Source organism: Botryllus schlosseri, unplaced genomic scaffold (assembly GCF_051294905.1).
Source record: "Botryllus schlosseri isolate E-star unplaced genomic scaffold, Bs_hap1 Bs47a, whole genome shotgun sequence".
Classification (NCBI taxonomy): Eukaryota; Metazoa; Chordata; class Ascidiacea; order Stolidobranchia; family Styelidae; genus Botryllus; species Botryllus schlosseri.
Window position 1 is genome coordinate 20,075 of NW_027648656.1, and position 69,624 is coordinate 89,698.

The following is a 69,624-nucleotide window of genomic DNA, read 5'->3' on the forward strand; positions in this document are numbered from 1 at the left end:
CTATTGTAGTTTAGGAGATATTGGCAGATTTAGCCATTTTGGGGGGTATGAAAATTTATGAAAAGTTCAATTACACCATGATTTCTCTATGTTCCCGAGGGCCTACAGTTGCAACTCCGCTACCAGACTGTAGCAAATCAAAAGTTACGTCGAATGAGCCTATCGGCGTATTCCTGGCTATTGTAGTTTAGGAGATATTGGCAGATTTAGCCATTTTGGGGGGTATGAAAATTTATGAAAAGTTCATGATTTCTCTGTGTTCCCGAGGGCCTACAGTTACAACTCCGCTACCAGACTGTAGCAAATCAAAAGTTACGTCGAATGAGCCTATCGGCGTATTCCTGGCTATTGTAGTTTGGGAGACATTGGCAGATTTAGCCATTTTGGGGGGTATGAAAATTTATGAAAAGTTCAATTACACCATGATTTCTCTATGTTCCCGAGGGCCTACAGTTACAACTCCGCTACCAGACTGTAGCAAATCAAAAGTTACGTCGAATGAGCCTATCGGCGTATTCCTGGCTATTGTAGTTTAGGAGACATTGGCAGATTTAGCCATTTTGGGGGGTATGAAAATTTATGAAAAGTTCAATTACACCATGATTTCTCTATGTTCCCGAGGGCCTACAGTTACAACTCCGCTACCAGACTGTAGCAAATCAAAAGTTACGTCGAATGAGCCTATCGGCGTATTCCTGGCTATTGTAGTTTAGGAGATATTGGCAGATTTAGCCATTTTGGGGGGTATGAAAATTTATGAAAAGTTCATGATTTCTCTGTGTTCCCGAGGGCCTACAGTTACAACTCCGCTACCAGACTGTAGCAAATCAAAAGTTACGTCGAATGAGCCTATCGGCGTATTCCTGGCTATTGTAGTTTGGGAGACATTGGCAGATTTAGCCATTTTGGGGGGTATGAAAATTTATGAAAAGTTCAATTACACCATGATTTCTCTATGTTCCCGAGGGCCTACAGTTACAACTCCGCTACCAGACTGTAGCAAATCAAAAGTTACGTCGAATGAGCCTATCGGCGTATTCCTGGCTATTGTAGTTTAGGAGACATTGGCAGATTTAGCCATTTTGGGGGGTATGAAAATTTATGAAAAGTTCAATTACACCATGATTTCTCTATGTTCCCGAGGGCCTACAGTTACAACTCCGCTACCAGACTGTAGCAAATCAAAAGTTACGTCGAATGAGCCTATCGGCGTATTCCTGGCTATTGTAGTTTAGGAGATATTGGCAGATTTAGCCATTTTGGGGGGTATGAAAATTTATGAAAAGTTCAATTACACCATGATTTCTCTATGTTCCCGAGGGCCTACAGTTACAACTCCGCTACCAGACTGTAGCAAATCAAAAGTTACGTCGAATGAGCCTATCGGCGTATTCCTGGCTATTGTAGTTTAGGAGATATTGGCAGATTTAGCCATTTTGGGGGGTATGAAAATTTATGAAAAGTTCAATTACACCATGATTTCTCTATGTTCCCGAGGGCCTACAGTTACAACTCCGCTACCAGACTGTAGCAAATCAAAAGTTACGTCGAATGAGCCTATCGGCGTATTCCTGGCTATTGTAGTTTAGGAGATATTGGCAGATTTAGCCATTTTGGGGGGTATGAAAATTTATGAAAAGTTCAATTACACCATGATTTCTCTATGTTCCCGAGGGCCTACAGTTACAACTCCGCTACCAGACTGTAGCAAATCAAAAGTTACGTCGAATGAGCCTATCGGCGTATTCCTGGCTATCGTAGTTTAGGAGATATTGGCAGATTTAGCCATTTTGGGGGGTATGAAAATTTATGAAAAGTTCAATTACACCATGATTTCTCTATGTTCCCGAGGGCCTACAGTTACAACTCCGCTACCAGACTGTAGCAAATCAAAAGTTACGTCGAATGAGCCTATCGGCGTATTCCTGGCTATTGTAGTTTAGGAGATATTGGCAGATTTAGCCATTTTGGGGGGTATGAAAATTTATGAATAGTTCAATTACACCATGATTTCTCTATGTTCCCGAGGGCCTACAGTTACAACTCCGCTACCAGACTGTAGCAAATCAAAAGTTACGTCGAATGAGCCTATCGGCGTATTCCTGGCTATTGTAGTTTAGGAGATATTGGCAGATTTAGCCATTTTGGGGGGTATGAAAATTTATGAAAAGTTTAATTACACCATGATTTCTCTGTGTTCCCGAGGGCCTACAGTTACAACTCCGCTACCAGACTGTAGCAAATCAAAAGTTACGTCGAATGAGCCTATCGGCGTATTCCTGGCTATTGTAGTTTAGGAGATATTGGCAGATTTAGCTATTTTGGGGGGTATGAAAATTTATGAAAAGTTCAATTACACCATGATTTCTCTATGTTCCCGAGGGCCTACAGTTACAACTCCGCTACCAGACTGTAGCAAATCAAAAGTTACGTCGAATGAGCCTATCGGAGTATTCCTGGCTATTGTAGTTGAGGAGATATTGGCAGATTTAGCCATTTTGGGGGGTATGAAAATTTATGAAAAGTTCAATTACACCATGATTTCTCTATGTTCCCGAGGGCCTACAGTTACAACTCCGCTACCAGACTGTAGCAAATCAAAAGTTACGTCGAATGAGCCTATCGGCGTATTCCTGGCTATTGTAGTTTAGGAGATATTGGCAGATTTAGCCATTTTGGGGGGTATGAAAATTTATGAAAAGTTCAATTACACCATGATTTCTCTATGTTCCCGAGGGCCTACAGTTACAACTCCGCTACCAGACTGTAGCAAATCAAAAGTTACGTCGAATGAGCCTATCGGCGTATTCCTGGCTATTGTAGTTTAGGAGATATTGGCAGATTTAGCCATTTTGGGGGGTATGAAAATTTATGAAAAGTTCAATTACACCAAGATTTCTCTATGTTCCCGAGGGCCTACAGTTACAACTCCGCTACCAGACTGTAGCAAATCAAAAGTTACGTCGAATGAGCCTATCGGCGTATTCCTGGCTATTGTAGTTTAGGAGATATTGGCAGATTTAGCCATTTTGGGGGGTATGAAAATTTATGAAAAGTTCAATTACACCATGATTTCTCTATGTTCCCGAGGGCCTACAGTTACAACTCCGCTACCAGACTATAGCAAATCAAAAGTTACGTCGAATGAGCCTATCGGCGTATTCCTGGCTATTGTAGTTTAGGAGATATTGGCAGATTTAGCCATTTTGGGGGGTATGAAAATTTATGAAAAGTTCAATTACACCATGATTTCTCTATGTTCCCGAGGGCCTACAGTTACAACTCCGCTACCAGACTGTAGCAAATCAAAAGTTACGTCGAATGAGCCTATCGGCGTATTCCTGGCTATTGTAGTTTAGGAGATATTGGCAGATTTAGCCATTTTGGGGGGTATGAAAATTTATGAAAAGTTCATGATTTCTCTGTGTTCCCGAGGGCCTACAGTTACAACTCCGCTACCAGACTGTAGCAAATCAAAAGTTACGTCGAATGAGCCTATCGGCGTATTCCTGGCTATTGTAGTTTAGGAGACATTGGCAGATTTAGCCATTTTGGGGGGTATGAAAATTTATGAAAAGTTCAATTACACCATGATTTCTTTATGTTCCTGAGGGCCTACAGTTACAACTCCGCTACCAGACTGTAGCAAATCAAGAGTTACGTCGAATGAGCCTATCGGCGTATTCCTGGCTATTGTAGTTTAGGAGATATTGGCAGATTTAGCCATTTTAAGGGGTATGAAAATTTATGAAAAGTTCAATTACACCATGATTTCTCTATGTTCCCGAGGGCCTACAGTTACAACTCCGCTACCAGACTGTAGCAAATCAAAAGTTACGTCGAATGAGCCTATCGGCGTATTCCTGGCTATTGTAGTTTAGGAGATATTGGCAGATTTAGCCATTTTGGGGGGTATGAAAATTTATGAAAAGTTCAATTACACCATGATTTCTCTATGTTCCCGAGGGCCTACAGTTACAACTCCGCTACCAGACTGTAGCAAATCAAAAGTTACGTCGAATCAGCCTATCGGCGTATTCCTGGCTATTGTGGTTTAGGAGATATTGGCAGATTTAGCCATTTTGGGGGGTATGAAAATTTATGAAAAGTTCAATTACACCATGATTTCTCTATGTTCCCGAGGGCCTATAGTTACAACTCCGCTACCAGACTGTAGCAAATCAAAAGTTACGTCGAATGAGCCTATCGGCGTATTCCTGGCTATTGTAGTTTAGGAGATATTGGCAGATTTAGCCATTTTTGGGGGTATGAAAATTTATGAAAAGTTCAATTACACCATGATTTCTCTATGTTCCCGAGGGCCTACAGTTGCAACTCCGCTACCAGACTGTAGCAAATCAAAAGTTACGTCGAATGAGCCTATCGGCGTATTCCTGGCTATTGTAGTTTAGGAGATATTGGCAGATTTAGCCATTTTGGGGGGTATGAAAATTTATGAAAAGTTCATGATTTCTCTGTGTTCCCGAGGGCCTACAGTTACAACTCCGCTACCAGACTGTAGCAAATCAAAAGTTACGTCGAATGAGCCTATCGGCGTATTCCTGGCTATTGTAGTTTGGGAGACATTGGCAGATTTAGCCATTTTGGGGGGTATGAAAATTTATGAAAAGTTCAATTACACCATGATTTCTCTATGTTCCCGAGGGCCTACAGTTACAACTCCGCTACCAGACTGTAGCAAATCAAAAGTTACGTCGAATGAGCCTATCGGCGTATTCCTGGCTATTGTAGTTTAGGAGACATTGGCAGATTTAGCCATTTTGGGGGGTATGAAAATTTATGAAAAGTTCAATTACACCATGATTTCTCTATGTTCCCGAGGGCCTACAGTTACAACTCCGCTACCAGACTGTAGCAAATCAAAAGTTACGTCGAATGAGCCTATCGGCGTATTCCTGGCTATTGTAGTTTAGGAGATATTGGCAGATTTAGCCATTTTTGGGGGTATGAAAATTTATGAAAAGTTCAATTACACCATGATTTCTCTATGTTCCCGAGGGCCTACAGTTACAACTCCGCTACCAGACTGTAGCAAATCAAAAGTTACGTCGAATGAGCCTATCGGCGTATTCCTGGCTATTGTAGTTTAGGAGATATTGGCAGATTTAGCCATTTTGGGGGGTATGAAAATTTATGAAAAGTTCAATTACACCATGATTTCTCTATGTTCCCGAGGGCCTACAGTTACAACTCCGCTACCAGACTGTAGCAAATCAAAAGTTACGTCGAATGAGCCTATCGGCGTATTCCTGGCTATTGTAGTTTAGGAGATATTGGCAGATTTAGCCATTTTGGGGGGTATGAAAATTTATGAAAAGTTCAATTACACCATGATTTCTCTATGTTCCCGAGGGCCTACAGTTACAACTCCGCTACCAGACTGTAGCAAATCAAAAGTTACGTCGAATGAGCCTATCGGCGTATTCCTGGCTATCGTAGTTTAGGAGATATTGGCAGATTTAGCCATTTTGGGGGGTATGAAAATTTATGAAAAGTTCAATTACACCATGATTTCTCTATGTTCCCGAGGGCCTACAGTTACAACTCCGCTACCAGACTGTAGCAAATCAAAAGTTACGTCGAATGAGCCTATCGGCGTATTCCTGGCTATTGTAGTTTAGGAGATATTGGCAGATTTAGCCATTTTGGGGGGTATGAAAATTTATGAATAGTTCAATTACACCATGATTTCTCTATGTTCCCGAGGGCCTACAGTTACAACTCCGCTACCAGACTGTAGCAAATCAAAAGTTACGTCGAATGAGCCTATCGGCGTATTCCTGGCTATTGTAGTTTAGGAGATATTGGCAGATTTAGCCATTTTGGGGGGTATGAAAATTTATGAAAAGTTTAATTACACCATGATTTCTCTGTGTTCCCGAGGGCCTACAGTTACAACTCCGCTACCAGACTGTAGCAAATCAAAAGTTACGTCGAATGAGCCTATCGGCGTATTCCTGGCTATTGTAGTTTAGGAGATATTGGCAGATTTAGCTATTTTGGGGGGTATGAAAATTTATGAAAAGTTCAATTACACCATGATTTCTCTATGTTCCCGAGGGCCTACAGTTACAACTCCGCTACCAGACTGTAGCAAATCAAAAGTTACGTCGAATGAGCCTATCGGAGTATTCCTGGCTATTGTAGTTGAGGAGATATTGGCAGATTTAGCCATTTTGGGGGGTATGAAAATTTATGAAAAGTTCAATTACACCATGATTTCTCTATGTTCCCGAGGGCCTACAGTTACAACTCCGCTACCAGACTGTAGCAAATCAAAAGTTACGTCGAATGAGCCTATCGGCGTATTCCTGGCTATTGTAGTTTAGGAGATATTGGCAGATTTAGCCATTTTGGGGGGTATGAAAATTTATGAAAAGTTCAATTACACCATGATTTCTCTATGTTCCCGAGGGCCTACAGTTACAACTCCGCTACCAGACTGTAGCAAATCAAAAGTTACGTCGAATGAGCCTATCGGCGTATTCCTGGCTATTGTAGTTTAGGAGATATTGGCAGATTTAGCCATTTTGGGGGGTATGAAAATTTATGAAAAGTTCAATTACACCAAGATTTCTCTATGTTCCCGAGGGCCTACAGTTACAACTCCGCTACCAGACTGTAGCAAATCAAAAGTTACGTCGAATGAGCCTATCGGCGTATTCCTGGCTATTGTAGTTTAGGAGATATTGGCAGATTTAGCCATTTTGGGGGGTATGAAAATTTATGAAAAGTTCAATTACACCATGATTTCTCTATGTTCCCGAGGGCCTACAGTTACAACTCCGCTACCAGACTATAGCAAATCAAAAGTTACGTCGAATGAGCCTATCGGCGTATTCCTGGCTATTGTAGTTTAGGAGATATTGGCAGATTTAGCCATTTTGGGGGGTATGAAAATTTATGAAAAGTTCAATTACACCATGATTTCTCTATGTTCCCGAGGGCCTACAGTTACAACTCCGCTACCAGACTGTAGCAAATCAAAAGTTACGTCGAATGAGCCTATCGGCGTATTCCTGGCTATTGTAGTTTAGGAGATATTGGCAGATTTAGCCATTTTGGGGGGTATGAAAATTTATGAAAAGTTCATGATTTCTCTGTGTTCCCGAGGGCCTACAGTTACAACTCCGCTACCAGACTGTAGCAAATCAAAAGTTACGTCGAATGAGCCTATCGGCGTATTCCTGGCTATTGTAGTTTAGGAGACATTGGCAGATTTAGCCATTTTGGGGGGTATGAAAATTTATGAAAAGTTCAATTACACCATGATTTCTCTATGTTCCCGAGGGCCTACAGTTACAACTCCGCTACCAGACTGTAGCAAATCAAAAGTTACGTCGAATGAGCCTATCGGCGTATTCCTGGCTATTGTAGTTTAGGAGACATTGGCAGATTTAGCCATTTTGGGGGGTATGAAAATTTATGAAAAGTTCAATTACACCAAGATTTCTCTATGTTCCCGAGGGCCTACAGTTACAACTCCGCTACCAGACTGTAGCAAATCAAAAGTTACGTCGAATGAGCCTATCGGCGTATTCCTGGCTATTGTAGTTTAGGAGATATTGGCAGATTTAGCCATTTTGGGGGGTATGAAAATTTATGAAAAGTTCAATTACACCATGATTTCTCTATGTTCCCGAGGGCCTACAGTTACAACTCCGCTACCAGACTGTAGCAAATCAAAAGTTACGTCGAATGAGCCTATCGGCGTATTCCTGGCTATTGTAGTTTAGGAGATATTGGCAGATTTAGCCATTTTGGGGGGTATGAAAATTTATGAAAAGTTCAATTACACCATGATTTCTCTATGTTCCCGACGGCCTACAGTTACAACTCCGCTACCAGACTGTAGCAAATCAAAAGTTACGTCGAATGAGCCTATCGGCGTATTCCTGGCTATCGTAGTTTAGGAGATATTGGCAGATTTAGCCATTTTGGGGGGTATGAAAATTTATGAAAAGTTCAATTACACCATGATTTCTCTATGTTCCCGAGGGCCTACAGTTACAACTCCGCTACCAGACTGTAGCAAATCAAAAGTTACGTCGAATGAGCATATCGGCGTATTCCTGGCTATTGTAGTTTAGGAGATATTGGCAGATTTAGCCATTTTGGGGGGTATGAAAATTTATGAAAAGTTCAATTACACCATGATTTCTCTATGTTCCCGAGGGCCTACAGTTACAACTCCGCTACCAGACTGTAGCAAATCAAAAGTTACGTCGAATGAGCCTATCGGCGTATTCCTGGCTATTGTAGTTTAGGAGATATTGGCAGATTTAGCCATTTTGGGGGGTATGAAAATTTATGAAAAGTTCAATTACACCATGATTTCTCTATGTTCCCGAGGGCCTACAGTTACAACTCCGCTACCAGACTGTAGCAAATCAAAAGTTACGTCGAATGAGCCTATCGGCGTATTCCTGGCTATTGTAGTTTAGGAGATATTGGCAGATTTAGCCATTTTGGGGGGTATGAAAATTTATGAAAAGTTCAATTACACCATGATTTCTCTATGTTCCCGAGGGCCTACAGTTACAACTCCGCTACCAGACTGTAGCAAATCAAAAGTTACGTCGAATGAGCCTATCGGCGTATTCCTGGCTATTGTAGTTTAGGAGATATTGGCAGATTTAGCCATTTTGGGGGGTATGAAAATTTATGAAAAGTTCAATTACACCATGATTTCTCTATGTTCCCGAGGGCCTACAGTTACAACTCCGCTACCAGACTGTAGCAAATCAAAAGTTACGTCGAATGAGCCCATCGGCGTATTCCTGGCTATTGTAGTTTAGGAGATATTGGCAGATTTAGCCATTTTGGGGGGTATGAAAATTTATGAAAAGTTCAATTACACCATGATTTCTCTATGTTCCCGAGGGCCTACAGTTACAACTCCGCTACCAGACTGTAGCAAATCAAAAGTTACGTCGAATGAGCCTATCGGCGTATTCCTGGCTATTGTAGTTAAGGAGACATTGGCAGATTTAGCCATTTTGGGGGGTATGAAAATTTATGAAAAGTTCAATTACACCATGATTTCTCTATGTTCCCGAGGGCCTACAGTTACAACTCCGCTACCAGACTGTAGCAAATCAAAAGTTACGTCGAATGAGCCTATCGGCGTATTCCTGGCTATTGTAGTTTAGGAGATATTGGAAGATTTAGCCATTTTGGGGGGTATGAAAATTTATGAAAAGTTCAATTACACCATGATTTCTCTATGTTCCCGAGGGCCTACAGTTACAACTCCGCTACCAGACTGTAGCAAATCAAAAGTTACGTCGAATGAGCCTATCGGCGTATTCCTGGCTATTGTAGTTTAGGAGATATTGGCAGATTTAGCCATTTTGGGGGGTATGAAAATTTATGAAAAGTTCAATTACACCATGATTTCTCTATGTTCCCGAGGGCCTACAGTTACAACTCCGCTACCAGACTGTAGCAAATCAAAAGTTACGTCGAATGAGCCTATCGGCGTATTCCTGGCTATTGTAGTTTAGGAGATATTGGCAGATTTAGCCATTTTGGGGGGTATGAAAATTTATGAAAAGTTCAATTACACCATGATTTCTTTATGTTCCTGAGGGCCTACAGTTACAACTCCGCTACCAGACTGTAGCAAATCAAGAGTTACGTCGAATGAGCCTATCGGCGTATTCCTGGCTATTGTAGTTTAGGAGATATTGGCAGATTTAGCCATTTTGGGGGGTATGAAAATTTATGAAAAGTTCAATTACACCATGATTTCTCTATGTTCCCGAGGGCCTACAGTTACAACTCCGCTACCAGACTGTAGCAAATCAAAAGTTACGTCGAATGAGCCTATCGGCGTATTCCTGGCTATTGTAGTTTAGGAGATATTGGCAGATTTAGCCATTTTGGGGGGTATGAAAATTTATGAAAAGTTCAATTACACCATGATTTCTCTATGTTCCCGAGGGCCTACAGTTACAACTCCGCTACCAGACTGTAGCAAATCAAAAGTTACGTCGAATCAGCCTATCGGCGTATTCCTGGCTATTGTGGTTTAGGAGATATTGGCAGATTTAGCCATTTTGGGGGGTATGAAAATTTATGAAAAGTTCAATTACACCATGATTTCTCTATGTTCCCGAGGGCCTATAGTTACAACTCCGCTACCAGACTGTAGCAAATCAAAAGTTACGTCGAATGAGCCTATCGGCGTATTCCTGGCTATTGTAGTTTAGGAGATATTGGCAGATTTAGCCATTTTGGGGGGTATGAAAATTTATGAAAAGTTCAATTACACCATGATTTCTCTATGTTCCCGAGGGCCTACAGTTGCAACTCCGCTACCAGACTGTAGCAAATCAAAAGTTACGTCGAATGAGCCTATCGGCGTATTCCTGGCTATTGTAGTTTAGGAGATATTGGCAGATTTAGCCATTTTGGGGGGTATGAAAATTTATGAAAAGTTCATGATTTCTCTGTGTTCCCGAGGGCCTACAGTTACAACTCCGCTACCAGACTGTAGCAAATCAAAAGTTACGTCGAATGAGCCTATCGGCGTATTCCTGGCTATTGTAGTTTAGGAGACATTGGCAGATTTAGCCATTTTGGGGGGTATGAAAATTTATGAAAAGTTCAATTACACCATGATTTCTCTATGTTCCCGAGGGCCTCAAGTTACAACTCCGCTACCAGACTGTAGCAAATCAAAAGTTACGTCGAATGAGCCTATCGGCGTATTCCTGGCTATTGTAGTTTAGGAGATATTGGCAGATTTAGCCATTTTGGGGGGTATGAAAATTTATGAAAAGTTCAATTACACCATGATTTCTCTATGTTCCCGAGGGCCTACAGTTACAACTCCGCTACCAGACTGTAGCAAATCAAAAGTTACGTCGAATGAGCCTATCGGCGTATTCCTGGCTATTGTAGTTTAGGAGATATTGGCAGATTTAGCCATTTTGGGGGGTATGAAAATTTATGAAAAGTTCAATTACACCATGATTTCTCTATGTTCCCGAGGGCCTACAGTTACAACTCCGCTACCAGACTGTAGCAAATCAAAAGTTACGTCGAATGAGCCTATCGGCGTATTCCTGGCTATTGTAGTTTAGGAGATATTGGCAGATTTAGCCATTTTGGGGGGTATGAAAATTTATGAAAAGTTCAATTACACCATGATTTCTCTATGTTCCCGAGGGCCTACAGTTACAACTCCGCTACCAGACTGTAGCAAATCAAAAGTTACGTCGAATCAGCCTATCGGCGTATTCCTGGCTATTGTGGTTTAGGAGATATTGGCAGATTTAGCCATTTTGGGGGGTATGAAAATTTATGAAAAGTTCAATTACACCATGATTTCTCTATGTTCCCGAGGGCCTACAGTTACAACTCCGCTACCAGACTGTAGCAAATCAAAAGTTACGTCGAATGAGCCTATCGGCGTATTCCTGGCTATTGTAGTTTAGGAGATATTGGCAGATTTAGCCATTTTGGGGGGTATGAAAATTTATGAAAAGTTCAATTACACCATGATTTCTCTATGTTCCCGAGGGCCTACAGTTGCAACTCCGCTACCAGACTGTAGCAAATCAAAAGTTACGTCGAATGAGCCTATCGGCGTATTCCTGGCTATTGTAGTTTAGGAGATATTGGCAGATTTAGCCATTTTGGGGGGTATGAAAATTTATGAAAAGTTCATGATTTCTCTGTGTTCCCGAGGGCCTACAGTTACAACTCCGCTACCAGACTGTAGCAAATCAAAAGTTACGTCGAATGAGCCTATCGGCGTATTCCTGGCTATTGTAGTTTAGGAGATATTGGCAGATTTAGCCATTTTGGGGGGTATGAAAATTTATGAAAAGTTCAATTACACCATGATTTCTCTATGTTCCCGAGGGCCTACAGTTACAACTCCGCTACCAGACTGTAGCAAATCAAAAGTTACGTCGAATGAGCCTATCGGCGTATTCCTGGCTATTGTAGTTTAGGAGATATTGGCAGATTTAGCCATTTTGGGGGGTATGAAAATTTATGAAAAGTTCAATTACACCATGATTTCTCTATGTTCCCGAGGGCCTACAGTTACAACTCCGCTACCAGACTGTAGCAAATCAAAAGTTACGTCGAATGAGCCCATCGGCGTATTCCTGGCTATTGTAGTTTAGGAGATATTGGCAGATTTAGCCATTTTGGGGGGTATGAAAATTTATGAAAAGTTCAATTACACCATGATTTCTCTATGTTCCCGAGGGCCTACAGTTACAACTCCGCTACCAGACTGTAGCAAATCAAAAGTTACGTCGAATGAGCCTATCGGCGTATTCCTGGCTATTGTAGTTTAGGAGATATTGGCAGATTTAGCCATTTTGCGGGGTATGAAAATTTATGAAAAGTTCAATTACAACATGATTTCTTTATGTTCCCGAGGGCCTACAGTTACAACTCCGCTACCAGACTGTAGCAAATCAAGAGTTACGTCGAATGAGCCTATCGGCGTATTCCTGGCTATTGTAGTTTAGGAGATATTGGCAGATTTAGCCATTTTGGGGGGTATGAAAATTTATGAAAAGTTCAATTACACCATGATTTCTTATTAAAATGAACCCGAATATTTTCGGCTGACACTCGTCAGGGGTAATCGTCAGCAACTAGTAGAGAATTCGAAAGAACAGCGTATATCAACAATCGTAACACAAAATATGACGTCACCAGCACGAAATGTCGAATACGAGAGCGTTCAATGTCAACAAAAAGAGTTCGTGTATCATCTAAAAATAGTACATTGAACGCTCTCGTATTCGACATTTCGTGCTGGTGACGTCATATTTTGTGTTACGATTGTTGATATACGCTGTTCTTTCGAATTCTCTACTAGTTGCTGACGATTACCCCTGACGAGTGTCAGCCGAAAATATTCGGGTTCATTTTAATATGAATATACTATTCAATTGTATATTGAAGTTCTGTACCTCAAAGAAGCTGACCATGATTTCTCTATGTTCCCGAGGGCCTACAGTTACAACTCCGCTACCAGACTGTAGCAAATCAAAAGTTACGTCGAATGAGCCTATCGGCGTATTCCTGGCTATTGTAGTTTAGGAGACATTGGCAGATTTAGCCATTTTGGGGGGTATGAAAATTTATGAAAAGTTCAATTACACCATGATTTCTCTATGTTCCCGAGGGCCTACAGTTACAACTCCGCTACCAGACTGTAGCAAATCAAAAGTTACGTCGAATGAGCCTATCGGCGTATTCCTGGCTATTGTAGTTTAGGAGATATTGGCAGATTTAGCCATTTTGGGGGGTATGAAAATTTATGAAAAGTTCAATTACACCATGATTTCTCTATGTTCCCGAGGGCCTACAGTTACAACTCCGCTACCAGACTGTAGCAAATCAAAAGTTACGTCGAATGAGCCTATCGGCGTATTCCTGGCTATTGTAGTTTAGGAGATATTGGCAGATTTAGCCATTTTGGGGGGTATGAAAATTTATGAAAAGTTCAATTACACCATGATTTCTCTATGTTCCCGAGGGCCTACAGTTACAACTCCGCTACCAGACTGTAGCAAATCAAAAGTTACGTCGAATGAGCCTATCGGCGTATTCCTGGCTATTGTAGTTTAGGAGATATTGGCAGATTTAGCCATTTTGGGGGGTATGAAAATTTATGAAAAGTTCAATTACACCATGATTTCTCTATGTTCCCGAGGGCCTACAGTTACAACTCCGCTACCAGACTGTAGCAAATCAAAAGTTACGTCGAATGAGCCTATCGGCGTATTCCTGGCTATTGTAGTTTAGGAGATATTGGCAGATTTAGCCATTTTGAGGGGTATGAAAATTTATGAAAAGTTCAATTACACCATGATTTCTCTATGTTCCCGAGGGCCTACAGTTACAACTCCGCTACCAGACTGTAGCAAATCAAAAGTTACGTCGAATGAGCCTATCGGCGTATTCCTGGCTATTGTAGTTTAGGAGATATTGGCAGATTTAGCCATTTTGGGGGGTATGAAAATTTATGAAAAGTTCAATTACACCATGATTTCTCTATGTTCCCGAGGGCCTACAGTTACAACTCCGCTACCAGACTGTAGCAAATCAAAAGTTACGTCGAATGAGCCTATCGGCGTATTCCTGGCTATTGTAGTTTAGGAGATATTGGCAGATTTAGCCATTTTGGGGGGTATGAAAATTTATGAAAAGTTCAATTACACCATGATTTCTCTATGTTCCCGAGGGCCTACAGTTACAACTCCGCTACCAGACTGTAGCAAATCAAAAGTTACGTCGAATGAGCCCATCGGCGTATTCCTGGCTATTGTAGTTTAGGAGATATTGGCAGATTTAGCCATTTTGGGGGGTATGAAAATTTATGAAAAGTTCAATTACACCATGATTTCTCTATGTTCCCGAGGGCCTACAGTTACAACTCCGCTACCAGACTGTAGCAAATCAAAAGTTACGTCGAATGAGCCTATCGGCGTATTCCTGGCTATTGTAGTTTAGGAGATATTGGCAGATTTAGCCATTTTGCGGGGTATGAAAATTTATGAAAAGTTCAATTACAACATGATTTCTTTATGTTCCCGAGGGCCTACAGTTACAACTCCGCTACCAGACTGTAGCAAATCAAGAGTTACGTCGAATGAGCCTATCGGCGTATTCCTGGCTATTGTAGTTTAGGAGATATTGGCAGATTTAGCCATTTTGGGGGGTATGAAAATTTATGAAAAGTTCAATTACACCATGATTTCTCTATGTTCCCGAGGGCCTACAGTTACAACTCCGCTACCAGACTGTAGCAAATCAAAAGTTACGTCGAATGAGCCTATCGGCGTATTCCTGGCTATTGTAGTTTAGGAGATATTGGCAGATTTGGCCATTTTGGGGGGTATGAAAATTTATGAAAAGTTCAATTACACCATGATTTCTCTATGTTCCCGAGGGCCTACAGTTACAACTCCGCTACCAGACTGTAGCAAATCAAAAGTTACATCGAATGAGCCTATCGGCGTATTCCTGGCTATTGTAGTTTAGGAGATATTGGCAGATTTAGCCATTTTGGGGGGTATGAAAATTTATGAAAAGTTCAATTACACCATGATTTCTCTATGTTCCCGAGGGCCTACAGTTACAACTCCGCTACCAGACTGTAGCAAATCAAAAGTTACGTCGAATGAGCCTATCGGCGTATTCCTGGCTATTGTAGTTTAGGAGATATTGGCAGATTTAGCCATTTTGGGGGGTATGAAAATTTATGATAAGTTCAATTACACCATGATTTCTCTATGTTCCCGAGGGCCTACAGTTACAACTCCGCTACCAGACTGTAGCAAATCAAAAGTTACGTCGAATGAGCCTATCGGCGTATTCCTGGCTATTGTAGTTTAGGAGATATTGGCAGATTTAGCCATTTTGGGGGGTATGAAAATTTATGAAAAGTTCAATTACACCATGATTTCTCTATGTTCCCGAGGGCCTACAGTTACAACTCCGCTACCAGACTGTAGCAAATCAAAAGTTACGTCGAATGAGCCTATCGGCGTATTCCTGGCTATTGTAGTTTAGGAGATATTGGCAGATTTAGCCATTTTGGGGGGTATGAAAATTTATGAAAAGTTCAATTACACCAAGATTTCTCTATGTTCCCGGGGGCCTACAGTTACAACTCCGCTACCAGACTGTAGCAAATCAAAAGTTACGTCGAATGAGCCTATCGGCGTATTCCTGGCTATTGTAGTTTAGGAGATATTGGCAGATTTAGCCATTTTGGGGGGTATGAAAATTTATGAAAAGTTCAATTACACCAAGATTTCTCTATGTTCCCGAGGGCCTACAGTTACAACTCCGCTACCAGACTGTAGCAAATCAAAAGTTACGTCGAATGAGCCTATCGGCGTATTCCTGGCTATTGTAGTTTAGGAGATATTGGCAGATTTAGCCATTTTGGGGGGTATGAAAATTTATGAAAAGTTCAATTACACCATGATTTCTCTATGTTCCCGAGGGCCTACAGTTACAACTCCGCTACCAGACTGTAGCAAATCAAAAGTTACGTCGAATGAGCCTATCGGCGTATTCCTGGCTATTGTAGTTTAGGAGATATTGGCAGATTTAGCCATTTTGGGGGGTATGAAAATTTATGAAAAGTTCAATTACACCATGATTTCTCTATGTTCCCGAGGGCCTACAGTTACAACTCCGCTACCAGACTGTAGCAAATCAAAAGTTACGTCGAATGAGCCTATCGGCGTATTCCTGGCTATTGTAGTTTAGGAGATATTGGCAGATTTAGCCATTTTGGGGGGTATGAAAATTTATGAAAAGTTCAATTACACCATGATTTCTCTATGTTCCCGAGGGCCTACAGTTACAACTCCGCTACCAGACTGTAGCAAATCAAAAGTTACGTCGAATGAGCCTATCGGCGTATTCCTGGCTATTGTAGTTTAGGAGATATTGGCAGATTTAGCCATTTTGGGGGGTATGAAAATTTATGAAAAGTTCAATTACACCATGATTTCTCTATGTTCCCGAGGGCCTACAGTTACAACTCCGCTACCAGACTGTAGCAAATCAAAAGTTACGTCGAATGAGCCTATCGGCGTATTCCTGGCTATTGTAGTTTAGGAGATATTGGCAGATTTAGCCATTTTGGGGGGTATGAAAATTTATGAAAAGTTCAATTACACCAAGATTTCTCTATGTTCCCGAGGGCCTACAGTTACAACTCCGCTACCAGACTGTAGCAAATCAAAAGTTACGTCGAATGAGCCTATCGGCGTATTCCTGGCTATTGTAGTTTAGGAGATAATGGCAGATTTAGCCATTTTGGGGGGTATGAAAATTTATGAAAAGTTCAATTACACCAAGATTTCTCTATGTTCCCGAGGGCCTACAGTTACAACTCCGCTACCAGACTGTAGCAAATCAAAAGTTACGTCGAATGAGCCTATCGGCGTATTCCTGGCTATTGTAGTTTAGGAGATATTGGCAGATTTAGCCATTTTGGGGGGTATGAAAATTTATGAAAAGTTCAATTACACCATGATTTCTCTATGTTCCCGAGGGCCTACAGTTACAACTCCGCTACCAGACTGTAGCAAATCAAAAGTTACGTCGAATGAGCCTATCGGCGTATTCCTGGCTATTGTAGTTTAGGAGATATTGGCAGATTTAGCCATTTTGGGGGGTATGAAAATTTATGAAAAGCTCAATTACACCATGATTTCTCTATGTTCCCGAGGGCCTACAGTTACAACTCCGCTACCAGACTGTAGCAAATCAAAAGTTACGTCGAATGAGCCTATCGGCGTATTCCTGGCTATTGTAGTTTAGGAGATATTGGCAGATTTAGCCATTTTGGGGGGTATGAAAATTTATGAAAAGTTCAATTACACCATGATTTCTCTATGTTCCCGAGGGCCTACAGTTACAACTCCGCTACCAGACTGTAGCAAATCAAAAGTTACGTCGAATGAGCCTATCGGCGTATTCCTGGCTATTGTAGTTTAGGAGATATTGGCAGATTTAGCCATTTTGGGGGGTATGAAAATTTATGAAAAGTTCAATTACACCATGATTTCTCTATGTTCCCGAGGGCCTACAGTTACAACTTCGCTACCAGACTGTAGCAAATCAAAAGTTACGTCGAATGAGCCTATCGGCGTATTCCTGGCTATTGTAGTTTAGGAGATATTGGCAGATTTAGTCATTTTCGGGGGTATGAAAATTTATGAAAAGTTCAATTACACCAAGATTTCTCTATGTTCCCGAGGGCCTACAGTTACAACTCCGCTACCAGACTGTAGCAAATCAAAAGTTACGTCGAATGAGCCTATCGGCGTATTCCTGGCTATTGTAGTTTAGGAGATATTGGCAGATTTAGCCATTTTGGGGGGTATGAAAATTTATGAAAAGTTCAATTACACCAAGATTTCTCTATGTTCCCGAGGGCCTACAGTTACAACTCCGCTACCAGACTGTAGCAAATCAAAAGTTACGTCGAATGAGCCTATCGGCGTATTCCTGGCTATTGTAGTTTAGGAGATATTGGCAGATTTAGCCATTTTGGGGGGTATGAAAATTTATGAAAAGTTCAATTACACCATGATTTCTCTATGTTCCCGAGGGCCTACAGTTACAACTCCGCTACCAGACTGTAGCAAATCAAAAGTTACGTCGAATGAGCCTATCAGCGTATTCCTGGCTATTGTAGTTTAGGAGATATTGGCAGATTTAGCCATTTTGGGGGGTATGAAAATTTATGAAAAGTTCAATTACACCATGATTTCTCTATGTTCCCGAGGGCCTACAGTTACAACTCCGCTACCAGACTGTAGCAAATCAAAAGTTACGTCGAATGAGCCTATCGGCGTTTTCCTGGCTATTGTAGTTTAGGAGATATTGGCAGATTTAGCCATTTTGGGGGGTATGAAAATTTATGAAAAGTTCAATTACACCATGATTTCTCTATGTTCCCGAGGGCCTACAGTTACAACTCCGCTACCAGACTGTAGCAAATCAAAAGTTACGTCGAATGAGCCTATCGGCGTATTCCTGGCTATTGTAGTTTAGGAGATATTGGCAGATTTAGCCATTTTGGGGGGTATGAAAATTTATGAAAAGTTCAATTACACCATGATTTCTCTATGTTCCCGAGGGCCTACAGTTACAACTCCGCTACCAGACTGTAGCAAATCAAAAGTTACGTCGAATGAGCCTATCGGCGTATTCCTGGCTATTGTAGTTTAGGAGATATTGGCAGATTTAGCCATTTTGGGGGGTATGAAAATTTATGAAAAGTTCAATTACACCATGATTTCTCTATGTTCCCGAGGGCCTACAGTTACAACTCCGCTACCAGACTGTAGCAAATCAAAAGTTACGTCGAATGAGCCTATCGGCGTATTCCTGGCTATTGTAGTTTAGGAGATATTGGCAGATTTAGCCATTTTGGGGGGTAAGAAAATTTATGAAAAGTTCAATTACACAATGATTTCTCTATGTTCCCGAGGGCCTACAGTTACAACTCCGCTACCAGACTGTAGCAAATCAAAAGTTACGTCGAATGAGCCTATCGGCGTATTCCTGGCTATTGTAGTTTAGGAGATATTGGCAGATTTAGCCATTTTGGGGGGTATGAAAATTTATGAAAAGTTCAATTACACCATGATTTCTCTATGTTCCCGAGGGCCTACAGTTACAACTCCGCTACCAGACTGTAGCAAATCAAAAGTTACGTCGAATGAGCCTATCGGCGTATTCCTGGCTATTGTAGTTTAGGAGATATTGGCAGATTTAGCCATTTTGGGGGGTATGAAAATTTATGAAAAGTTCAATTACACCATGATTTCTCTATGTTTCCGAGGGCCTACAGTTACAAGTCCGCTACCAGACTGTAGCAAATCAAAAGTTACGTCGAATGAGCCTATCGGCGTATTCCTGGCTATTGTAGTTTAGGAGATATTGGCAGATTTAGCCATTTTGGGGGGTATGAAAATTTATGAAAAGTTCAATTACACCATGATTTCTCTATGCTCCCGAGGGCCTACAGTTACAACTCCGCTACCAGACTGTAGCAAATCAAAAGTTACGGCGAATGAGCCTATCGGCGTATTCCTGGCTATTGTAGTTTAGGAGATATTGGCAGATTTAGCCATTTTGGGGGGTATGAAAATTTATGAAAAGTTCAATTACACCATGATTTCTCTATGTTCCCGAGGGGCTACAGTTACAACTCCGCTACCAGACTGTAGCAAATCAAAAGTTACGTCGAATGAGCCTATCGGCGTATTCCTGGCTATTGTAGTTTAGGAGATATTGGCAGATTTAGCCATTTTGGGGGGTATGAAAATTTATGAAAAGTTCAATTACACCATGATTTCTCTATGTTCCCGAGGGCCTACAGTTACAACTCCGCTACCAGACTGTAGCAAATCAAAAGTTACGTCGAATGAGCCTATCGGCGTATTCCTGGCTATTGTAGTTTAGGAGATATTGGCAGATTTAGCCATTTTGGGGGGTATGAAAATTTATGAAAAGTTCAATTACACCATGATTTCTCTATGTTCCCGAGGGCCTACAGTTACAACTCCGCTACCAGACTGTAGCAAATCAAAAGTTACGTCGAATGAGCCTATCGGCGTATTCCTGGCTATCGTAGTTTAGGAGATATTGGCAGATTTAGCCATTTTGGGGGGTATGAAAATTTATGAAAAGTTCAATTACACCATGATTTCTCTATGTTCCCGAGGGCCTACAGTTACAACTCCGCTACCAGACTGTAGCAAATCAAAAGTTACGTCGAATGAGCCTATCGGCGTATTCCTGGCTATTGTAGTTTAGGAGATATTGGCAGATTTAGCCATTTTGGGGGGTATGAAAATTTATGAAAAGTTCAATTACACCATGATTTCTCTATGTTCCCGAGGGCCTACAGTTACAACTCCGCTACCAGACTGTAGCAAATCAAAAGTTACGTCGAATGAGCCTATCGGCGTATTCCTGGCTATTGTAGTTTAGGAGATATTGGCAGATTTAGCCATTTTGGGGGGTATGAAAATTTATGAAAAGTTTAATTACACCATGATTTCTCTGTGTTCCCGAGGGCCTACAGTTACAACTCCGCTACCAGACTGTAGCAAATCAAAAGTTACGTCGAATGAGCCTATCGGCGTATTCCTGGCTATTGTAGTTTAGGAGATATTGGCAGATTTAGCTATTTTGGGGGGTATGAAAATTTATGAAAAGTTCAATTACACCATGATTTCTCTATGTTCCCGAGGGCCTACAGTTACAACTCCGCTACCAGACTGTAGCAAATCAAAAGTTACGTCGAATGAGCCTATCGGAGTATTCCTGGCTATTGTAGTTTAGGAGATATTGGCAGATTTAGCCATTTTGGGGGGTATGAAAATTTATGAAAAGTTCAATTACACCATGATTTCTCTATGTTCCCGAGGGCCTACAGTTACAACTCCGCTACCAGACTGTAGCAAATCAAAAGTTACGTCGAATGAGCCTATCGGCGTATTCCTGGCTATTGTAGTTTAGGAGATATTGGCAGATTTAGCCATTTTGGGGGGTATGAAAATTTATGAAAAGTTCAATTACACCATGATTTCTCTATGTTCCCGAGGGCCTACAGTTACAACTCCGCTACCAGACTGTAGCAAATCAAAAGTTACGTCGAATGAGCCTATCGGCGTATTCCTGGCTATTGTAGTTTAGGAGATATTGGCAGATTTAGCCATTTTGGGGGGTATGAAAATTTATGAAAAGTTCAATTACACCAAGATTTCTCTATGTTCCCGAGGGCCTACAGTTACAACTCCGCTACCAGACTGTAGCAAATCAAAAGTTACGTCGAATGAGCCTATCGGCGTATTCCTGGCTATTGTAGTTTAGGAGATATTGGCAGATTTAGCCATTTTGGGGGGTATGAAAATTTATGAAAAGTTCAATTACAACATGATTTCTCTATGTTCCCGAGGGCCTACAGTTACAACTCCGCTACCAGACTGTAGCAAATCAAAAGTTACGTCGAATGAGCCTATCGGCGTATTCCTGGCTATTGTAGTTTAGGAGATATTGGCAGATTTAGCCATTTTGGGGGGTATGAAAATTTATAAAAAGTTCAATTACACCATGATTTCTCTATGTTCCCGAGGGCCTACAGTTACAACTCCGCTACCAGACTGTAGCAAATTAAAAGTTACGTCGAATGAGCCTATCGGCGTATTCCTGGCTATTGTAGTTTAGGAGATATTGGCAGATTTAGCCATTTTGGGGGTATGGAAATTTATGAAATATTCAATTACACCATGATTTCTCTATGTTCCCGAGGGCCTACAGTTACAACTCCGCTACCAGACTGTAGCAAATCAAAATTTACGTCGAATGAGCCTATCGGCGTATTCCTGGCTATTGTAGTTTAGGAGATATTGGCAGATTTAGCCATTTTGGGGGGTATGAAAATTTATGAAAAGTTCAATTACACCATGATTTCTCTATGTTCCCGAGGGCCTACAGTTACAACTCCGCTACCAGACTGTAGCAAATCAAAAGTTACGTCGAATGAGCCTATCGGCGTATTCCTGGCTATTGTAGTTTAGGAGATATTGGCAGATTTAGCCATTTTGGGGGGTATGAAAATTTATGAAAAGTTCAATTACACCATGATTTCTCTATGTTCCCGAGGGCCTACAGTTACAACTTCGCTACCAGACTGTAGCAAATCAAAAGTTACGTCGAATGAGCCTATCGGCGTATTCCTGGCTATTGTAGTTTAGGAGATATTGGCAGATTTAGCCATTTTGGGGGGTATGAAAATTTATGAAAAGTTCAATTACACCATGATTTCTCTATGTTCCCGAGGGCCTACAGTTACAACTCCGCTACCAGACTGTAGCAAATCAAAAGTTACGTCGAATGAGCCTATCGGCGTATTCCTGGCTATTGTAGTTTAGGAGATATTGGCAGATTTAGCCATTTTGGGGGGTATGAAAATTTATGAAAAGTTCAATTACACCAAGATTTCTCTATGTTCCCGAGGGCCTACAGTTACAACTCCGCTACCAGACTGTAGCAAATCAAAAGTTACGTCGAATGAGCCTATCGGCGTATTCCTGGCTATTGTAGTTTAGGAGATATTGGCAGATTTAGCCATTTTGGGGGGTATGAAAATTTATGAAAAGTTCAATTACAACATGATTTCTCTATGTTCCCGAGGGCCTACAGTTACAACTCCGCTACCAGACTGTAGCAAATCAAAAGTTACGTCGAATGAGCCTATCGGCGTATTCCTGGCTATTGTAGTTTAGGAGATATTGGCAGATTTAGCCATTTTGGGGGGTATGAAAATTTATAAAAAGTTCAATTACACCATGATTTCTCTATGTTCCCGAGGGCCTACAGTTACAACTCCGCTACCAGACTGTAGCAAATTAAAAGTTACGTCGAATGAGCCTATCGGCGTATTCCTGGCTATTGTAGTTTAGGAGATATTGGCAGATTTAGCCATTTTGGGGGTATGGAAATTTATGAAATATTCAATTACACCATGATTTCTCTATGTTCCCGAGGGCCTACAGTTACAACTCCGCTACCAGACTGTAGCAAATCAAAATTTACGTCGAATGAGCCTATCGGCGTATTCCTGGCTATTGTAGTTTAGGAGATATTGGCAGATTTAGCCATTTTGGGGGGTATGAAAATTTATGAAAAGTTCAATTACACCATGATTTCTCTATGTTCCCGAGGGCCTACAGTTACAACTCCGCTACCAGACTGTAGCAAATCAAAAGTTACGTCGAATGAGCCTATCGGCGTATTCCTGGCTATTGTAGTTTAGGAGATATTGGCAGATTTAGCCATTTTGGGGGGTATGAAAATTTATGAAAAGTTCAATTACACCATGATTTCTCTATGTTCCCGAGGGCCTACAGTTACAACTCCGCTACCAGACTGTAGCAAATCAAAAGTTACGTCGAATGAGCCTATCGGCGTATTCCTGGCTATTGTAGTTTAGGAGATATTGGCAGATTTAGCCATTTTGGGGGGTATGAAAATTTATGAAAAGTTCAATTACACCATGATTTCTTTATGTTCCCGAGGACCTCCAGTTACAACTCCGCTACCAGACTGTAGCAAATCAAAATTTACGTCGAATGAGCCTATCGGCGTATTCCTGGCTATTGTAGTTTAGGAGATATTGGCAGATTTAGCCATTTTGGGGGGTATGATAATTTATGAAAAGTTCAATTACACCATGATTTCTCTGTGTTCCCGAGGGCCTACAGTTACAACTCCGCTACCAGACTGTAGCAAATCAAAAGTTACGTCGAATGAGCCTATCGGCGTATTCCTGGCTATTGTAGTTTAGGAGATATTGGCAGATTTAGCCATTTTGGGGGGTATGAAAATTTATGAAAAGTTCAATTACACCATGATTTCTCTATGTTCCCGAGGGCCTACAGTTACTACTCCGCTACCAGACTGTAGCAAATCAAAAGTTACGTCGAATGAGCCTATCGGAGTATTCCTGGCTATTGTAGTTTAGGAGATATTGGCAGATTTAGCCATTTTGGGGGGTATGAAAATTTATGAAAAGTTCAATTACACCATGATTTCTCTATGTTCCCGAGGGCCTACAGTTACAACTCCGCTACCAGACTGTAGCAAATCAAAAGTTACGTCGAATGAGCCTATCGGCGTATTCCTGGCTATTGTAGTTTAGGAGATATTGGCAGATTTAGCCATTTTGGGGGGTATGAAAATTTATGAAAAGTTCAATTACACCATGATTTCTCTATGTTCCCGAGGGCCTACAGTTACAACTCCGCTACCAGACTGTAGCAAATCAAAAGTTACGTCGAATGAGCCTATCGGCGTATTCCTGGCTATTGTAGTTTAGGAGATATTGGCAGATTTAGCCATTTTGGGGGGTATGAAAATTTATGAAAAGTTCAATTACACCAAGATTTCTCTATGTTCACGAGGGCCTACAGTTACAACTCCGCTACCAGACTGTAGCAAATCAAAAGTTACGTCGAATGAGCCTATCGGCGTATTCCTGGCTATTGTAGTTTAGGAGATATTGGCAGATTTAGCCATTTTGGGGGGTATGAAAACTTATAAAAAGTTCAATTACACCATGATTTCTCTATGTTCCCGAGGGCCTACAGTTACAACTCCGCTACCAGACTGTAGCAAATCAAAAGTTACGTCGAATGAGCCTATCGGCGTATTCCTGGCTATTGTAGTTTAGGAGATATTGGCAGATTTAGCCATTTTGGGGGGTATGAAAATTTATGAAAAGTTCAATTACACCATGATTTCTCTATGTTCCCGAGGGCCTACAGTTACAACTCCGTTACCAGACTGTAGCAAATCAAAAGTTACGTCGAATGAGCCTATCGGCGTATTCCTGGCTATTGTAGTTTAGGAGATATTGGCAGATTTAGCCATTTTGGGGGGTATGAAAATTTATGAAAAGTTCAATTACACCATGATTTCTCTATGTTCCCGAGGGCCTACAGTTACAACTCCGCTACCAGACTGTAGCAAATCAAAAGTTACGTCGAATGAGCCTATCGGCGTATTCCTGGCTATTGTAGTTTAGGAGATATTGGCAGATTTAGCCATTTTGGGGGGTATGAAAATTTATGAAAAGTTCAATTACACCATAATTTCTCTATGTTCCCGAGGGCCTACAGTTACAACTCCGCTACCAGACTGTAGCAAATCAAAAGTTACGTCGAATGAGCCTATCGGCGTATTCCTGGCTATTGTAGTTTAGGAGATATTGGCAGATTTAGCCATTTTGGGGGGTATGAAAATTTATGAAAAGTTCAATTACACCATGATTTCTTTATGTTCCCGAGGACCTCCAGTTACAACTCCGCTACCAGACTGTAGCAAATCAAAATTTACGTCGAATGAGCCTATCGGCGTATTCCTGGCTATTGTAGTTTAGGAGATATTGGCAGATTTAGCCATTTTGGGGGGTATGAAAATTTATGAAAAGTTCAATTACACCATGATTTCTCTATGTTCCCGAGGGCCTACAGTTACAACTCCGCTACCAGACTGTAGCAAATCAAAAGTTACGTCGAATGAGCCTATCGGCGTATTCCTGGCTATTGTAGTTTAGGAGATATTGGCAGATTTAGCCATTTTGGATGGTATGAAAATTTATGAAAAGTTCAATTACACCATGATTTCTCTATGTTCCCGAGGGCCTACAGTTACAACTCCGCTACCAGACTGTAGCAAATCAAAAGTTACGTCGAATGAGCCTATCGGCGTATTCCTGGCTATTGTAGTTTAGGAGATATTGGCAGATTTAGCCATTTTGGGGGGTATGAAAATTTATGAAAAGTTCAATTACACCATGATTTCTCTATGTTCCCGAGGGCCTACAGTTACAACTCCGCTACCAGACTGTAGCAAATCAAAAGTTACGTCGAATGAGCCTATCGGCGTATTCCTGGCTATTGTAGTTTAGGAGATATTGGCAGATTTAGCCATTTTGGGGGGTATGGAAATTTATGAAAAGTTCAATTACACCATGATTTCTCTATGTTCCCGAGGGCCTACAGTTACAACTCCGCTACCAGACTGTAGCAAATCAAAAGTTACGTCGAATGAGCCTATCGGCGTATTCCTGGCTATTGTAGTTTAGGAGATATTGGCAGATTTAGCCATTTTGGGGGGTATGAAAATTTATGAAAAGTTCAATTACACCATGATTTCTCTATGTTCCCGAGGGCCTACAGTTACAACTCCGCTACCAGACTGTAGCAAATCAAAAGTTACGTCGAATGAGCCTATCGGCGTATTCCTGGCTATTGTAGTTTAGGAGATATTGGCAGATTTAGCCATTTTGGGGGGTATGAAAATTTATGAAAAGTTCAATTACACCATGATTTCTCTATGTTCCCGAGGGCCTACAGTTACAACTTCGCTACCAGACTGTAGCAAATCAAAAGTTACGTCGAATGAGCCTATCGGCGTATTCCTGGCTATTGTAGTTTAGGAGATATTGGCAGATTTAGCCATTTTGGGGGGTATGAAAATTTATGAAAAGTTCAATTACACCATGATTTCTCTATGTTCCCGAGGGCCTACAGTTACAACTCCGCTACCAGACTGTAGCAAATCAAAAGTTACGTCGAATGAGCCTATCGGCGTATTCCTGGCTATTGTAGTTTAGGAGATATTGGCAGATTTAGCCATTTTGGGGGGTATGAAAATTTATGAAAAGTTCAATTACACCATGATTTCTCTATGTTCCCGAGGGCCTACAGTTACAACTCCGCTACCAGACTGTAGCAAATCAAAAGTTACGTCGAATGAGCCTATCGGCGTATTCCTGGCTATTGTAGTTTAGGAGATATTGGCAGATTTAGCCATTTTGGGGGGTATGAAAATTTATGAAAAGTTCAATTACACCATGATTTCTCTATGTTCCCGAGGGCCTACAGTTACAACTCCGCTACCAGACTGTAGCAAATCAAAAGTTACGTCGAATGAGCCTATCGGCGTATTCCTGGCTATTGTAGTTTAGGAGATATTGGCAGGTTTAGCCATTTTGGGGGGTATGAAAATTTATGAAAAGTTCAATTACACCATGATTTCTCTATGTTCCCGAGGGCCTACAGTTACAACTCCGCTACCAGACTGTAGCAAATCAAAAGTTACGTCGAATGAGCCTATCGGCGTATTCCTGGCTATTGTAGTTTAGGAGATATTGGCAGATTTAGCCATTTTGGGGGGTATGAAAATTTATGAAAAGTTCAATTACACCATGATTTCTCTATGTTCCCGAGGGCCTACAGTTACAACTCCGCTACCAGACTGTAGCAAATCAAAAGTTACGTCGAATGAGCCTATCGGCGTATTCCTGGCTATTGTAGTTTAGGAGATATTGGCAGATTTAGCCATTTTGGGGGGTATGAAAATTTATGAAAAGTTCAATTACACCATGATTTCTCTATGTTCCCGAGGGCCTACAGTTACAACTCCGCTACCAGACTGTAGCAAATCAAAAGTTACGTCGAATGAGCCTATCGGCGTATTCCTGGCTATTGTAGTTTAGGAGATATTGGCAGATTTAGCCATTTTGGGGAATATGAAAATTTATGAAAAGTTCAATTACACCATGATTTCTCTGTGTTCCCGAGGGCCTACAGTTACAACTCCGCTACCAGACTGTAGCAAATCAAAAGTTACGTCGAATGAGCCTATCGGCGTATTCCTGGCTATTGTAGTTTAGGAGATATTGGCAGATTTAGCCATTTTGGGGGGTATGAAAATTTATGAAAAGTTCAATTACACCATGATTTCTCTATGTTCCCGAGGGCCTCCAGTTACAACTCTGCTACCAGACTGTAGCAAATCAAAAGTTACGTCGAATGAGCCTATCGGCGTATTCCTGGCTATTGTAGTTTAGGAGATATTGGCAGATTTAGCCATTTTGGGGGGTATGAAAATTTATGAAAAGTTCAATTACACCAAGATTTCTCTATGTTCCCGAGGGCCTACAGTTACAACTCCGCTACCAGACTGTAGCAAATCAAAAGTTACGTCGAATGAGCCTATCGGCGTATTCCTGGCTATTGTAGTTTAGGAGATATTGGCAGATTTAGCCATTTTGGGGGGTATGAAAATTTATAAAAAGTTCAATTACACCATGATTTCTCTATGTTCCCGAGGGCCTACAGTTACAACTCCGCTACCAGACTGTAGCAAATCAAAAGTTACGTCGAATGAGCCTATCGGCGTATTCCTGGCTATTGTAGTTTAGGAGATATTGGCAGATTTAGCCATTTTGGGGGGTATGAAAATTTATGAAAAGTTCAATTACACCATGATTTCTCTATGTTCCCGAGGGCCTACAGTTACAACTCCGCTACCAGACTGTAGCAAATCAAAATTTACGTCGAATGAGCCTATCGGCGTATTCCTGGCTATTGTAGTTTAGGAGATATTGGCAGATTTAGCCATTTTGGGGGGTATGAAAATTTATGAAAAGTTCAATTACACCATGATTTCTCTATGTTCCCGAGGGCCTACAGTTACAACTCCGCTACCAGACTGTAGCAAATCAAAAGTTACGTCGAATGAGCCTATCGGCGTATTCCTGGCTATTGTAGTTTAGGAGATATTGGCAGATTTAGCCATTTTGGGGGGTATGAAAATTTATGAAAAGTTCAATTACACCATGATTTCTCTATGTTCCCGAGGGCCTACAGTTACAACTCTGCTACCAGACTGTAGCAAATCAAAATTTACGTCGAATGAGCCTATCGGCGTATTCCTGGCTATTGTAGTTTAGGAGATATTGGCAGATTTAGCCATTTTGGGGGGTATGAAAATTTATGAAAAGTTCAATTACACCATGATTTCTCTATGTTCCCGAGGGCCTACAGTTACAACTCCGCTACCAGACTGTAGCAAATCAAAAGTTACGTCGAATGAGCCTATCGGCGTATTCCTGGCTATTGTAGTTTAGGAGATATTGGCAGATTTAGCCATTTTGGGGGGTATGAAAATTTATGAAAAGTTCAATTACACCATGATTTCTTTATGTTCCCGAGGACCTCCAGTTACAACTCCGCTACCAGACTGTAGCAAATCAAAATTTACGTCGAATGAGCCTATCGGCGTATTCCTGGCTATTGTAGTTTAGGAGATATTGGCAGATTTAGCCATTTTGGGGGGTATGAAAATTTATGAAAAGTTCAATTACACCATGATTTCTCTATGTTCCCGAGGGCCTACAGTTACAACTTCGCTACCAGACTGTAGCAAATCAAAAGTTACGTCGAATGAGCCTATCGGCGTATTCCTGGCTATTGTAGTTTAGGAGATATTGGCAGATTTAGCCATTTTGGGGGGTATGAAAATTTATGAAAAGTTCAATTACACCATGATTTCTCTATGTTCCCGAGGGCCTACAGTTACAACTCCGCTACCAGACTGTAGCAAATCAAAAGTTACGTCGAATGAGCCTATCGGCGTATTCCTGGCTATTGTAGTTTAGGAGATATTGGCAGATTTAGCCATTTTGGGGGGTATGAAAATTTATGAAAAGTTCAATTACACCATGATTTCTCTATGTTCCCGAGGGCCTACAGTTACAACTCCGCTACCAGACTGTAGCAAATCAAAAGTTACGTCGAATGAGCCTATCGGCGTATTCCTGGCTATTGTAGTTTAGGAGATATTGGCAGATTTAGCCATTTTGGGGGGTATGGAAATTTATGAAAAGTTCAATTACACCATGATTTCTCTATGTTCCCGAGGGCCTACAGTTACAACTCCGCTACCAGACTGTAGCAAATCAAAAGTTACGTCGAATGAGCCTATCGGCGTATTCCTGGCTATTGTAGTTTAGGAGATATTGGCAGATTTAGCCATTTTGGGGGGTATGAAAATTTATGAAAAGTTCAATTACACCATGATTTCTCTATGTTCCCGAGGGCCTACAGTTACAACTCCGCTACCAGACTGTAGCAAATCAAAAGTTACGTCGAATGAGCCTATCGGCGTATTCCTGGCTATTGTAGTTTAGGAGATATTGGCAGATTTAGCCATTTTGGGGGGTATGAAAATTTATGAAAAGTTCAATTACACCATGATTTCTCTATGTTCCCGAGGGCCTACAGTTACAACTTCGCTACCAGACTGTAGCAAATCAAAAGTTACGTCGAATGAGCCTATCGGCGTATTCCTGGCTATTGTAGTTTAGGAGATATTGGCAGATTTAGCCATTTTGGGGGGTATGAAAATTTATGAAAAGTTCAATTACACCATGATTTCTCTATGTTCCCGAGGGCCTACAGTTACAACTCCGCTACCAGACTGTAGCAAATCAAAAGTTACGTCGAATGAGCCTATCGGCGTATTCCTGGCTATTGTAGTTTAGGAGATATTGGCAGATTTAGCCATTTTGGGGGGTATGAAAATTTATGAAAAGTTCAATTACACCATGATTTCTCTATGTTCCCGAGGGCCTACAGTTACAACTCCGCTACCAGACTGTAGCAAATCAAAAGTTACGTCGAATGAGCCTATCGGCGTATTCCTGGCTATCGTAGTTTAGGAGATATTGGCAGATTTAGCCATTTTGGGGGGTATGAAAATTTATGAAAAGTTCAATTACACCATGATTTCTCTATGTTCCCGAGGGCCTACAGTTACAACTCCGCTACCAGACTGTAGCAAATCAAAAGTTACGTCGAATGAGCCTATCGGCGTATTCCTGGCTATTGTAGTTTAGGAGATATTGGCAGATTTAGCCATTTTGGGGGGTATGAAAATTTATGAAAAGTTCAATTACACCATGATTTCTCTATGTTCCCGAGGGCCTACAGTTACAACTCCGCTACCAGACTGTAGCAAATCAAAAGTTACGTCGAATGAGCCTATCGGCGTATTCCTGGCTATTGTAGTTTAGGAGATATTGGCAGATTTAGCCATTTTGGGGGGTATGAAAATTTATGAAAAGTTCAATTACACCATGATTTCTCTATGTTCCCGAGGGCCTACAGTTACAACTCCGCTACCAGACTGTAGCAAATCAAAAGTTACGTCGAATGAGCCTATCGGCGTATTCCTGGCTATTGTAGTTTAGGAGATATTGGCAGATTTAGCCATTTTGGGGGGTATGAAAATTTATGAAAAGTTCTATTACACCATGATTTCTCTATGTTTCCGAGGGCCTACAGTTACAACTCCGCTACCAGACTGTAGCAAATCAGAAGTTACGTCGAATGAGCCTATCGGCGTATTCCTGGCTATTGTAGTTTAGGAGATATTGGCAGATTTAGCCATTTTGGGGGGTATGAAAATTTATGAAAAGTTCAATTACACCATGATTTCTCTATGTTCCCGAGGGCCTACAGTTACAACTCCGCTACCAGACTGTAGCAAATCAAAAGTTACGTCGAATGAGCCTATCGGCGTATTCCTGGCTATTGTAGTTTAGGAGATATTGGCAGATTTAGCCATTTTGGGGGGTATGAAAATTTATGAAAAGTTCAATTACACCATGATTTCTCTATGTTCCCGAGGGCCTACAGTTACAACTCCGCTACCAGACTGTAGCAAATCAAAAGTTACGTCGAATGAGCCTATCGGCGTATTCCTGGCTATTGTAGTTTAGGAGATATTGGCAGATTTAGCCATTTTGGGGGGTATGAAAATTTATGAAAAGTTCAATTACACCATGATTTCTCTATGTTCCCGAGGGCCTACATCTCCTAAACTACAATAGCCAGGAATACGCCGATAGGCTCATTCGACGTAACTTTTGATTTGCTACAGTCTGGTAGCGGAGTTGTAACTGTAGGCCCTCGGGAACACAGAGAAATCATGGTGTAATTGAACTTTTCATAAATTTTCATACCCCCCAAAATGGCTAAATCTGCCAATATCTCCTAAACTACAATAGCCAGGAATACGCCGATAGGCTCATTCGACGTAACTTTTGATTTGCTACAGTCTGGTAGCGGAGTTGTAACTGTAGGCCCTCGGGAACATAGAGAAATCATGGTGTAATTGAACTTTTCATAAATTTTCATACCCCCCAAAATGGCTAAATCTGCCAATATCTCCTAAACTACAATAGCCAGGAATACGCCGATAGGCTCATTCGACGTAACTTTTGATTTGCTACAGTCTGGTAGCGGAGTTGTAACTGTAGGCCCTCGGGAACATAGAGAAATCATGGTGTAATTGAACTTTTCATAAATTTTCATACCCCCCAAAATGGCTAAATCTGCCAATATCTCCTAAACTACAATAGCCAGGAATACGCCGATAGGCTCATTCGACGTAACTTTTGATTTGCTACAGTCTGGTAGCGGAGTTGTAACTGTAGGCCCTCGGGAACATAGAGAAATCATGGTGTAATTGAACTTTTCATAAATTTTCATACCCCCCAAAATGGCTAAATCTGCCAATATCTCCTAAACTACAATAGCCAGGAATACGCCGATAGGCTCATTCGACGTAACTTTTGATTTGCTACAGTCTGGTAGCGGAGTTGTAACTGTAGGCCCTCGGGAACATAGAGAAATCATGGTGTAATTGAACTTTTCATAAATTTTCATACCCCCCAAAATGGCTAAATCTGCCAATATCTCCTAAACTACAATAGCCAGGAATACGCCGATAGGCTTATTCGACGTAACTTTTGATTTGCTACAGTCTGGTAGCGGAGTTGTAACTGTAGGCCCTCGGGAACATAGAGAAATCATGGTGTAATTGAACTTTTCATAAATTTTCATACCCCCCAAAATGGCTAAATCTGCCAATATCTCCTAAACTACAATAGCCAGGAATACGCCGATAGGCTCATTCGACGTAACTTTTGATTTGCTACAGTCTGGTAGCGAAGTTGTAACTGTAGGCCCTCGGGAACATAGAGAAATCATGGTGTAATTGAACTTTTCATAAATTTTCATACCCCCCAAAATGGCTAAATCTGCCAATATCTCCTAAACTACAATAGCCAGGAATACGCCGATAGGCTCATTCGACGTAACTTTTGATTTGCTACAGTCTGGTAGCGGAGTTGTAACTGTAGGCCCTCGGGAACATAGAGAAATCATGGTGTAATTGAACTTTTCATAAATTTTCATGCCCCCCAAAATGGCTAAATCTGCCAATATCTCCTAAACTACAATAGCCAGGAATACGCCGATAGGCTCATTCGACGTAACTTTTGATTTGCTACAGTCTGGTAGCGGAGTTGTAACTGTAGGCCCTCGGGAACATAGAGAAATCATGGTGTAATTGAACTTTTCATAAATTTCCATACCCCCCAAAATGGCTAAATCTGCCAATATCTCCTAAACTACAATAGCCAGGAATACGCCGATAGGCTCATTCGACGTAACTTTTGATTTGCTACAGTCTGGTAGCGGAGTTGTAACTGTAGGCCCTCGGGAACATAGAGAAATCATGGTGTAATTGAACTTTTCATAAATTTTCATACCCCCCAAAATGGCTAAATCTGCCAATATCTCCTAAACTACAATAGCCAGGAATACGCCGATAGGCTCATTCGACGTAACTTTTGATTTGCTACAGTCTGGTAGCGGAGTTGTAACTGTAGGCCCTCGGGAACATAGAGAAATCATGGTGTAATTGAACTTTTCATAAATTTTCATACCCCCCAAAATGGCTAAATCTGCCAATATCTCCTAAACTACAATAGCCAGGAATACGCCGATAGGCTCATTCGACGTAACTTTTGATTTGCTACAGTCTGGTAGCGGAGTTGTAACTGTAGGCCCTCGGGAACATAGAGAAATCATGGTGTAATTGAACTTTTCATAAATTTTCATACCCCCCAAAATGGCTAAATCTGCCAATATCTCCTAAACTACAATAGCCAGGAATACGCCGATAGGCTCATTCGACGTAAATTTTGATTTGCTACAGTCTGGTAGCGGAGTTGTAACTGGAGGTCCTCGGGAACATAAAGAAATCATGGTGTAATTGAACTTTTCATAAATTTTCATACCCCCCAAAATGGCTAAATCTGCCAATATCTCCTAAACTACAATAGCCAGGAATACGCCGATAGGCTCATTCGACGTAACTTTTGATTTGCTACAGTCTGGTAGCAAAGTTGTAACTGTAGGCCCTCGGGAACATAGAGAAATCATGGTGTAATTGAACTTTTCATAAATTTTCATACCCCCCAAAATGGCTAAATCTGCCAATATCTCCTAAACTACAATAGCCAGGAATACGCCGATAGGCTCATTCGACGTAACTTTTGATTTGCTACAGTCTGGTAGCGGAGTTGTAACTGTAGGCCCTCGGGAACATAGAGAAATCATGGTGTAATTGAACTTTTCATAAATTTCCATACCCCCCCAAAATGGCTAAATCTGCCAATATCTCCTAAACTACAATAGCCAGGAATACGCCGATAGGCTCATTCGACGTAAATTTTGATTTGCTACAGTCTGGTAGCGGAGTTGTAACTGTAGGCCCTCGGGAACATAGAGAAATCATGGTGTAATTGAACTTTTCATAAATTTTCATACCCCCCAAAATGGCTAAATCTGCCAATATCTCCTAAACTACAATAGCCAGGAATACGCCGATAGGCTCATTCGACGTAACTTTTGATTTGCTACAGTCTGGTAGCGGAGTTGTAACTGTAGGCCCTCGGGAACATAGAGAAATCATGGTGTAATTGAACTTTTTATAAATTTTCATACCCCCCAAAATGGCTAAATCTGCCAATATCTCCTAAACTACAATAGCCAGGAATACGCCGATAGGCTCATTCGACGTAACTTTTGATTTGCTACAGTCTGGTAGCGGAGTTGTAACTGTAGGCCCTCGGGAACATAGAGAAATCTTGGTGTAATTGAACTTTTCATAAATTTTCATACCCCCCAAAATGGCTAAATCTGCCAATATCTCCTAAACTACAATAGCCAGGAATACGCCGATAGGCTCATTCGACGTAACTTTTGATTTGCTACAGTCTGGTAGCGGAGTTGTAACTGTAGGCCCTCGGGAACATAGAGAAATCATGGTGTAATTGAACTTTTCATAAATTTTCATACCCCCCAAAATGGCTAAATCTGCCAATATCTCCTAAACTACAATAGCCAGGAATACGCCGATAGGCTCATTCGACGTAACTTTTGATTTGCTACAGTCTGGTAGCGGAGTTGTAACTGTAGGCCCTCGGGAACACAGAGAAATCATGGTGTAATTGAACTTTTCATAAATTTTCATATTCCCCAAAATGGCTAAATCTGCCAATATCTCCTAAACTACAATAGCCAGGAATACGCCGATAGGCTCATTCGACGTAACTTTTGATTTGCTACAGTCTGGTAGCGGAGTTGTAACTGTAGGCCCTCGGGAACATAGAGAAATCATGGTGTAATTGAACTTTTCATAAATTTTCATACCCCCCAAAATGGCTAAATCTGCCAATATCTCCTAAACTACAATAGCCAGGAATACGCCGATAGGCTCATTCGACGTAACTTTTGATTTGCTACAGTCTGGTAGCGGAGTTGTAACTGTAGGCTCTCGGGAACATAGAGAAATCATGGTGTAATTGAACTTTTCATAAATTTTCATACCCCCCAAAATGGCTAAATCTGCCAATATCTCCTAAACTACAATAGCCAGGAATACGCCGATAGGCTCATTCGACGTAACTTTTGATTTGCTACAGTCTGGTAGCGGAGTTGTAACTGTAGGCCCTCGGGAACATAGAGAAATCATGGTGTAATTGAACTTTTCATAAATTTTCATACCCCCCAAAATGGCTAAATCTGCCAATATCTCCTAAACTACAATAGCCAGGAATACGCCGATAGGCTCATTCGACGTAACTTTTGATTTGCTACAGTCTGGTAGCGGAGTTGTAACTGTAGGCCCTCGGGAACATAGAGAAATCATGGTGTAATTGAACTTTTCATAAATTTTCATACCCCCCAAAATGGCTAAATCTGCCAATATCTCCTAAACTACAATAGCCAGGAATACGCCGATAGGCTCATTCGACGTAACTTTTGATTTGCTACAGTCTGGTAGCGGAGTTGTAACTGTAGGCCCTCGGGAACATAGAGAAATCATGGTGTAATTGAACTTTTCATAAATTTTCATACCCCCCAAAATGGCTAAATCTGCCAATATCTCCTAAACTACAATAGCCAGGAATACGCCGATAGGCTCATTCGACGTAACTTTTGATTTGCTACAGTCTGGTAGCGAAGTTGTAACTGTAGGCCCTCGGGAACATAGAGAAATCATGGTGTAATTGAACTTTTCATAAATTTTCATACCCCCCAAAATGGCTAAATCTGCCAATATCTCCTAAACTACAATAGCCAGGAATACGCCGATAGGCTCATTCGACGTAACTTTTGATTTGCTACAGTCTGGTAGCGGAGTTGTAACTGTAGGCCCTCGGGAACATAGAGAAATCATGGTGTAATTGAACTTTTCATAAATTTTCATACCCCCCAAAATGGCTAAATCTGCCAATATCTCCTAAACTACAATAGCCAGGAATACGCCGATAGGCTCATTCGACGTAACTTTTGATTTGCTACAGTCTGGTAGCGGAGTTGTAACTGTAGGCCCTCGGGAACATAGAGAAATCATGGTGTAATTGAACTTTTCATAAATTTCCATACCCCCCAAAATGGCTAAATCTGCCAATATCTCCTAAACTACAATAGCCAGGAATACGCCGATAGGCTCATTCGACGTAACTTTCGATTTGCTACAGTCTGGTAGCGGAGTTGTAACTGTAGGCCCTCGGGAACATAGAGAAATCATGGTGTAATTGAACTTTTCATAAATTTTCATACCCCCCAAAATGGCTAAATCTGCCAATATCTCCTAAACTACAATAGCCAGGAATACGCCGATAGGCTCATTCGACGTAAATTTTGATTTGCTACAGTCTGGTAGCGGAGTTGTAACTGGAGGTCCTCGGGAACATAAAGAAATCATGGTGTAATTGAACTTTCATAAATTTTCATACCCCCCAAAATGGCTAAATCTGCCAATATCTCCTAAACTACAATAGCCAGGAATACGCCGATAGGCTCATTCGACGTAACTTTTGATTTGCTACAGTCTGGTAGCGGAGTTGTAACTGTAGGCCCTCGGGAACATAGAGAAATCATGGTGTAATTGAACTTTTCATAAATTTTCATACCCCCCAAAATGGCTAAATCTGCCAATATCTCCTAAACTACAATAGCCAGGAATACGCCGATAGGCTCATTCGACGTAACTTTTGATTTGCTACAGTCTGGTAGCGGAGTTGTAACTGTAGGCCCTCGGGAACATAGAGAAATCATGGTGTAATTGAACTTTTCATAAATTTTCATACCCCCCAAAATGGCTAAATCTGCCAATATCTCCTAAACTACAATAGCCAGGAATACGCCGATAGGCTCATTCGACGTAAATTTTGATTTGCTACAGTCTGGTAGCGGAGTTGTAACTGTAGGCCCTCGGGAACATAGAGAAATCATGGTGTAATTGAACTTTTCATAAATTTTCATACCCCCCAAAATGGCTAAATCTGCCAATATCTCCTAAACTACAATAGCCAGGAATACGCCGATAGGCTCATTCGACGTAACTTTTGATTTGCTACAGTCTGGTAGCGGAGTTGTAACTGTAGGCCCTCGGGAACATAGAGAAATCATGGTGTAATTGAACTTTTTATAAATTTTCATACCCCCCAAAATGGCTAAATCTGCCAATATCTCCTAAACTACAATAGCCAGGAATACGCCGATAGGCTCATTCGACGTAACTTTTGATTTGCTACAGTCTGGTAGCGGAGTTGTAACTGTAGGCCCTCGGGAACATAGAGAAATCTTGGTGTAATTGAACTTTTCATAAATTTTCATACCCCCCAAAATGGCTAAATCTGCCAATATCTCCTAAACTACAATAGCCAGGAATACGCCGATAGGCTCATTCGACGTAACTTTTGATTTGCTACAGTCTGGTAGCGGAGTTGTAACTGTAGGCCCTCGGGAACATAGAGAAATCATGGTGTAATTGAGCTTTTCATAAATTTTCATACCCCCCAAAATGGCTAAATCTGCCAATATCTCCTAAACTACAATAGCCAGGAATACGCCGATAGGCTCATTCGACGTAACTTTTGATTTGCTACAGTCTGGTAGCGGAGTTGTAACTGTAGGCCCTCGGGAACATAGAGAAATCATGGTGTAATTGAACTTTTCATAAATTTTCATACCCCCCAAAATGGCTAAATCTGCCAATATCTCCTAAACTACAATAGCCAGGAATACTCCGATAGGCTCATTCGACGTAACTTTTGATTTGCTACAGTCTGGTAGCGGAGTTGTAACTGTAGGCCCTCGGGAACATAGAGAAATCATGGTGTAATTGAACTTTTCATAAATTTTCATACCCCCCAAAATGGCTAAATCTGCCAATATCTCCTAAACTACAATAGCCAGGAATACGCCGATAGGCTCATTCGACGTAACTTTTGATTTGCTACAGTCTGGTAGCGGAGTTGTAACTGTAGGCCCTCGGAAACACAGAGAAATCATGGTGTAATTGAACTTTTCATAAATTTTCATACCCCCCAAAATGGCTAAATCTGCCAATATCTCCTAAACTACAATAGCCAGGAATACGCCGATAGGCTCATTCGACGTAAATTTTGATTTGCTACAGTCTGGTAGCGGAGTTGTAACTGGAGGTCCTCGGGAACATAAAGAAATCATGGTGTAATTGAACTTTTCATAAATTTTCATACCCCCCAAAATGGCTAAATCTGCCAATATCTCCTAAACTACAATAGCCAGGAATACGCCGATAGGCTCATTCGACGTAACTTTTGATTTGCTACAGTCTGGTAGCGGAGTTGTAACTGTAGGCCCTCGGGAACATAGAGAAATCATGGTGTAATTGAACTTTTCATAAATTTTCATACCCCCCAAAATGGCTAAATCTGCCAATATCTCCTAAACTACAATAGCCAGGAATACGCCGATAGGCTCATTCGACGTAACTTTTGATTTGCTACAGTCTGGTAGCGGAGTTGTAACTGTAGGCCCTCGGGAACATAGAGAAATCATGGTGTAATTGAACTTTTCATAAATTTTCATACCCCCCAAAATGGCTAAATCTGCCAATATCTCCTAAACTACAATAGCCAGGAATACGCCGATAGGCTCATTCGACGTAAATTTTGATTTGCTACAGTCTGGTAGCGGAGTTGTAACTGTAGGCCCTCGGGAACATAGAGAAATCATGGTGTAATTGAACTTTTCATAAATTTTCATACCCCCCAAAATGGCTAAATCTGCCAATATCTCCTAAACTACAATAGCCAGGAATACGCCGATAGGCTCATTCGACGTAACTTTTGATTTGCTACAGTCTGGTAGCGGAGTTGTAACTGTAGGCCCTCGGGAACATAGAGAAATCATGGTGTAATTGAACTTTTTATAAATTTTCATACCCCCCAAAATGGCTAAATCTGCCAATATCTCCTAAACTACAATAGCCAGGAATACGCCGATAGGCTCATTCGACGTAACTTTTGATTTGCTACAGTCTGGTAGCGGAGTTGTAACTGTAGGCCCTCGGGAACATAGAGAAATCTTGGTGTAATTGAACTTTTCATAAATTTTCATACCCCCCAAAATGGCTAAATCTGCCAATATCTCCTAAACTACAATAGCCAGGAATACGCCGATAGGCTCATTCGACGTAACTTTTGATTTGCTACAGTCTGGTAGCGGAGTTGTAACTGTAGGCCCTCGGGAACATAGAGAAATCATGGTGTAATTGAGCTTTTCATAAATTTTCATACCCCCCAAAATGGCTAAATCTGCCAATATCTCCTAAACTACAATAGCCAGGAATACGCCGATAGGCTCATTCGACGTAACTTTTGATTTGCTACAGTCTGGTAGCGGAGTTGTAACTGTAGGCCCTCGGGAACATAGAGAAATCATGGTGTAATTGAACTTTTCATAAATTTTCATACCCCCCAAAATGGCTAAATCTGCCAATATCTCCTAAACTACAATAGCCAGGAATACTCCGATAGGCTCATTCGACGTAACTTTTGATTTGCTACAGTCTGGTAGCGGAGTTGTAACTGTAGGCCCTCGGGAACATAGAGAAATCATGGTGTAATTGAACTTTTCATAAATTTTCATACCCCCCAAAATGGCTAAATCTGCCAATATCTCCTAAACTACAATAGCCAGGAATACGCCGATAGGCTCATTCGACGTAACTTTTGATTTGCTACAGTCTGGTAGCGGAGTTGTAACTGTAGGCCCTCGGAAACACAGAGAAATCATGGTGTAATTGAACTTTTCATAAATTTTCATACCCCCCAAAATGGCTAAATCTGCCAATATCTCCTAAACTACAATAGCCAGGAATACGCCGATAGGCTCATTCGACGTAAATTTTGATTTGCTACAGTCTGGTAGCGGAGTTGTAACTGGAGGTCCTCGGGAACATAAAGAAATCATGGTGTAATTGAACTTTTCATAAATTTTCATACCCCCCAAAATGGCTAAATCTGCCAATATCTCCTAAACTACAATAGCCAGGAATACGCCGATAGGCTCATTCGACGTAACTTTTGATTTGCTACAGTCTGGTAGCGGAGTTGTAACTGTAGGCCCTCGGGAACATAGAGAAATCATGGTGTAATTGAACTTTTCATAAATTTTCATACCCCCCAAAATGGCTAAATCTGCCAATATCTCCTAAACTACAATAGCCAGGAATACGCCGATAGGCTCATTCGACGTAACTTTTGATTTGCTACAGTCTGGTAGCGGAGTTGTAACTGTAGGCCCTCGGGAACATAGAGAAATCATGGTGTAATTGAACTTTTCATAAATTTTCATACCCCCCAAAATGGCTAAATCTGCCAATATCTCCTAAACTACAATAGCCAGGAATACGCCGATAGGCTCATTCGACGTAACTTTTGATTTGCTACAGTCTGGTAGCGGGGTTGTAACTGTAGGCCCTCGGGAACATAGAGAAATCATGGTGTAATTGAACTTTTCATAAATTTCCATACCCCCCAAAATGGCTAAATCTGCCAATATCTCCTAAACTACAATAGCCAGGAATACGCCGATAGGCTCATTGTAGTTTAGGAGATATTGGCAGATTTAGCCATTTTGGGGGGTATGGAAATTTATGAAAAGTTCAATTACACCATGATTTCTCTATGTTCCCGAGGGCCTACAGTTACAACTCCGCTACCAGACTGTAGCAAATCAAAATTTACGTCGAATGAGCCTATCGGCGTATTCCTGGCTATTGTAGTTTAGGAGTTATTGGCAGATTTAGCCATTTTGGGGGGTATGAAAATTTATGAAAAGTTCAATTACACCATGATTTCTCTATGTTCCCGAGGGCCTACAGTTACAACTCCGCTACCAGACTGTAGCAAATCAAAAGTTACGTCGAATGAGCCTATCGGCGTATTCCTGGCTATTGTAGTTTAGGAGATATTGGCAGATTTAGCCATTTTGGGGGGTATGAAAATTTATGAAAAGTTCAATTACACCATGATTTCTCTATGTTCCCGAGGGCCTACAGTTACAACTCCGCTACCAGACTGTAGCAAATCAAAAGTTACGTCGAATGAGCCTATCGGCGTATTCCTGGCTATTGTAGTTTAGGAGATATTGGCAGATTTAGCCATTTTGGGGGGTATGAAAATTTATGAAAAGTTCAATTACACCATGATTTCTTTATGTTCCCGAGGACCTCCAGTTACAACTCCGCTACCAGACTGTAGCAAATCAAAATTTACGTCGAATGAGCCTATCGGCGTATTCCTGGCTATTGTAGTTTAGGAGATATTGGCAGATTTAGCCATTTTGGGGGGTATGAAAATTTATGAAAAGTTCAATTACACCATGATTTCTCTGTGTTCCCGAGGGCCTACAGTTACAACTCCGCTACCAGACTGTAGCAAATCAAAAGTTACGTCGAATGAGCCTATCGGCGTATTCCTGGCTATTGTAGTTTAGGAGATATTGGCAGATTTAGCCATTTTGGGGGGTATGAAAATTTATGAAAAGTTCAATTACACCATGATTTCTCTATGTTCCCGAGGGCCTACAGTTACAACTCCGCTACCAGACTGTAGCAAATCAAAAGTTACGTCGAATGAGCCTATCGGAGTATTCCTGGCTATTGTAGTTTAGGAGATATTGGCAGATTTAGCCATTTTGGGGGGTATGAAAATTTATGAAAAGTTCAATTACACCATGATTTCTCTATGTTCCCGAGGGCCTAAAGTTACAACTCCGCTACCAGACTGTAGCAAATCAAAAGTTACGTCGAATGAGCCTATCGGCGTATTCCTGGCTATTGTAGTTTAGGAGATATTGGCAGATTTAGCCATTTTGGGGGGTATGAAAATTTATGAAAAGTTCAATTACACCATGATTTCTCTATGTTCCCGAGGGCCTACAGTTACAACTCCGCTACCAGACTGTAGCAAATCAAAAGTTACCTCGAATGAGCCTATCGGCGTATTCCTGGCTATTGTAGTTTAGGAGATATTGGCAGATTTAGCCATTTTGGGGGGTATGAAAATTTATGAAAAGTTCAATTACACCAAGATTTCTCTATGTTCCCGAGGGCCTACAGTTACAACTCCGCTACCAGACTGTAGCAAATCAAAAGTTACGTCGAATGAGCCTATCGGCGTATTCCTGGCTTTTGTAGTTTAGGAGATATTGGCAGATTTAGCCATTTTGGGGGGTATGAAAATTTATAAAAAGTTCAATTACACCATGATTTCTCTATGTTCCCGAGGGCCTACAGTTACAACTCCGCTACCAGACTGTAGCAAATCAAAAGTTACGTCGAATGAGCCTATCGGCGTATTCCTGGCTATTGTAGTTTAGGAGATATTGGCAGATTTAGCCATTTTGGGGGGTATGAAAATTTATGAAAAGTTCAATTACACCATGATTTCTCTATGTTCCCGAGGGCCTACAGTTACAACTCCGCTACCAGACTGTAGCAAATTAAAATTTACGTCGAATGAGCCTATCGGCGTATTCCTGGCTATTGTAGTTTAGGAGATATTGGCAGATTTAGCCATTTTGGGGGGTATGAAAATTTATGAAAAGTTCAATTACACCATGATTTCTCTATGTTCCCGAGGGCCTACAGTTACAACTCCGCTACCAGACTGTAGCAAATCAAAAGTTACGTCGAATGAGCCTATCGGCGTATTCCTGGCTATTGTAGTTTAGGAGATATTGGCAGATTTAGCCATTTTGGGGGGTATGAAAATTTATGAAAAGTTCAATTACACCATGATTTCTCTATGTTCCCGAGGGCCTACAGTTACAACTCCGCTACCAGACTGTAGCAAATCAAAAGTTACGTCGAATGAGCCTATCGGCGTATTCCTGGCTATTGTAGTTTAGGAGATATTGGCAGATTTAGCCATTTTGGGGGGTATGAAAATTTATGAAAAGTTCAATTACACCATGATTTCTTTATGTTCCCGAGGACCTCCAGTTACAACTCCGCTACCAGACTGTAGCAAATCAAAATTTACGTCGAATGAGCCTATCGGCGTATTCCTGGCTATTGTAGTTTAGGAGATATTGGCAGATTTAGCCATTTTGGGGGGTATGAAAATTTATGAAAAGTTCAATTACACCATGATTTCTCTATGTTCCCGAGGGCCTACAGTTACAACTCCGCTACCAGACTGTAGCAAATCAAAAGTTACGTCGAATGAGCCTATCGGCGTATTCCTGGCTATTGTAGTTTAGAAGATATTGGCAGATTTAGCCATTTTGGGGGGTATGAAAATTTATGAAAAGTTCAATTACACCATGATTTCTCTATGTTCCCGAGGGCCTACAGTTACAACTCCGCTACCAGACTGTAGCAAATCAAAAGTTACGTCGAATGAGCCTATCGGCGTATTCCTGGCTATTGTAGTTTAGGAGATATTGGCAGATTTAGCCATTTTGGGGGGTATGGAAATTTATGAAAAGTTCAATTACACCATGATTTCTCTATGTTCCCGAGGGCCTACAGTTACAACTCCGCTACCAGACTGTAGCAAATCAAAAGTTACGTCGAATGAGCCTATCGGCGTATTCCTGACTATTGTAGTTTAGGAGATATTGACAGATTTAGCCATTTTGGGGGGTATGAAAATTTATGAAAAGTTCAATTACACCATGATTTCTCTATGTTCCCGAGGGCCTACAGTTACAACTCCGCTACCAGACTGTAGCAAATCAAAAGTTACGTCGAATGAGCCTATCGGCGTATTCCTGGCTATTGTAGTTTAGGAGATATTGGCAGATTTAGCCATTTTGGGGGGTATGAAAATTTATGAAAAGTTCAATTACACCATGATTTCTCTATGTTCCCGAGGGCCTACAGTTACAACTCCGCTACCAGACTGTAGCAAATCAAAAGTTACGTCGAATGAGCCTATCGGCGTATTCCTGGCTATTGTAGTTTAGGAGATATTGGCAGATTTAGCCATTTTGGGGGGTATGAAAATTTATGAAAAGTTCAATTACACCATGATTTCTCTATGTTCCCGAGGGCCTACAGTTACAACTCCGCTACCAGACTGTAGCAAATCAAAAGTTACGTCGAATGAGCCTATCGGCGTATTCCTGGCTATTGTAGTTTAGGAGATATTGGCAGATTTAGCCATTTTGGGGGGTATGAAAATTTATGAAAAGTTCAATTACACCATGATTTCTCTATGTTCCCGAGGGCCTACAGTTACAACTCCGCTACCAGACTGTAGCAAATCAAAAGTTACGTCGAATGAGCCTATCGGCGTATTCCTGGCTATTGTAGTTTAGGAGATATTGGCAGATTTAGCCATTTTGGGGGGTATGAAAATTTATGAAAAGTTCAATTACACCATGATTTCTCTATGTTCCCGAGGGCCTACAGTTACAACTCCGCTACCAGACTGTAGCAAATCAAAAGTTACGTCGAATGAGCCTATCGGCGTATTCCTGGCTATTGTAGTTTAGGAGATATTGGCAGATTTAGCCATTTTGGGGGGTATGAAAATTTATGAAAAGTTCAATTACACCATGATTTCTCTATGTTCCCGAGGGCCTACAGTTACAACTCCGCTACCAGACTGTAGCAAATCAAAAGTTACGTCGAATGAGCCTATCGGCGTATTCCTGGCTATTGTAGTTTAGGAGATATTGGCAGATTTAGCCATTTTGGGGAATATGAAAATTTATGAAAAGTTCAATTACACCATGATTTCTCTGTGTTCCCGAGGGCCTACAGTTACAACTCCGCTACCAGACTGTAGCAAATCAAAAGTTACGTCGAATGAGCCTATCGGCGTATTCCTGGCTATTGTAGTTTAGGAGATATTGGCAGATTTAGCCATTTTGGGGGGTATGAAAATTTATGAAAAGTTCAATTACACCATGATTTCTCTATGTTCCCGAGGGCCTACAGTTACAACTCCGCTACCAGACTGTAGCAAATCAAAAGTTACGTCGAATGAGCCAATCGGCGTATTCCTGGCTATTGTAGTTTAGGAGATATTGGCAGATTTAGCCATTTTGGGGGGTATGAAAATTTATGAAAAGTTCAATTACACCAAGATTTCTCTATGTTCCCGAGGGCCTACAGTTACAACTCCGCTACCAGACTGTAGCAAATCAAAAGTTACGTCGAATGAGCCTATCGGCGTATTCCTGGCTATTGTAGTTTAGGAGATATTGGCAGATTTAGCCATTTTGGGGGGTATGAAAATTTATGAAAAGTTCAATTACACCATGATTTCTAGATGTTCCCGAGGGCCTACAGTTACAACTCCGCTACCAGACTGTAGCAAATCAAAAGTTACGTCGAATGAGCCTATCGGCGTATTCCTGGCTATTGTAGTTTAGGAGATATTGGCAGATTTAGCCATTTTGGGGGGTATGAAAATTTATGAAAAGTTCAATTACACCATGATTTCTCTATGTTCCCGAGGGCCTACAGTTAAAACTCCGCTACCAGACTGTAGCAAATCAAAAGTTACGTCGAATGAGCCTATCGGCGTATTCCTTGCTATTGTAGTTTAGGAGATATTGGCAGATTTAGCCATTTTGGGGGGTATGAAAATTTATGAAAAGTTCAATTACACCATGATTTCTCTATGTTCCCGAGGGCCTACAGTTACAACTCCGCTACCAGACTGTAGCAAATCAAAAGTTACGTCGAATGAGCCTATCGGCGTATTCCTGGCTATTGTAGTTTAGGAGATATTGGCAGATTTAGCCATTTTGGGGAATATGAAAATTTATGAAAAGTTCAATTACACCATGATTTCTCTGTGTTCCCGAGGGCCTACAGTTACAACTCCGCTACCAGACTGTAGCAAATCAAAAGTTACGTCGAATGAGCCTATCGGCGTATTCCTGGCTATTGTAGTTTAGGAGATATTGGCAGATTTAGCCATTTTGGGGGGGTATGAAAATTTATGAAAAGTTCAATTACACCATGATTTCTCTATGTTCCCGAGGGCCTACAGTTACAACTCCGCTACCAGACTGTAGCAAATCAAAAGTTACGTCGAATGAGCCTATCGGCGTATTCCTGGCTATTGTAGTTTAGGAGATATTGGCAGATTTAGCCATTTTGGGGGGTATGAAAATTTATGAAAAGTTCAATTACACCAAGATTTCTCTATGTTCCCGAGGGCCTACAGTTACAACTCCGCTACCAGACTGTAGCAAATCAAAAGTTACGTCGAATGAGCCTATCGGCGTATTGCTGGCTATTGTAGTTTAGGAGATATTGGCAGATTTAGCCATTTTGGGGGGTATGAAAATTTATAAAAAGTTCAATTACACCATGATTTCTCTATGTTCCCGAGGGCCTACAGTTACAACTCCGCTACCAGACTGTAGCAAATCAAAAGTTACGTCGAATGAGCCTATCGGCGTATTCCTGGCTATTGTAGTTTAGGAGATATTGGCAGATTTAGCCATTTTGGGGGGTATGAAAATTTATGAAAAGTTCAATTACACCATGATTTCTCTATGTTCCCGAGGGCCTACAGTTACAACTCCGCTACCAGACTGTAGCAAATCAAAATTTACGTCGAATGAGCCTATCGGCGTATTCCTGGCTATTGTAGTTTAGGAGATATTGGCAGATTTAGCCATTTTGGGGGGTATGAAAATTTATGAAAAGTTCAATTACACCATGATTTCTCTATGTTCCCGAGGGCCTACAGTTACAACTCCGCTACCAGACTGTAGCAAATCAAAAGTTACGTCGAATGAGCCTATCGGCGTATTCCTGGCTATTGTAGTTTAGGAGATATTGGCAGATTTAGCCATTTTGGGGGGTATGAAAATTTATGAAAAGTTCAATTACACCATGATTTCTCTATGTTCCCGAGGGCCTACAGTTACAACTCCGCTACCAGACTGTAGCAAATCAAAAGTTACGTCGAATGAGCCTATCGGCGTATTCCTGGCTATTGTAGTTTAGGAGATATTGGCAGATTTAGCCATTTTGGGGGGTATGAAAATTTATGAAAAGTTCAATTACACCATGATTTCTTTATGTTCCCGAGGACCTCCAGTTACAACTCCGCTACCAGACTGTAGCAAATCAAAATTTACGTCGAATGAGCCTATCGGCGTATTCCTGGCTATTGTAGTTTAGGAGATATTGGCAGATTTAGCCATTTTGGGGGGTATGAAAATTTATGAAAAGTTCAATTACACCATGATTTCTCTATGTTCCCGAGGGCCTACAGTTACAACTCCGCTACCAGACTGTAGCAAATTAAAAGTTACGTCGAATGAGCCTATCGGCGTATTCCTGGCTATTGTAGTTTAGGAGATATTGGCAGATTTAGCCATTTTGGGGGGTATGAAAATTTATGAAAAGTTCAATTACACCATGATTTCTCTATGTTCCCGAGGGCCTACAGTTACAACTCCGCTACCAGACTGTAGCAAATCAAAAGTTACGTCGAATGAGCCTATCGGCGTATTCCTGGCTATTGTAGTTTAGGAGATATTGGCAGATTTAGCCATTTTGGGGGGTATGAAAATTTATGAAAAGTTCAATTACACCATGATTTCTCTATGTTCCCGAGGGCCTACAGTTACAACTCCGCTACCAGACTGTAGCAAATCAAAAGTTACGTCGAATGAGCCTATCGGCGTATTCCTGGCTATTGTAGTTTAGGAGATATTGGCAGATTTAGCCATTTTGGGGGGGTATGGAAATTTATGAAAAGTTCAATTACACCATGATTTCTCTATGTTCCCGAGGGCCTACAGTAACAACTCCGCTACCAGACTGTAGCAAATCAAAAGTTACGTCGAATGAGCCTATCGGCGTATTCCTGGCTATTGTAGTTTAGGAGATATTGGCAGATTTAGCCATTTTGGGGGGTATGAAAATTTATGAAAAGTTCAATTACACCATGATTTCTCTGTGTTCCCGAGGGCCTACAGTTACAACTCCGCTACCAGACTGTAGCAAATCAAAAGTTACGTCGAATGAGCCTATCGGCGTATTCCTGGCTATTGTAGTTTAGGAGATATTGGCAGATTTAGCCATTTTGGGGGGTATGAAAATTTATGAAAAGTTCAATTACACCATGATTTCTCTATGTTCCCGAGGGCCTACAGTTACAACTTCGCTACCAGACTGTAGCAAATCAAAAGTTACGTCGAATGAGCCTATCGGCGTATTCCTGGCTATTGTAGTTTAGGAGATATTGGCAGATTTAGCCATTTTGGGGGGTATGAAAATTTATGAAAAGTTCAATTACACCATGATTTCTCTATGTTCCCGAGGGCCTATAGTTACAACTCCGCTACCAGACTGTAGCAAATCAAAAGTTACGTCGACTGAGCCTATCGGCGTATTCCTGGCTATTGTAGTTTAGGAGATATTGGCAGATTTAGCCATTTTGGGGGGTATGAAAATTTATGAAAAGTTCAATTACACCATGATTTCTCTATGTTCCCGAGGGCCTACAGTTACAACTCCGCTACCAGACTGTAGCAAATCAAAAGTTACGTCGAATGAGCCTATCGGCGTATTCCTGGCTATTGTAGTTTAGGAGATATTGGCAGATTTAGCCATTTTGGGGGGTATGAAAATTTATGAAAAGTTCAATTACACCATGATTTCTCTATGTTCCCGAGGGCCTACAGTTACAACTCCGCTACCAGACTGTAGCAAATCAAAAGTTACGTCGAATGAGCCTATCGGCGTATTCCTGGCTATTGTAGTTTAGGAGATATTGGCAGATTTAGCCATTTTGGGGGGTATGAAAATTTATGAAAAGTTCAATTACACCATGATTTCTCTATGTTCCCGAGGGCCTAAAGTTACAACTCCGCTACCAGACTGTAGCAAATCAAAAGTTACGTCGAATGAGCCTATCGGCGTATTCCTGGCTATTGTAGTTTAGGAGATATTGGCAGATTTAGCCATTTTGGGGGGTATGAAAATTTATGAAAAGTTCAATTACACCATGATTTCTCTATGTTCCCGAGGGCCTACAGTTACAACTCCGCTACCAGACTGTAGCAAATCAAAAGTTACGTCGAATGAGCCTATCGGCGTATTCCTGGCTATTGTAGTTTAGGAGATATTGGCAGATTTAGCCATTTTGGGGGGTATGAAAATTTATGAAAAGTTCAATTACACCATGATTTCTCTATGTTCCCGAGGGCCTACAGTTACAACTCCGCTACCAGACTGTAGCAAATCAAAAGTTACGTCGAATGAGCCTATCGGCGTATTCCTGGCTATTGTAGTTTAGGAGATATTGGCAGATTTAGCCATTTTGGGGAATATGAAAATTTATGAAAAGTTCAATTACACCATGATTTCTCTGTGTTCCCGAGGGCCTACAGTTACAACTCCGCTACCAGACTGCAGCAATTCAAAAGTTACGTCGAATGAGCCTGTCGGCGTATTCCTGGCTATTGTAGTTTAGGAGATACTGGCAGATTTAGCCATTTTGGGGGGTATGAAAATTTATGAAAAGTTCAATTACACCAAGACATTTTTGGGGGTATGAAATTGACCAAGATTTCTCCAGGTTCCCGAAGGCCTAGAGCTACAATTCCGATATCAGATTGTCTAACTCTAAAAGTTACATCGATTGCACGCAATAACTTTTCCCTGCCTATTGTACTTAGAGAGATATTGGCAAATTTTGACATTTTTGGGGGTATGAAATTGACCAAGATTTCTCCATGTTCCCGAAGGCCTAGAGCTACAATTCCGATATCAGATTGTCTAACTCTAAAAGTTACATCGATTGCACGCAATAACTTTTCCCTGCCTATTGTACTTAGAGAGATATTGGCAAATTTTGACATTTTTGGGGGTATGAAATTGACCAAGATTTCTCCATGTTCCCGAAGGCCTAGAGCTACAATTCCGATATCAGATTGTCTAACTCTAAAAGTTACATCGATTGCACGCAATAACTTTTCCCTGCCTATTGTACTTAGAGAGATATTGGCAAATTTTGACATTTTTGGGGGTATGAAATTGACCAAGATTTCTCCATGTTCCCGAAGGCCTAGAGCTACAATTCCGATATCAGATTGTCTAACTCTAAAAGTTACATCGATTGCACGCAATAACTTTTCCCTGCCTATTGTACTTAGAGAGATATTGGCAAATTTTGACATTTTTGGGGGTATGAAATTGACCAAGATTTCTCCACGTTCCCGAAGGCCTAGAGCTACAATTCCGATATCAGATTGTCTACCTCTAAAAGTTACATCGATTGCACGCAATAACTTTTCCCTGCCTATTGTACTTAGAGAGATATTGGCAAATTTTGACATTTTTGGGGGTATGAAATTGACCAAGATTTCTCCATGTTCCCGAAGGCCTAGAGCTACAATTCCGATATCAGATTGTCTAACTCTAAAGTTACATCGATTGCACGCAATAACTTTTCCCTGCCTATTGTACTTAGAGAGATATTGGCAAATTTTGACATTTTTGGGGGTATGAAATTGACCAAGATTTCTCCATGTTCCCGAAGGCCTAGAGCTACAATTCCGATATCAGATTGTCTAACTCTAAAAGTTACATCGATTGCACGCAATAACTTTTCCCTGCCTATTGTACTTAGAGAGATATTGGCAAATTTTGACATTTTTGGGGGTATGAAATTGACCAAGATTTCTCCATGTTCCCGAAGGCCTAGAGCTACAATTCCGATATCAGATTGTCTAACTCTAAAAGTTACATCGATTGCACGCAATAACTTTTCCCTGCCTATTGTACTTAGAGAGATATTGGCAAATTTTGACATTTTTGGGGGTATGAAATTGACCAAGATTTCTCCATGTTCCCGAAGGCCTAGAGCTACAATTCCGATATCAGATTGTCTAACTCTAAAAGTTACATCGATTGCACGCAATAACTTTTCCCTGCCTATTGTACTTAGAGAGATATTGGCAAATTTTGACATTTTTGGGGGTATGAAATTGACCAAGATTTCTCCATGTTCCCGAAGGCCTAGAGCTACATACATATTGACAACGATATTGTCAATGACAATGATATCGCAAGCAATTTTTGCCTGATTCAGTTTCAATTCAATGTTGATTCCTGATAATTTACAATTTTCGAGCAACTTTCAAATAAAATTTTGTTCGTTACTGGATCTGAACTTGTATGTGACATGAACTGAACACGGATATGGCCCATACCGAATCCTATTCAAAAATCGGAATAAAACCAACTTCTTTATTTCCTCCAGCTCCAATCTCTCTTTTTCCTCGTTGCTGATGACGTGAACCGGACGCAACCTTGTTCTCGTGGTGAGCTTAGGAGTCTTTGCGGCGGTAAGCGCAAAAGCCTTCACGGGACCTGAGATAACACGGGTTATCAGGAAATGTATGGTGACCAAAAATGCCTTAGATATAGATGTGAAAACCGCAGCCTACCCTTTTTCTTTGCGGCTTCTCTCGTTTGGGATGGTTTGAAGGCCGTGTTGACAGACAACTTCGGATTGAAAGGATACGGTTCAGATCTGGGCTTTTCCGGAAACTTACGTTTCCGAGAGGCAAAATGGAATGGTTTCACCACGGTAGGCTTAGGCGGTCCCTGAACGCAAGATAGGCAGTTGCATGTTCTATGTTCATGTTCACTATGTTGAGTGATTCATGCTATAAAAAGCTGTAATGCAAAAATCTGCATAAAAATAGTTCCTTATTCACTGAAAAACCATCCTGAGGTTAGTCTTCCGATCAAGTATCAAAAGTACGATATTGATTTCATTTTAACAACAGAATGTCGACTGTGCCAAGCCAAGATTTAGAAAAGCTAATAGAACGGCCACAGCATATTCAAACTTGATCAGAAGTGAAGTTTATGAAGTGACAACTATGTAAAATCATTCTTGGATTACCTTGGATGGCTGATATTGGCGCAGTTCGTTTTCGAACATATTCTCTGACAATAATCTGGTGGAAGCACGAGACAAGGATCTCTCGTGCCTTCCATGCGGTTCTGTGAAATTAGACACACGATTATTGTCACGCGCAGGAGCGTAGCCAGCCGAAAAAAAAAACAGGGGATATTTAATAAAACGGGGGATATTTTTTGAAAAGATGATATTCGTTATGCTAACCACTTTATTGCGGTTTAATACACACAAATGCCGATACAACAAGGATAAGATAATCTCGTTTGTGTTTACGTCTTGATACACATTTGCCAGTTATCTTAAAATATAGCTCTATTAAGCGCACTGCGCAGTCGCATGCTACAGTAACAAACGGAAGGCGCGTTTGCCTTGCGCGCCACTATTTGCCGACAGCGAGTTTCATGCGCGCGGATTTTGATACAAAGCGCGCTCGAATCATGACTCAACGCAGCAGGTGATCGATGATCCTCTCGCAAATCTCAATGTATCAGATCAGATGGAAATAGCAAACAAATTTCGATGCAACGAAATCACATGAATTAACCTTGAGTTGAAAAAATCCGCCCAACGTTGTTTACTTTGGGTTGATTTTCGAATTAATTTTAGTCTTTGAATAGCCTATAATTTCACACTTCATCTCGTACCCCTACTTTAGTGCGTCCTACCCCCAAGGAGTCCATGAACCGCTGGCTATGAGCCACTGCCGTAGTGTAATACTGCAGACTACTTATTACAACAAAGTTGTATAGCGTGCTCTGTCGTGGGCGCGCGTTCTTCTTGGTCCGCGGCTCGATAAGTCAAAGTAGACAAGTCAGCATTGCTCTTTTAATAAAACAACTAAAACATGACGATGCTCATCCGACGGATACTAAAAGACGACTGGCTCGGATGGTGACTAAAAGCGACTGACAACATAGGTTCGCAAACAGCAACAAATAGCAGCATGATTGATGATCAGTGCGGTCGGTAATCAACGTAATCAGGGAGCGGTACGCTACAAGGGCCCCCCTTGTTGGTAAAAGCTTTAGGATATTATAGAAACTAGAGACAACGATTTAACTACTAAGTGACGGACTCAATCAGCATGACACGGTAGGGATTACAGACTAAGATAGAATACTTAGTACATCTCTAATGGTTCAACGGCGAACGAAAGTGGGGTGGGTACGGTGGTAAAGACATGAACGACAAAATAATGTTAAGCGATAAATAGACATTACAATTGCGGCACGCTTTATATGACATACAGAGAGGTGAATAAGCTTGCGGCGAAACTAATATAAGTGAAGTGTTTTTTTCCGGTCACTAACTATATCGTCACTGGAAAATCGAACTGTCTTATAACCACTTTTAGTATTTTATTCTTGTATCAATAACCACTTTTAGTATTTTATTCTTGTATCAGTATTTGGACATACATCTTTTGTTTTAACTGGGTTTCAAGTACCTAAGTAGCATGAATGTCTACTTTTCTAGTGACTTGGACATATGAACATGAATTTTCAAGGTAAATTGAAAACCAAAACTGATTTATATCCAAATTATATGGCCAAAGTCAGTGCAAAAACGGACATAAGATTGTTTGGTTTTCCAGCGACAATATATGCTATATACATTGACTTCACATGATATTACCATCGATCATTTCCAATGACAAGCTAGACAGGCATTCGGAGTTTCCAGATTGTTGGATACAAGTGTGAAGAAATTGTTGCCGCAGCAACAACAACAATAACTGAGCCGCACACAAAAGCAGCAGAGTTAGCTGAATGGCAAAAGAAGCTTTAGACCTACCGATGACATCAGGTTTTAGAGAGAGAGAGAGAGGGAGAGAGAGAGAGAAATATTTAATGATTTGTTCAACCGAAAAAAAATTAGCGGATGAAATAATAACAAAGGAACTTAACGGTGTACGACAGGGTGTGATCGATGAGTCTGGGTAGGGTCAACTGGACTGATCACACCCTGCGTTCAGAAATAGATATTTGAAGAGCTTCCTGGAGGTACAGAAATTCATTATTCCATTGAATGGTACATTCAAATTGAAATGAGCCCGGATACTTTCGGCTGACACTCGTCGGGGGAAATCATCAGCAACTAATAGAGAATCAGAAAGAGCGTTGTATATATATCAACAATCGTATCACAAAATATGACGTCACTGAATATAATTTATAAATTGGTTGCAATTGACTGGGATTAATATATTCAGCTCAGCATAAGAAGTCAATGAAAAATTTGGGTTGGGATAATAGGGGGTCAGTGATGGGATATGATGTGACTTTATTTTTCTAGAGTTATGGTAGAGATACCAGACCCTAATTCAATCGCTAGATTATTAAACCTTGAGACTCATGATCATGGTTAAAGAATGTATTGTATACTGGTATGGACTTGAAAGTAACATTTACTCCCATCCAAATCGGCGATTTCAAAACCAAACATGGATAAGTAGGCCACACAATATCGAGGACATTACCAATTTGGGATATAGCCTATCATAGGATATCAATCCATTCAAATTACGTTATAGCGCAGGGGCGGGCAACTTCTTCAGTCGGCGGGCCGGATATAGGAAAATAAAGTACTTGGCGGGCCGGATTCCTGATTCTTGTATCGATACATTACTCGCCCATTTATCCACATATACGAGGAATAAATCGATTTTAATGAATGCATTTTAATGACAGCAATGTCACTTCAAAGCTATTTCTCGCCGCTAATGAGAAAGACAATGTCGATTTGAGAATATAGCATTGCCATACAGCAGTGGTCGGGAACCTGTGGCTCGCGAGCCAAATATGGCTGTTTTGGGGATAAGATATGGCTCTTCGACAAATATTTATTTTTGAACTGAATTGGTCAATGTTGCAGCGACTTGTTATCGAACTCTTTTCAAAAGCCTCAAATTCAAGTTACTGTCGCGCCGGCAACCAATATCACCCGCGCATTCGATGTAGCCTACCAGACTCGAAATCTTGGATTGCGCGATACGTTGATTGATCAAAGAGGATAGCAGACATGACGACACCAATATGAGAACGCAGTTTTCAAATATACATTGTCTTCCTGATCCACGCCACGAAATGAACTGCCGTGGATGTGACATTCACAATTACATACTCGATTTACAAACAACGCTATAGCTGTCCACGTTCTTGATTGGCAAGTAGCTCCACCGGCGATAAAATAGGCGTGTAGCCCAACGTTATATGTTACGTCTGGATACTTTGAGAAATCGATCAGTATTTAAATTTTCGGGATCAGTGCCACAGTTATATTGGATTAATATCAGTTATAATAAATTCTAAGCTATTTACGATGAATTGCGTTATCAGTGGTGGGGCTTGACCCGCGTGTGCCTTACCTCTCGTTTCGCGCTTCATTTTCGATTAATAAAATGCAAATTGTGGGAATTTGGGAGAAGAATGTTCAAAATCTAGTCATTCATGAACATCAATAGAAAATACCAATACTATTTAAAGGTTTCAAAATCTTCGTTAACAGCTTAGATTGGGTAGGCCTATAGATTGCTGTAATGACCATGTTTGGGACAACCTACGCATGTGATCATGGGTTCTCGCATTTAAAAGGAGCATCACGGCGAACCTACGTTCTCGTAACTCAAGTTTCGCATGCTCAAGTTAGGCAACCAGCATGATAAGTTCAAGTTTTTACAGAAAAAATGTGGCGCACACGACGAATCCCGGGTTGAGAGCTCGAATTAATACTACCATGACGTCAGAAATTTTCAATTGTAACGTAACATCTGATTGACATGTATGGCTCTTTGGGAGGTAAAATTGAAAACAATAAGGCCAATACGGTTCTTCGGACTAAAAGATTCCCGACCACTGCCATAGGCACCGCCATGTCTGCTCTCTGATCAATCAACACGCAGTGCAGTCCCTAATTAAGATTGCAAGGCGTTCGATAATCCCGGTACCCTAAATTTACCAAGATAGCAATTCATTAGGGTTGCGTAGGTGACGAGATAGCATCGTTGTTCGACTGTGTAGCAGCGTTTGTTTGACTGTGTGGCCTAATTAATCTAGATATTGAATTCATGCGACCCGCGTCCTCTGCGAATTTTGAAAAGCGGCTCCCGACCCGTTTCAAGTTGGCGATCCCAGGCAGAAGCGGTGTCTTGCAAAATCCTAGAAGTGTGGCGTGCTACAAGTCTGCAGTTACGTAATTAAAAACAAGAAAAATCAGCTTGGTGTAAATGACCATTGCAGTCGATAAACAGCATGATTACCACAGACGACATTAGGGTCAGAATAAATCTTAGATGCCGATAATGCAAGTCTTCTCGCTTCGACGAGCTTACGCGTAAGCTCCACTTTCGCACCTGCGCACATGCGTATATGATAACATATACAGTCTCTACAATTTGGCCTAGTGAGCAAGTAGTGGGAATCTCGGCAGACAGTGGCCACAGGCCACAATATTATGTAAGACGAAAAACTGTCCGCGGGCCGGACAAAATCCCTTTGCGGGCCGTATGTTGCCCACCCCTGTTGCCCACCCCTGTTGCCCACCCCTTATCGAAAGGCAAATATGGCATGGGCCGTTTCTGGTCTAATCATTCCTTGACTTCAACCTTAAATTCCTAATTCAAGGAAAAGAATAATCCTGAGATGTCTGGATTTTCGGTGTCCATTACAATGACGGTTATAGAGCCTGAGTTTAATAAATCATCCTCTGGTGGAGTTGTAGTTACGGAAATTTTGCGACAGCCTTCATAGTCAGAGTTGGGAAACGCGTACCGGAGTTTGTTAAAATGCTCCGACTCAAACTGCGACTAATTTAAAATCGAACCAAAGAACTTGAAGCAAGTTCAGACTCACTGTATTTGCAGTCTTCCCGAAGACCTCTTCGAGATTGCTCCTTTACTCGAGGTCGTCTCATCAATCGACGATCCGGCCGTGTGCGACTTATCGAGGCTTTCGTCTTGATTACTAGTCCTCTTCGACCTTCTCACTGGAACTTTGACCTCTGGCTGAAAATTCTCGTCCTTGGACGACTCTTCGGAAGATTCCATCAGAATGCATTCCTCTGCATTCTTTTTTGAACTCTCCGGCTGCGTTTGTTTCTTAGCAATTCGTCGGTTGTTATTGACATCGTTCTCAGTCGCGGCGGTCGAAATTTCCTCCGATACCACTGCCTGTTTCCGCTGGCATTCGGCACGTCGTTTCTGTTTCGGCGCACCATCACTGCTTTCGTCAGACAAAGAATTATTTGATTGTGAAGTGCTCTGGAGAGGCTGAATCAAAGCGTGATGAATGATTGTTGGCGCATGCATGCTTGAATGCTTTCATATGATCTCACCTTCGTGGCTTTGGGTTGGCTGCCACGTTTTTGCGTGGAGCCCGGCGTCATTTCCTTGCCGAAATCTATTTTCGCCTTCGCGGCGACTCCCATCGATTTCAAAGCGTCGGCAAAGTATTTTCTGATCAGTTTGTAATCGGGTTTTTTGTCGTACTGCAGATTTGAGACGTATCGCAGAAACTTTTCAAATTCCACAGCTGAAACGAGTTCAATAAAACACCCAACTTGCATACAGATATTTATAAAAAGAACTTACAATTAACATTATGAGGCGAGCGGGCTGAATGACTAGTAACCCAGGATGACATAGAAAGGAAGGGCAAGCAATGAAAATGAAGTGGCATGTGTCCGATGGCACATTTTACGTTGGATTATGAACATACAATGTCAAATGCAGACCCCTTTTCGTAATGCAGATCCTGTTGTGTGTCTTCTCGAAAATGGATATTCCAGATCACCAACGAAACTGTTCTTTGATTATACTCTCCAGTTGTTAATCGTTAACATGTGGCAATCAGATTGGGGCAGAGGTGTGCTGCGGAAGAGTGGTTGCAACGGAATTTATGCCGGTTTCTGGATTCCCCATAACTTCAATGTTTAGGACGCCAAATGTTTCGCTATGGTAAGTATGGGCAAATGAACCACAGAACCAAATGAGTATGTTTTGCAACTGCACACCGGTGCCGATGCTGAAGGCAAACAAAAGTGTCAAGATTACAATTGTCTCGTGTCTAACAATACTGTACAGCAGTAGTTCTTGACTGCTGGCCATCGTCAACTTTTATGCAGATTCGCTAGATATATTACAATTTTATATCTCAATTGCGCAATGCAAGCTGTTGAAGGCTTATCCGATTATCAAAGAGGTAAAGCATCAAATTTTAAAGAGATTACTGCTTTGCCAGTTTGCGGCTTTGTGACATATCACAACATACAGTTCATTGGCTACCTTCAACTTTAGCCGATAAGGTTATCGTATCACAGCAAAAACTGAAAGAAACTACATCACACTCCAGTGATTTTGACAAGGCATAAACAGCTTTACTACGTCAGTAAAGGACTGGATATGCCAAGGCCGTCCCCCATGGATTTTTTAAAAAGTTTTTCGATATATGAAGACTGAAGAGCTACAGAAGGTAGGATCCCGGCCCGGGAATCGGACAACCACGCCCACCCACTGATGAATTGATTTTAATGCTTTGATGCCATCTTGGCGGCGATCCGAGAGATTTTGATTTTAACGGAAGAGAATAGTGTGCGACTGTGTGTAAAGTATATAAACATTATGGCACATAATGGTAAATCATTAATTAAAACTTTCTTATGCTGTGTACAATAGGGTTGTTCAGATTTGGGCATTTTTTTGAAATCTTGTTTCGCGTAATTGCAAATGATAGTTTAGTACATAAAAACACTTCTAAAAGCGATTTTGGTCATTTTCATCGCGATCTTCCTTCTTTTTGTGTTCGGAGGTGGGGGGGGGGGGGTCAACTTTCCTTCAGACGAATTAAATACTGCAAACCTGATGCGGATTAGGTGAATTGGAGCTACTATAAAGATGAAATTACATTCATATACAATATGTCTTTGATTGACATTTACTGAGTTGAAACAAGCTGAAAATGCCTGTATTCGTTCATACATAGGCCTACCACGCGGCTACCTATGCCAAATACGGGAAGGTGAGACACATTTGGAATGTATAGGAATGTAAGTATGTTCAATCGTGAAAAAGATAATTCAATCTGATATTTCCCAGCTCTACTCAGCCGTTTTCTACCGCAAACTTCACTAAAGCTACGAACCAGGAATGGTGAATCGTCGGTAGTAGGGAGAATTGGTCCGTGGGTCTTTGCGCGCAAGGAAGATCGCGATGAAAATGACCAAAATCGCTTTTAGAAGTGTTTTTATGCACTGTGACTAAACTATCATTTGCAATTACGCAAAACAAGATTTCCAAAAAATGCAAAAATCTGATCAACCCTAGTGTGCAATGTCTTCAACATTCACTTTGGTACTCTCTTGGTGGCGTTGATCGGTTTCCTGGCATAAATTTTGCAATTGACCCAACACTGGAATCCAAGCCTCAAACCTACTGAGATAAGAAATGCACATTGCACACCTTTACTGGAGGTAGCCTCTGGATATACGCTGGCAACTAACTTCTTCACATCGGCCATATGCTTGATCTTTTGGTCCTTAACATAACTCTTATCCGACAGTTCATTCTCCCATGGCAGTGATCCGGACACCCAATGGAGCAGTACGTATCCCAAAATTTCTAAATCAGAACGCCGAGAAGGCACTGCGAGAAAGCAAAAAAATTTTTAGCACATCTAAAATAAAATGGTGGAATCTGCAGGGACTGACCAACACCCTTATGAGCATCTCTGCTTGTGTATTCGATGGTGCCGTTGAGCGCCTTTCTAGGATCTTCCTCATATTCGTTATGTTTTCCGTCTACCAGATAGCGGTATGCAAGTCCAAAACCAACCAGATATATCTTGATGAATTTTGACGAGGAATTAATTGTTATTCCAGTATTTGTTATCACTCACCTGGCTCGGATCACTGTGACCCAATAAGACATTACCACCTTTCACATCGGCGTGAACATATTCATTGTCGTGCATATATTCAAGGGAATTGATCTGTGCATAGAAAAGAAGGGTTTCATAAGCCCTGGACAGCCTACTAGAGTAATACCACAGAAGTGATAAGTACACCAGTCCAACGTAGGCAAAAGTACAAATGAATGTTAGTAATTAACAGAGTTGGTCAAAGTAGTCATTGATGTTACTAAATAATGGCAGAAATAATATTGCAAAGTAGAATGATATGTCATACAGGGACTACTTGAAGTGTAAGCCAAAAAGTTCCGAAAAGTACTTAAGTAGCTTGGGACAACATGACACAGACCTTCTTTAGTCAATCGCCAGTGATCGTTTTTAAAAGTACTGGAATCATGTTCGCGATTAAATGTAGAATGAATATTTGGAAACATAAATAGATGTATTTTATGAATTATATTGACAAGTCAATAATAACTACTCCAGAATAATAGAACTACGTAGTTACAGACCCATTCTGGCAATAGTACTTATGTTTTAACAAAGAGCACTCGCTCAAATAAGATGTTTCAGAAGGTAGGTCTATGGAACTATTTGCAGCAGAATGTCCCAAACCCCTAACTCTACTGGTGACTGTAGCGGGAATAGCAACACTTCTACAAATTAATACACTCCTGGCATACAAGTATCACCATATCATATATAAAAATATTGCAAAAGCGGTGTGCGGCAAGATAGATACAGAATAAGACTGAGACATGGAAATGAATTTTGGGACTTCAGATATTCGGAACGACAAATTCTGGTTTAACTAGGCCATAATACCATTCTGATGTGCGGTCCAACATTCGAAACGAAAAATTGTTACAAAACATCCACCCCAGACCATAACACTGCGCTTTTTACTAAACGGATGCTTACCAGTTGAATTGCGAGCTGGACCGCAATACCTTAAGCAAACCTTAGCAAACGCTATACCTTATAAATGGGATGGACTTGGAAGCAAATGCCCTCTTAGATGAATGAATTTAATCACAAAAAAATAGAGACTCATATGTCCGTGATTTTGGTACTTACGACTTTGACCACATACTGTGCCTTCTCTTTACTTGCATTTTCTTTACTGGCACCGGCTGAAAAGTAGAGACAAACTTAAGCATGAAATATGAACATCACAATAGCCTATTCACATGTGCAGGAGCGCGGAATTACCTAAATATATCAATCCGAATCTACCGGATCCAATAGCTTCGCCGATGACCCACGTTTTCTTTCTCAAGTCCTCCATTTCTGTAGGCATTGATACGGCAGCAGCCAGTTGATGACCTCCGGCTGCTTTGGCACCTTTTTCGTTACGCTTTGGTGGCATTTTGGAACACTATAGGACACTTTAAAAATCTGTGGCAAAGTTCAGAAATTACAAGATGAATAATTAGGACTAGACCACGCTCATAAAATCTGACATGTGAATATATCAATGAGATACTCTGCAATCCGCACATGTTATATAATTTCGAGACGCTAACATCAATATTGATGTTTTCAATGTATGATTTCACGCAGAGTTGCAGCACAGTGGTCTAGCTGCAGTTGAAATGTCGCAATAGTGAAGAAATTGGAAAAATTACATTTCGCATTAATCATTGGAAGGGTATACAATACATCAATGAAACTATTGAACATATAATATTCGCAATATTCATTACTATTGCACAAAACTTTCAATTAAAGGATCAAAACACCAACGAGATTCCAGAAGTAGGCTTGTAACTGCTCCTAACGTAAGGAGAGTTATTGAAACCACTTTTAATTGAACTCAAATCCCACGACCGATCCAGACAAAAGATGATCCGTAGCTGAAGGTAGAAATGATATGTATTGCAATAATTGATGTAACGAAGGAATGTCCAAATACAGCAAATGAAACTGGGTCGTGAAATTAGGTTTTAAAATAGTGGTCGCCTGCGGTTATAGAAGACAAGCCTAAACAATAGAAACACATGTCAATAACTAGAGACCGCATAGAACACAAAGAACAACTGACAGCGTACCAACTTGACGTAGCTAACACAAACAGTACCAACGACAGAAACGAATAAACTAGTAGCGGCGCCCAATCAACATACATATAGAGAACAAAGCACGGGGCGCCTAATCAACTGATGACAATAATCACTACATCTTATTTGACGGGAACTTGAAGACTGGCATACTGCACACCTCGTGAAATGTGATTTACTATCGTGGACACCAGGTACGAAAAAATCACATTTTCAAATATTTGAATAAAATTGTGGTTGTAGTTGGCATAGTTTGTCAAAATAAGTGATTATAGACACCATGCGAGAATACAAATGCATCCTGATATCGTAAAATTATTATTGGTAGATTATATCAAAAATTTAGCGAAGATTGACCTGATATTAGAGCATTGGCGAAGTACATCATGATCCGGGTCGCGGGCGTACTCCTGATAACTAGGCTATTGATCATGTCATTACCAAAGTCAAAGTATATAATCGTTAGATATACAGATCAATAACAACTGCCTACTGTTATGGTGCCATAGCAATTGAAATGTTCAGTCGTTAACGAATCCAGTAGTGTTACAGCTATGGAGCGTAGGTTACCACAAATTTACTCGCCACCTTTAGAGTGCGATAATAACATGGATAAAGAAACTCAAAATTATGCAGGACATAAGTAGTAGGTATGATCGGTCGTGACCTGCCATTGGTTCTTATGGGCGGGGTGGTGACCTGCCTGAAAACCCGTGGTGGCATGCGGCTCTTATTTCTTATGAGTGCGGTCGCATGATAGCATTACGGAGATAGGGATCGGTCGCATGCTAACGTTTTCGGGTATAGGCGGCGGCGGCATGCTAACGTGAAAACTCGTGGTGGCATGCTAATGTTTTTTGGTATACGTGCGGCGACATGCTAACGACGATAAATGTGTCTGTCATGTATTCTTACGGGGTCTGTGGTGACTCGCCATGTGTTCTTATGGGTGCGGTCGCATGCGGCTATTGCGTCTTATGGCAGGGGGCGGCGAGCGGCTATTGCGTCTTATGGGATCGGTCGGACGCAGCTTCGTTGTGGGTATAGACCGCGGCGGCATGGTGTTGAATATGTATCAGATAAATAGTCATGTGAATGAGCCTTTGTTAATGTGTATATCGTAAATTATTATATATGATGTCGTAGTTTAGTCGTGACAAATGACCGATCGTGTTCTAAGTCTTTCCTCGCTATTGATCGCTAGCTGAATAGTACTTTCAGATCGGATTATTCGCACCTTGTATACCGCTGTTTCGCACCTACAGAATAGTCAGCTGTTCACAGTCGTGACTTCACCGCGATAGCGCAATTTTCGAATCAGTCGCATGGTAATGATTTGCTATTTAGTTTACCACAGAGCCGGTGTAGACGACGATTCGAATACCAACAATAGCCGCGTTCACATACTAACACTCCAAAAAGGTGTGAAATATTTCCTACGACCACTCACAAGATAGCACATCAGAATAGTCATCTCTCGTGGTTTGATGTTACAAAGATAGGGATCACGCACAAGTAATATTTTGGTAATAAGTTTGTCACATAACCGGCGCTTCCAATACCAACAATAGCCGCGTTCACATATTAACACTCCAAATAGGTGTGAAATAGTTTGCAAACCCGGCGATCGCTGACAAGATAATGTCTCAGACATACGCGACTTGATGTTACAGGCATATCGATCGCTCACGCGGTGAAATTTTCGTAAGCAGTTTGTCACAGAACTCGTAAAGATTTAATAAGTAACGAATAACAGACCGCCAGTGTCGGTAACTTGAATAGCGACAAATTGTCACTTATTTCTACTCTAACCCTAATCCTTTGTGAAGTGTAAGCTTATTCAAAAAGGTGCGAAATAATTCTAAAATCCTACGATCGCTCACAAGATAACACCTATAAGACATAACCATCTCTCGTGACTTGTGGTTACATACATTGCAATCGCTACAATGTAATATGTTGGTAGTTTGGTGCAGAACTGGATTTCACGAGTCTGATATAATATGAATATTACCTATTAAGTAATAAGCACCGAATAACAGAACCGTCGCAGACGGTGACTTGAATATCCAAGATTTGATACTTTCCGCGATCGCTATATGTTTCACGTTCACTTTAGTTGTATGACAAGAATCATGCGAATATTCAAGCAATGTATCAATTTGACAACTTGAAATGAAACTTACTACACAGCTCAAGTTGATTCGTATCTGAATGTGTTAATCCGGTACAATTCTAATTAATTTGAGAAATCTTTTTAACGTGATCTTTTGATTCGATCGTAACCTGAATATTACTGACGCCGACTTTCAGTCACATTGAATTATTCACACATTCGCGCCGCTGTTTTCACGCCTATAGAATCAATACCAACTATAACTCTACAAGAATCAAGAATCACAAGTATGTGCATTATACAGTTATTGTCGTTGTCAACTTCAAATCAAACTCTTAATACAAACACGCATCTTATCACTTGTCAACTCTATCATGAAAATCCTCGAACCTGTATTATTAAGAATGTTATAGTACGGCGTCGGAATCCACTCGCGAGATGTACTAAAGGTAAATTGAGATCACCCAAAATGAAATATTTGGACTTTGACATAGTCTGAATTGCAATAGATTGACAAACATGACTACCAACTTTCAACCCATACATATTTAGAGATTATGCGCATGTTGATTTGAAACAAGTAATGACCATACAACTCTATTCACGACTGAGTTTTCCGTTTGTCAAATAGAGTTTCAGTAAATAATTTCACTATACTATCATGATATTCAAATGTGTTACTACACACAATAGAATCAATCAATGAAATAGCACCTGTTGTAAATATTTCTTACTTGACAACCACTTGTACATACCGCGATCGAGTTGCGACACGATGAGTTAAATCGGAATATTTCCATCTATTTGTCGAAACCTTGTACAAGCTATCTGGTTATTTTTTCGTTGCAATTCAGTTAACGGAAATAGTATTACGTCTCGACATCTTACCATCTTACCATACTCCAAAAAGCCAACAAGGAAAAACCTAGTCAAGTAAATCGTTTGTAACTCACCCAATCAACTCAAACAGTATCAGTATGAAAACAGTCAAGCATACACGAGTCCATACAATCGCCACAATCTAAAATCCATAGCAAGTTCGGTTTTAGGCATATACCGTCAACTCGTCTTTTTTGTTCAACTGTAAAAGTCGTTACTATTCTGCGAGACAAAGAAATTACTATGCGGTATATTTTGTAAGATAACAGTAATTACTTCTCGGTGCCGGCGACTTGAGATTAACATAATATGTTTGAGTATGCGAGATTTGAAAGTCTGCCCAACATGTTGAGAATTCATTTCTTACAATCGAACGCAGGTGTTATATTGAAAATTATCATGATGTAAACATAAGGATTGACACATTGATTTGACGTATGTAATAGTTGATCACGACTTGATTATTAAATTATTCGCGTTAATTAGACCCGCGTTGTGTTGAAAGTTATGACAGCAACAAACTTTTCGGAAACATTGTTATTAACATATTGATTTGTAAAACTATACTTGTCTGAAATGTTCTTGATTTGGAAGATATTCCGTGTTGGTACAAATCACTCTGCGTATTGCGGATATCAGCAAATATTTTACAAATGTAATTGTTTCCAGTACCCAAGACTAAAGATGAAACAACAATTTAGTTTGCTGATAAACAACCGGTACAATACTTTATCATCATAATCCGCGGTGAGAATTGAAACACTTTCGCGCATTACACGGTGTCAAGATATCACACTAGGTGAATTGGCATACCGCCGCTTGAATAATACCTAATCCGTTCGCACCATTTCACATACTTTGATCATTACAAAAGTAAATTGTGATATGTTTGTTAGATGCATCCAATTCAGTTAGAAATGTCTGGTGCACAACAATCGTAATATCAAAAAAGTACTTGCTACACTGTTATTTGCTAAACGTGTTTTGCATTGTTGTTCATTTGTAGTATTGATTGAAATTGTTCTTGAACCCTCAAATAATAATTCCTGACATGAAACCAAGCCGCTGAAAGTCGTTACCATCACGAAGATACAATGTGTACGATGTTTGTCAAATGAGTCCTACCTGGCCAACAGAAAACAATTTTCACTCACTCGAAATGAAACCAATGTGATGGTCTCCAAACGATATTTTGTTTGTGTCAAATACTTTGCAATGAACACATTTGCGTGGTTGAGCTTTACATCATCAAGCTGTTATTTGTAAATCAAGATTTCGGTAAACTTGTAAATGTATCGTTTAACTAACCGACATTTAGTGATTGGGGAACATACCAGACGATACACACCCATCTCCGAAATACTGCATTGATCTTAATTTCCATCATCGTGATAATCGAAGTACATTTCTTTCGAATTCGTAACAACCGACTATGACATGATAAATTTTTGACAAGTTATGCTTGGAAGATTGGTTGCATATCGCGAAAAAAATAATATACCACTCATATTGATACTGTTACTCCATTGATCGATATTTTCAAACGAGTAAAATTTATTACTTGAGTGTCCCCGCTTAATGTAAATGAAAACTCAGCCGTCTTTTAACATCACAAAGACATTGATAAAAAGTAGGCAATCAAACACAACACTTTGTACGACACTAATTATTGTTCCACACATCTCATTTCATACTAAATGTATACGAAAGATATTCATGACACATGAAAATATTCCCATGCTACAAACCTGTACAATGATCGGTGGTGCTTTCAAACTGTTTCGATATCACAAGAACTTTATTGTCTGAATGGGTGTTCATGTATCTTAATAATCAAATAGTTCAACACAGAACTAGTACGAACAGAAACATCAGAGTTGTTTACACAAAAGTTTGTATGTGCACAGTATGCGAATACCATGTGTAAGTCTAGCACAATTGCGGTATCCATCCGAGTTTAGTTAACGCAAATTTATTACAACGAGCCACGTAAACTTTCGTGAAAGAAAAGCATACTCACTTCCAGAGGGTTATGTCAACGCCATAGCAGTAAATCAGCTACTCCAACAAGAAAGTACATATGTTTTCTAGTCACGGTCCTTACATCTTTCACATAGATCAATCTACTTTGCTAACGAAAAGTGCTGAGTCATCACATGATTGCCCTCACAACAAAACAGCTAGAAGATATTATCATACAAAAATATTCCTAACCCTTTGCGCACCAGTGACAAATCATACAACAAACATTTTTTGTGAGTCGAATTGTTGTTCAGTGTCAAGTCTACCTGTTGAAACGTACATTAAAACAACACAGTCACAATTCAATTAAAACCACGAATCTATTTTCATTTCGTCACATACAGAAAAATAAATTTTCTTTCCCCAACACATACTTGTAACCAATCGCTTTCATTAAACACACAACTCCATAAAAGTATTTACTTTCTACAACATAGACATTCCGACGTAGTCAAGAAATATTTTTATTAATCAAAATCATCGACTTCTGTTTACGGTGTTAGTGTGTGCATGTCATACACGTGGGGCCCGTATTAAAATGGACACGACACAACTGAATGTAAGGAGATAGAAGTCTATCGCATAGATTTACATGTGGTCTTCGCTACGGTTTCAAAAAAAAACGAATCATCTCTTTTGCATTGATCTAGACCGAGCAAGTTAGTTAATGACCATGATTGTGTTTGTCATATGTGAATGATAGGGTTACTGTCAAATCTACATACAACAACCTTCTGGCACTCATAATAGCGATTTCATTCTCTCCCTTCGTAGTCATATACCCCCAACTCGGCTTTTTTGTTCATCGACAGCTGCGTTTAACAAGACCAACGACACTGAACCCACGACGTTTACCTATGTAAAATTACCACTTTCACTTGGCAGTCCGTCGTTTACCTGGATAAACATATCATTTTCACTTGGAAATCTATTTTTTCCCAGAGTAAGAAACCTTTTTCACTTGGAAATCTATTTTTTCCCTGGGTAACAAACCTTTTTCACTTGGAAGCATATGTTTTCCCTGAGCAACAAACCATTTTCACTTGGAAATATATTTTTCCCTGAGCAACAAACCATTTTCACTTGGCGGTCCGTCGTTTACCTGAGTAAAAATATCATTTTCGTTTGGACATCTGACGTTTACCCAGTGTAACAATACACTCTCACTTGGCCATCTAACTTTTCCCAGCGTAATAATACATTTTCACTATGAAATCTGACATTTCCCTGAGTAACAATACCGTTTTTACTTGGAAACCTATTTTTTCCCTGGGTAACAAACCATTTTCACTTGGAAATATATTTTTCCCTGAGTAATAATCCATTTTCGCTTGGAAATGTGGTTTTTACCTAAGTAAAAATACCGTTTTCGTTTTGAAATCTGACAACCACACACATCAATTTGGTATTTGCTGTATTGGCGAAAGTTTGAAATAGATTACAACGAACAGTGACGAAAATATACACGACAACCGGTTTCAGAGTATACTCGCGTCGGTAGCAACACATCTATATCATCGGTTAACCACACGAAATAACAATATACTCTTGTATATCGAAATGTATGCTTTGGAAAATGACGAATATTGTATGTCCTGATGTGTGTGTGTGTGTCCGGGTTCGTACTTTAGTTTTTGCACAGAGTCCATACGTCCGAATAAAACACCACCTCGACTTTGGTACCTGGTTGGTACATGGATAACGGCGGTCGGAAATCGACGAATTTAGGTTCTGGTCGTGCTAATAGCTCCGGGCTACTTGTGATTTTCCTCACACATGTTTACTATATTGTGTCACTCTTTATTGGTCAATACATATCCCATCGCTCAGTCTAAAATCGGAAACCCGAGAAAGTATTAACCGGATCCGGATATCAACTCTGAATCAAAAAAACCAATGAAACATGGTACACCCCGTGTTTCCATGAAAATAACAAGACATTACACATCAAGTATACTTCACGATTGTTCATAGATACCAAGTATTCGCGTAAACGAGGTGTACATACATCATGGATAACATCATGGCCGGCATTACAAGCATCATGGACGACAAATTCATGTTCTCAAGTCTCATACATGAACCGACTCTGTACATTCAATGTGGGGGGTAGATGACTTGGAGACA

The 69,624-nt window shown here is 40.7% G+C and overlaps 2 protein-coding genes and 1 long non-coding RNA gene across 3 annotated transcripts; 1 reads left to right on the forward strand and 2 right to left on the reverse strand.

The window, feature by feature from the left end:
• Positions 1-26,970: 26,970 nt before the first annotated feature.
• Positions 26,971-35,482, forward strand: LOC145460067 (uncharacterized). Its single transcript, XR_013921684.1, has 2 exons — positions 26,971-27,092; positions 34,807-35,482. It is a non-coding gene; the product is annotated as an uncharacterized LOC145460067 (long non-coding RNA).
• A 22,180-nt stretch (positions 35,483-57,662) lies between these two features.
• LOC145460065 (uncharacterized) lies at positions 57,663-60,660 on the reverse strand. Its single transcript, XM_080338468.1, has 3 exons — positions 60,221-60,660; positions 59,973-60,155; positions 57,663-58,047 (listed from the first exon to the last, which is right to left on the reverse strand). Exons 2-3 carry the CDS (start codon positions 60,028-60,030, stop codon positions 57,791-57,793), a joined length of 315 nt encoding a protein of 104 aa, XP_080194594.1. The 5' UTR covers positions 60,031-60,155; positions 60,221-60,660; the 3' UTR covers positions 57,663-57,790.
• Positions 60,661-61,419: 759 nt separating this feature from the next.
• LOC145460068 (serine/threonine-protein kinase VRK1-like) lies at positions 61,420-61,811 on the reverse strand. Its single transcript, XM_080338469.1, has 2 exons — positions 61,633-61,811; positions 61,420-61,553 (listed from the first exon to the last, which is right to left on the reverse strand). Exons 1-2 carry the CDS (start codon positions 61,787-61,789, stop codon positions 61,471-61,473), a joined length of 240 nt encoding a protein of 79 aa, XP_080194595.1. The 5' UTR covers positions 61,790-61,811; the 3' UTR covers positions 61,420-61,470.
• Positions 61,812-69,624: the final 7,813 nt, after the last annotated feature.

What these genes read in the sequence shown, in the direction of transcription:
- LOC145460065 (XM_080338468.1), bottom strand. Translation starts at nt 60,030, where the DNA reads ATGGCCGATGTGAAGAAGTTAGTTGCCAGCGTATATCCAGAGGCTACC. An exon ending in AGAGGCTACCTCCAGTAAAG is followed by an intron (nt 58,048 to 59,972) that starts GTGTGCAATGTG and finishes AACTCGTTTCAG; the next exon opens with CTGTGGAATTTGAAAAGTTT.
- LOC145460068 (XM_080338469.1), bottom strand. Translation starts at nt 61,789, where the DNA reads ATGCCACCAAAGCGTAACGAAAAAGGTGCCAAAGCAGCCGGAGGTCAT. An exon ending in ATTCGGATTGATATATTTAG is followed by an intron (nt 61,554 to 61,632) that starts GTAATTCCGCGC and finishes TCTACTTTTCAG; the next exon opens with CCGGTGCCAGTAAAGAAAAT.